The sequence below is a fragment of the Ovis aries genome, chromosome 3 (genome assembly GCF_016772045.2).
Source record: "Ovis aries strain OAR_USU_Benz2616 breed Rambouillet chromosome 3, ARS-UI_Ramb_v3.0, whole genome shotgun sequence".
NCBI lineage: Eukaryota > Metazoa > Chordata > Mammalia > Artiodactyla > Bovidae > Ovis > Ovis aries.
In genome coordinates this window covers 164,183,474-164,255,562 of record NC_056056.1, presented here as the reverse complement: position 1 = coordinate 164,255,562, position 72,089 = coordinate 164,183,474, and the positions used below count along the sequence as shown (strand labels likewise).

Genomic DNA, 72,089 nt, shown 5'->3' with positions numbered 1-72,089 from the left:
AATGCTGTTTTGGTTTGTGGAAATTGAATGCTCCCTTTGGTGGAAGCACTCTGAAGAGCTGTTTCACAGGTAACATTCCTTTCTAAACATGAACATCCTCATCACATGAGTGTACTATTAAGGGGTAAAAGATCGCAAGCATCTTGGGTCCTATTGCTGTGCTTAGTTGTTCAGTCATGTCCGACTCTTTGTGACCCCAGGACAGCAGCCCACCAGGCTCCTCTGTCCATGGGAATTCCCTAGGCAAAAATACTGGAGTGGGTCCCCATGCCCTCCTCCAGAGGATCTTCCCAACCCAGGGATCAAACCGAGGCCTCCCACACTGCAGGCGGATCCTTTTCCAGCCTGAGCCACCAGGAAAGCCTGAAGTTAATATTATAATTTTGGATTTTAGATATAGACAGAATCCTCACAATTTAGGTGTTGCTGATTAATATTAAACCATTAGTTTTAACTGTAAATGTTAACTTCAAAGGATATTTTCCATACTTATAGATAATATAAAATGGACATCACCCCCAAAAATATGGGTGAAGAAGCACAAAATTGGAGAAAAGGACATATATACCAGACAAACCATCCATGTGAGGATCTGCCCCATCATCCTGCAAGGCAGATAGAAAGTGCTCAGCAACTACTATTTGCTTTTTTAGTTTTCTTTCTTTTTTTTATATCTATTTGGTAAATTTTTAATCGTGAAATAATTCTGTACTTAACAGAAGAGTTGACAAATAGTGCAGCCAGTTCCCAGATATTCTTCACTTAACTTTTCCTAATGGTAGCAACCTGCATAATCATACAGGAATTATTAAAACTAAGGGATTAACACTGTGTGCAAATAATAGAGATTTTTTTCATGTGGGATCTTTAACTCTTTTTAAATTGGAGGATTATTGCCTTACAATAGTGTGTTGGTTTCAGTCATAAAATAGCATTAATCAGTCATAATTATGTATATATATCCACTGTTTGAGCATCCCTCCCCTCTCCCATCCCACCCATCATGGAGCACCAGGCTGGACTCCCTGTGTTCTATAGCAGCTTCCCACCAGTTATCTGAATTACACATACCTGTGGGCTTCCCTGATGGCTGAATTATACGTGACTGTGGACTTCCCTGATAGTTCAGATGGTAAAGAATCTGCCTGTAATGCAAGAGACCCAGGTTTGATCCCTGGGTTAGGAATATCCCTGGAGAAGGAAATGGCAATCCACTCCAGTGTTCTTGCCTGGAGAGTTCCAGGGATGGAGGAGCCTGGTGGGCTGCCGTCTATGGGGTCGCACAGAGTCGGACACGACTGACGCGACTTAGCAGCAGCAGCAGCAGCACATCTTTATCAGTTCATCTACTGATGAATATCTAGGTTGCTTCCATGTCTTGACTATTATAAATAGTGTTGCAGTACAGATATAAGAACAGGTCTGAGTTATAGCCAGACTAAGCAGGCAGTGAGAGTGTCTCCACCCTTGCCTTTTGGGTTCCATATGCTCTCTGGGTGCCTCCCTTCCAGCAGTCAGCAGCGGGGAAAATAGTGGCTCCTGACTCACTTTCCAGGTGCCCAGGAACTGAGCTTACACACTGCACTGGAGGACCTCTCTGTGAGTTCCCAGAAACACAAAGAGGAGAGTGCTAGCAGCTCCAGCTTGGAGGGTCTCAAAGGGCAGAAGCATTCATTGAAAAAAGAATTAAATAAGATTAAAATAAATAAATTTAAATATAGATTTTATTTGGAGCTTCACAATTTTCCACCAATGTCATTTTTCTGTTGCAGGATCCAATTCACATACTACCTGAAAAGGAATTGTCATGTGTCCTTGGTCTCCAGCCTGTGTCTCATCCTGTCTCCCCTTCTCCTTCATGACCTTGGAAGCGCAAACAACTGAGGTTAAATTCTTTCAGGATTTTCTTTTCCTTGTCATAATTTCTTTGCCCAGTATTGCATCAGGTAACTTGTTTATGTTGTATTTATCCAACGCTGTGTTCTATCAGAGTGCAAATGGAGGGAAGGTCAGATATTGATGCAGAAATTTCAAGGTAATAGCAACATTGGAAAGCTATGTTATTTAGATGACAATTCTGATACCAAAAGTAAAATACATAAAATGAAATAACTCTTTGGTTACTGCAGTAAAAGCATTCAGATGCTGCACACATGGCCTCCAGTTTGACATTTTATACAAATGTCATTAATTTGCATTTAAGGGGAACCCACACTTCAAGCAACTTGTGAGCTCATTCTAACCTGTGAGTAGTGAAGAATTACTACTCAGGAGAAAAAGAATACTATCAAATCCACAAAATTTTATGGCCCAGATGATCCTTTCTAATTCTATAGCTAAATACATTTCAGGATATAAGGGACAAAATTTAAATTAATTGAAAAAATAGAGAGATGAGAACATGCAAAGAGTATAAACAAATGGACTCTAGTACAAACTTATTTCAGAAAAACCTGAATTTGAGGATACCTATAATGAACACCAAAAGAGCTGACAATTCCAAAGTTTTGATCTGTCATTGTCGTCAAAGAAGAAAATGACTATTTGTTGCATTGATTGGATTTTTTTACCCGGTAGCCATGGCCTTATAATTTCATACAGGTTTTCTCAGTTCAGTGTCACTTGACTTTGTGAGGAGCTTGAGAAGAAGTACAAGTCAGTGATGAAAAACCATACATCATTACCTACATTCATTCTCCTGGGACTAACAGATGATCCTCCAATGCAGGTTCTGATCTTTATATTTCTATTTGCCTCCTACACATTGAGTGTCACTGGGAACCTGACCATCATTATACTCACTTTAGTAGATTCTCGCCTTAAAACTGCCATGTACTTTTTCCTCAAAAACTTCTCCTTTTTAGAAACCTTATTCACCACGGTGTGCATTCCCAGATTCTTATACAGCTTATCAACTGGGGACAAGACTATTTCTTATAATGCTTGTTTTAGTCAAATATTTTTTATCTTCGTTTTTGCAGCAACAGAATTTTTTCTCCTAGCCATCATGTCCTATGACCGCTATGTGGCCATCTGCAAACCTTTACATTATGCAACCATCATGAACACTAGAGTCTGTGGAAGGCTTGTTATTTGCTGTTGGATAGCGGGTTGTCTGGTCATATTTCCACCAGCTTCCCTGGGCTTAGAACTGGAATTCTGTGACTCTAATATCATTGATCATTTTCTCTGTGATGCTTTTCCTGTGCTAAAAATCTCTTGTTCAGACACATGGTTCCTAGAACAGATGGTTTTTACCGTTGCTGTGTTGACTGTCATTGGAACATTTCTGTGTGTGGTTCTGTCTTATACATACATCATGAAGACTATCATAAAGTTGCCTTCGGCTCAGCAAAAAATGAAGGCCTATTCTACCTGCTCTTCTCACCTGATTGTGGTTTCTATCACCTATGGAAGCTGTATTTTCATCTATGTCAAACCTTCAGCAAAGGATGAAGTGGCAATTAATAAGGGTGTGTTAGTACTTACTACTTCAGTTGCTCCCATGTTAAACCCATTTATTTATAGCCTGAGGAACAAGCAAGTAAAACAAGCTTTTACTGACTTAATCAAAAGAATTTCATTGATTTTAAGGAAGTAAAGGAATGTTGAAGCATAAAATAATAATATAAATTTTAAAAGATCATTGAGACTTTAAGTCACAGTCTTCATCTTAACTGTTGTATTCTGTTCTATTTTCTATTTGTATTAGCATGCTTATATTATTGTTATTATTAAAGCCTGGATTTTAAATCATATTTTAAATATTTGATATAAACAAGTTATGTCAACTCCTGTTGAAAATAAACTTTATCCAAGATAATATCTCAGATCAAAAGAAAGTGATGACCCAGAGGGGTGGTATGAGGAGGGAGGTGGGAGGGGGGTTCAGGATGGGGAACACGTGTACACCCGTGGTGGATTCATGTTGATGTATGGCAAAACCAATACAATATTGTAAAGTAATTACCCTCCAATTAAAATAAATAAATTTAAATTTTTTAAAAAAGAACATGATATTATATTTCCATGAGAAAGGTCTTTCCTGAATTCTAACCTGCCTCTGATCAATAAAAGAACTATTATATCTTATGTGAAAAAAAATTTAATCATTGAACTCATAGGAAAATAATGGAGTGATAGTATCAACTCTCTTCTAAGTACAAATATCCAAAAAGTGTGTGTGTATATATATACATACATATATATATATGTATATATATATTGCTCTTCTCAAGTAGGAGTTAGCTAGTCAAGAAAAATTGTGGGTTAGTTTGAGCAAAAATGAAAGGATTTTAATGTTGGAGAAGAAATATATATGTTTAGACATGTTGAGATCCACATCTACCTTGTAAAAGAAACTTCAAAGCCCAAAGTTTTAGGATTTAGAATCATTTAGAGTCCCTCTAAAGCAAAGAGAAGCCTCTACATTAATTCATCACCCAGGCGGCAGTGATCTGATAAAATCTGCTGAGGCACTAAAACCATCTTTATGATGATGAAGTAAAACTAGTGCTGAAATACATAATAAAATTCACATCCTAAAGATAGCTAAATTAAGCCAAAAGGAGCCATCGAATCTCAGCAAATTAAAGTTCTATACATCAAGAAAATTAAACCAGAAAAATACAAGGAAGTCCTGGGTTATAAACAAAGAATCCAATATGAAGACATAATTGTCTCCAGAAAGATTATCTTTACCATTAAAAAATCAGAAGGTACATCCTTCAATAATATTTCTCAAATAAAGATGTTCTACATATGGTTACTTATTCCTTTCCACGTCTCAATTTCTCACCATAAAGCTCAATGGTCCAGACTGGAATGCTTTTGACTTTCATTTCTAGGCCATGTTCAAGTCATCATCTTATCCAAAGATTTCCTTTCCTGTGTCCCTCCTTAGCCCTCTGTGTGGAGGCCCTCATATAGACATCTGTCATATCCTGCAGTTAGTTATTATGCAATGACAAATCATCCTTAAATCAGTGGTTTAAACCTTGAGTTTGTGTTTTTCTTTTTCCAGTTTACACAGACATCAGCTGATCTTAGTTGGCTAGGTTTATAGGACTGTCTCACAGATGATTGAGTCTTGCTGTCAAATAGGGCCTCATTCTCATACTTAGAAGCTGAATGACTCCTTATTAAGATAAATGAACCCTCTTTGACATGATGTTTTATCACTTAGTTAACACTGGTTCACTCTCCTCTTTCACTTTCATCAAGAGGCTTTTTAGTTCCTTTTCATTTTCTGCCATAAGGGTGGTGTCATCTGCATATCTGAGGTTATTGATATTTCTTCTGGCAATCTTGATTCCAGCTTGTGCTTCTCCCAGCCCAACGTTTCTCATGATGTACTCTACATAGATGTTAAATAAGCAGGGTGACAATATACAGCCTTGACATACTCCTTTTTCTATTTGGAACCATGGTGCTTATTTAACTTATATGCAGAGTACATCATTAGAAACGCTGAGCTGGAAGAAGCACAAGCTGGAATCAAGATTGCCAGAAGAAATATCAATGTTTAAATGGCTTAAAGCTCAACATTCAGAAAACAAAGATCACTGCATCTTCTCCCATCACTTCATGGGAGATAGATGGGGAAACAGTGGAAACAGTGTCAGACTTTTTTTGGTGCTCCAAAATCACTGCAGATGGTGACTACAGCCATGAAATTAAAAGATGCTTACTCCTTGGAAGAAAAGTTATGACCAATCTAGATAGCATATTCAAAAGCAGAGACATTACTTTGCCAACAAAAGTCCGTCTAGTCAAGGCAGTGGTTTTTCCAGTGGTCATGTATGGATGTGAGAGTTGGACTGTGAACAGAGCTGAGGGATGAAGAATTGATGCTTTTGAATGGTGGTGTTGGAGAAGACTCTTGAGAGTCCCTTGGACTGCAAGGGGATCCAACCAGTCCATTCTGAAGGAGATCTGCCCTGGGATTTCTTTGGAAGGAATGATGCTAAAGCTGAAGCTCCAGTACTTTGGCCACCTCATGTGAAGAGTTGACTCATTGGAAAAGACTCTGATGCTGTGAGGGATTGGGGGCAGGAGGTGAAGGGGACAATAGAGGATGAGATGGCTGGATGGCATCACTGACTCGATGGATATGAGTTTGAGTGAACTCCAGGAGTTGGTGATGCCAGGAAGCCCTGGCATGCTGCAATTCATGGGGCTGCAAAGAGTCGGACATGACTGAATGACTGAACTGAACTGAACACTGGTTCACATGATAAGATCACAAGGCCCTAGGGGAGAGAATGGAAACAAGCAAGGCCTCTGGATTCCTAGGCACAATATCCCTTCTACCACATTCTATTAGCCAAGGAAGTCATAGGACCAGTCAACATTCAAGGAAGAAAAACAAAATCACCTGCTCGGAAGGAACTAGGGGCACACGTGGCAGAGGGTAGGGACAGCAAGAAAAGAGGTAGCCACTTTGGGTACCTATTTTCTGCAGACACTATGCTTCCCCTAAATGTCATGAATTTCCTATTTATTTTTTCTCAAGTCTACTATTATATGTTTAGTGTGTACATGAATCTATGGAAAGCCAATGGTGATTTGTGTTGCTTTGTTTAAAAAAAGCTGAATAAATCCCTTAGAAAACACTAAAGAATAACCTTTCACAGAGGAGACATCTATAATAACTCCAGGAATTCTGTGATCTGAAAGAAATTGATCACTTTTATTGTGATGTTTATCATATCCGGAAGATCTCTTGCTCAGACATGTGGCTGATGGAACAGATGGCTATTTTGTGTGCTGTGCTGACCTTCATCATCAATTCATGTGTGTAGTTCTTTCCTATATTTATAGCATCAACACTATTCTAAGATTTCCCTCTGCCTAGCAAAGGAAGAAGACCTTCTCCATTTGTTCTTCCCACGTGATTGTTGTCTCCATCACTTATGCTAGCTGCATCTTCATTTATGTGAAATATTCATCCAAGAATGAGGTAGTTATTAATAAAGTATTTTTCTCCTTATTAGTTCTATATCACCAATGTTAAATCCCTTTATTTAACACACTGAGAAACAAGCAAGTAAGCCAAGCTTTTCTTAACTCAATTAGAAACACTCATCTCAAAGACATAAAAGAAAAAGGAGTCAATTAATCCAACCAATAGGAAGGATGAATCACAAAACCTGAATTCTGATACTATTTTTATCTACATAATTTATTCTCCAGTCGCAATGGCTTTCTCAGTTTCTCTTTAAACTTGCTTACTGTGAACCCTGACTGTTCCATCTATTGTTGTTCAATCACTTAGTCATGTCCAACTCTTTGTGAACCCAAGGACTGTACCCTGCCAGGCTCCACCATCCATGGGATTTTCCAGGCAAGGATACTGGAGTGGGTTGCCATTTTCTTCTCCAGAGGATCTTCCCAATCCAGGGATTGAACTCAGGTCCCCCATACTGCAGGCACACTCTGTACCCTCTGAGTCACCAGGGAAGTCCCAACCTATTCCATCCTCTCTTTTGAACTATCTTTTCAGCAGATTTCAGACTCCTAGAAGTCATTTAGCAAAAGGATCTGTCCAAGGTAGTGAGGTAGTTCTGGTTTTTTAGCACTGCCTACCTGGAAATGAGATTAATCAAGATTTTCTTACTGGGATATTCAAAGCCATGTTTTCAATACCTTTATAATAAAACTGGTATTTTCATATTCATTTACTTGTTAGTTGACACAGAAGTCAAGCAAAAGATAAGAAAGGAATTCCTAGAGATCCCATAATCCCAACAGTGCCAAAGAGAGACCCAGACACTTTTGTGTTATATAAGCGTCATTACACATTGGGGCAAATTTGTCAATACACTTCAAAATTCTAACATATAAGTGGAACTTGCCTCAGAAATCCCTCTTCCAATAATATAAACTAAGGAAATAAAGGAGGCTTATATAAAATATTTAACATGAAATTTTCTACTAGTTAAATACGAGAGGGCTTCCCTGATGGCTCAGACGGTAAAGAATCTGTCTGCAATGTAGAAGACCCAGGCTCTGTCCCTGAGTAGGAAAGATCTCCTGGAGACAGGAATGGCTACCCACTCCAGTATTTTTGCCTGGAGAATTCCATGGGCTGAGAAGCTTGGTAGACTACAATCCAAAGGTCACAAATCATTGGAAATGACTAACTAAAACTTTTTAAAAATAGGACAAGCTTTATTAAATAATGATTTATCCATTAAAAAGTAAATGCAGAAGTGATAATGAAAATATGTACTTTACCATATAAATATTTAATTATTGAATTAGAAAAGGGCCATATGTATACAACTTTCATTCAGTTCAGTTCAGTTACTCAGTCGTGTCTGACTCTTTGTGACCCCATGGGCTGCAGCACACCAGGCCTCCCTGTCCATCACCAACTCCTGGACTTTACTCAAGTTCATGTCCATTGAGTCAGTGATGTTATCCAACCATCTCATCCTCTGCCATCCCCTTCTCCTCCCACCTTCAATTTCTCCAGAATCAGAGTCTTTTCAAATGAGTCAGCTCTTTGCATCAGGTGGCCAAAGTATTGGAGTTTCAGCTTCAACATCAGTCTTTCCAATGGATATTCAGAACTGATTTCCTTTAGGATGGACTAGTTGAATCTCCTTGCAGTCCAAGGGACTCTCAAGAGTCTTCTCCAACACCACAGTTCAAATTCTTCAGCACTCAGATTTCTTTATAGTCCACATCTCTTGTTTATACATGACTACTGGAAAACCCATAGCATTGACTAGAAGAACCTTTGTTGGCAAAGTAAAGTGCTGTCTAGGTTGGTCATGAGTTATATTTCAAGGGGCTAAGCATCTTTTCATTTCAGGGCTGTGGTCACCATCTGCAGTAATTTTAGAGCCAAAAAAATAAATTCTGTCACTCTTTCCACTGCTTCCCCATCTATTTGCCATGAAGTGATGGAACCAAATGCCATGATCTTCGTTTTCTGAATGTTGAGCTTTAAGCCAACTTTTTCACTCTCCTCTTTCACTTTCATCAAGAGGCTCTTTAGTTCTTCTTCACTTTCTGCCATAAGGGTGGTGTCATCTGCATATCTGAGATTATTGATATTTCTCCCAGCAATCTTGATTCCAGCTTGTGTTTCTTCCAGCCCAGCGTTTCTCATGATGTACTCTGCATATAAGTTAAATAAGCAGGGTGACAATATACAGCCTTTACATACTCCTTTTCCTATTTGAAACCAGTCTGTTGTTTCATGTCCAGCTATAACTGTTGCTTCCTGACCTGCATACAGATTTCTTAAAAGGCAGGTCAGATGGTCTGGTATTCCCATCTCTTTCAGAATTTTCCACAGTTTGTTGCAATCTACACAGTCAAAGGCTTTGGTGTAGTCAATAAAGCAGAAGTAGACGTTTTTCTGGAACTCTTGCTTTTCAATGATCCAATGGATGTTGACAATTTGATCTCTAGTTTCTCTGCCTTTTTTAAAACCAGCTTGAACATCTGGAAGTTCACAGCTCACATACTGTTGAAGCCTAGCTTGGAGAATTTTGAGCATTACTTTAGTAGCGTATGAGATGAGTGCAATTGTGCAGTAGTTTGAGCATTCTTTGACATTGCCTTTCTTTGGGATTGGAATGAATCTGACCTTTTCCAGTGCTGTGACCACTGCTGAGTTTTCCAAATTTGCTGACATATTGAGTGCAGCACTTTCACAGCATTATCTTTTAGGATTTGAAATAGCTCAGCTGGAATTCCATCACTTCCACTAACTTTGTTCAAAATGATGCTTCCTAAGGCCCACTTGACTTCACATTCTAGAATGTTTGGCTCTAGGTGAGTGATCACAACATCATGGTTATCTGGGTTATGAAGATCTTTTTCATATAGTTCTGTGTATTCTTGCCACCTCTTCTTAATATCTTCTGCTTCTGTTAGGTCCATACCATTTCTGTCCTTTATTGTGCCCATCTTTGCATGAAATGTTCCCTTGGTATCTCTAATTTTCTTGAAGAGATCTCTAGTCTTTCCTATTCTAGTGTTTTCCTCTATTTATTTCTTTTTTAAAAAAAAATTATTTTTACTTTATTTTACTTTACAATACGGTATTGGTTTTGCCATACATTGACATGAATCCGCCACGGGTGTACATGAGTTCCCAAACATGAACCCCCCTCCCACCTCCCACCCCATATCATCTCTCTTTACACTGATCACTGAGGAAGGTTTCCTTATCTCTTCTTGCTATCCTTTGGAACTCTGCACTCAAATGGGTATATCTTTTCTTTTCTCCTTTGCTTTAGGCAATGGCAACCCACTATAGTACTCTTGCCTGGACAATCCCATGGACGGAGGAACCTGGTAGTCTGCAGTCCATGGAGTCGCGAAGAGTCGGACACGACTGAGCGACTTCACTTTCCCTTTTCACTTTCATGCGTTGGAAAGGAAATGGCAAACCACTCCAGTGTTCTTGCCTGGAGAATCCCAGGGATGGAGGAACCCAGTGGACTGTCGTCTATGGGGTAGCATAGAGTCGGACAGGACTGAAGGGACTTAGCCATAACAGTAGCAGTCTCTTCTTTTCACAGCTATTTGTAAGGCCTCCTCAGACAGCCATTTTGCATTTTTGCATTTCTTTCATATGCATATATAAATATACAAATGTAAACATTTTCCCATTGAAAACATAGACATAAAGTAACCTTGTTGTGTTTTCTTAACACTTTGTTATCTGTGGGTTCAAGAGTCTCTTTGAATCAGAAAATTATAGTTTTGCATTTGGAATGTGTCTAATAAAATCATTGCATTCTATAGTTTCCAAAGACCCACTTCCCATTGCTGCTTCTGTCAGATATTTTGTCAAAATTTACTGCATATTATATTCATTAGTCATGTTTGAGCTTTTGTCAGTAAGGACTCTTTATTTATCTAAACATAGGGCTCCTGTACCTCCATAAGAGTCTGAGATAATAAAGCATTTATTACATTCACTGTGTAAAAATCTGCTCTTGTTGAGAGAAATCAGAAATAATCACAATCAAATTTTCTCCAAATCACTTTATATTCTCAGACAATTAAAATAAATTATTTTTAATTTCAGCTTTAAGATATAAGACATTGTTCTCTAGGTCTAAGTGGAAAAGAATCTTAATGAGGGTCAGTTAGCAACTCAGAGAGCACTATCCACTGCAAAATACTGTCTGTGAATATGTATGTCCTCATGAAAGGGGCACTTGTGCATATATTTGAGACCATTTATACTTTTGATTTCATCTTGGGGATGATGAAAATTACACAGTCTACTGAAGCCATAATCATATTCCATTAGAATAAGTATTAATACGTTTTTCTTTGGTAACTTCAGTTTCTTTCTTCACTCACCATTCAAGTTCCTTGGTTTGTGAAAACTATCAGACATATCTACTTAAAACTCAAGGATGGCAATACATTAATTTGGAGATCCAAAAGAAGAAAAGAAGAAGAGAAGGGAATGGCTACCCACTCCAGTATTTTTGCCTGGAGAATCCGATAGACAGAGGAGCCTAGCAGGCTACAGTCCATGGGGTCATAAGAGTCAGACTCAACGTAGCTACTAAACCATAATAAAAAATAATAATTTTTTCTTGTTTTTTATTTAACTTTATTTATTTTAATTGGAGGCTAATAACTTTACAATATTGTATTGGTTTTGCCATACATCAATATGAATCTGCCACGGGTGTACACGTGTTCCCCATCCTGAACCCCCCTTCCACCTCTCTCCCCATCCCATCCCTCTGGGTCATCCCAGTGCACCAGCTCCAAGCATCCTGTATCATGCATCGAACCTGGACTGGCGATCCATTTCTTATATGATATTATACATGTTTCAATGCCATTCTCCCAAATCATCTCACCCTATCCCTCTCCCACAGAGTCCAAAAGACTGTTCTATACATCTGTGTCTCTTTTGCTGTCTTGCATACAGGGTTATCATTACCATCTTTCTAAATTCTAAATATATGCATTAGTATACTGTATTGGTGTTTTTCTTTTTGGCTTACTTCACTCTATATAATAGGCTAATGATACTTGGTCACAGAAAAATGAAATTTGAAAGGATTAGTCTCATTCAAAATATATACATCCATTAGAGATGTGTCAGATGTCTCTTCACTCTTTTTATTCTTAGTATCTACATAATAACCAGCCATATCATAGGTTCTTCAGTTCAGTTCAGTTCAGTTCCTCAGTCATGTCCAACTCTTTGTGATCCCACGAATTGCAGCACACCAGGCCTCCCTATCCATCATCAACCCCTGGAGTTTACCCAAACTCATGTCCATCGAGTCAGTGATGCCATCCAGTGATGTCATCCTCTGTCGTCCCCTTCTCCTCCTGCCCTCAATATTTCCCAGCATCAGGGTCTTTTCGAAAGAGTCATCTCTTTGCATGAGATGGCTAAAGTATTGGAGTTTCAGCTTCAGCATCGCATTGGTCCTTCCAATGAACACCCAAGACTGATCTCTTTTAGGATGGACTGGTTGGATCTCCTTGCAGTCGAAGGGACTTCCAAGAGTCTTCTCCAACACCACATTTCAAAAGCATCAATTCTTCAGTGCTCAGCTTTCTTCACAGTTGAACTCTCACATTCATATGACCACTGGAAAAACGATAGCCTTGACTAGATGGACCTTTGTTGGCAAAGTAATGTCTCTGCTTTTTAATATACTACAGTGTCAGACTTTATTTTGAGGGGCTCCAAAATCACTGCAGATGGTGATTCCAGCTATAAAATTAAAAGACGCTTACTCCTTGGCAGGAAAGTTATGACCAACCTAGATAGAATATTCAAAAGCAGAGACATTACTTTGCCAAATAAGGTCCGTCTAGTCAAGGCTATGGTTTTCCTGTGGTCATGTATGGATGTGAGAGTTGGACTGTGAAGAAGGCTGAGCACCGAAGAATTGATCCGTTTGAACTGTGGTGTTGGAGAAGACTCTTGAAAGTCCCTTGGACTGCAAGGAGATCCAACCAGTCCATTCTGAAGGAGATCAACCCTGGGATTTCTTTGGAAGGAATGATGCTAAAGCTTTGATCCAGTACTTGGCCACCTCATGCGAAGAGTTGACTCATTGCAAAAGACTCTGATGCTGGGAAGGATTGGGGGCAGGAGGAAAAGGGGATGACAGAGGATGAGATGGCTGGATGGCATCACTGACTCGATGGACGTGAGTCTGAGTGAACTCCGGGAGTTGGTGATGGACAGGGAGGCCTGGCGTGCTGCAATTCATGGGGTTGCAAAGAGTCAAACACGACTGAGTGAATGAACTGAACTGAACTGAGGTTGGTCATAACTTTCGTTCCAAGAAGTAAGCCTCTTTTAATTTCACGGCTGCAGGCACCATCTGCAGTGATTTTGGAGCCCAGAAAAATTAAGTCTGACACTGTTTCCAGTTTCCCAATCTATTTCCCATGAAGTGATGGGACCAGATGCCATGATCTTCATTTTCTGAATGTTGAGCTTTAAGCCAACTTTTTCACTCTCCTCTTTCACTTTCATCAAGAGGCTTTTTAGTTCCTCTTCACCTTCTGCCATAAGGGTGGTGTCATCTGCATATCTGAGATTATTGATATTTCTCCCAGCAATCTTGATTCCAGCTTGTGTTTCTTCCAGCCTAGCATTTCTCATGATGTATTCTGTATATAGGTTAAATAAGCAGGGTGACAATATACAGCCTTGACGTACTCCTTTTCCTATTTGGAACCAGTCTGTTGTTCCATGTCCAGTTCTAACTGTTGCTTCCTGACCTGCATATAGGTTTCTCAAGAGGCAGGTCAGGTGGTCTGTATTCCCATCTCTTTCAGAATTTTCCACAGTTGATTGTGATCCACACAGTCAAAGGCTCTGGCATAGTCAAGAAAGCAGAAATAGATATTTTTCTGGAACTCTCTTGCTTTCTTGATGATCCAGAGGATGTTGGCAATTTGATCTCTGGTTCCTCTGCCTTTTCTCAATCCAGCTTGAACATCTGGAATATCATGATTCACGTATTGCTGAACCCTGGCTTGGAGAATTTTGAGCATTGCTTTACTAGCGTGTGAGATGAGTGCAATTGTGCGATAGTTTGAGCATTCTTTGGCATTGCCTTCCTTTGCGGTTGAAATGAAAACTGACCTTTTCTAGTCCTGTGGCCACTGTTGAGTTTTCCAAATTTGCTGAGTTATTGAGTGTAGCACTTTCACAGCATCATCTTTTAGGATTTGAAATAGCTCAACTGGAATTCCATTACCTCCACTAGCTTTGTTTGTAGTGATGCTCTCTAAGGCTACTCATAAGAACAGTAGGGACAAACAGAAGAGACTTATCATACAATATCACTCTCTTATGAATCAATATGGATTTATACCAATATATAACTCTATATGCTTGGAGTGCCAAATTATTAATACCAGCAATGTTGTCATTAGTGATCAAATTATTGTGAGCTAGTGGTAAATGCAAATATTTCTTCAAGTATACTAAATAGAAAATACATCTAAATGAAAATGGTTTAGCAGAACATTCACTTAACATCCGGGATGACAGAAGACAAGAATTAATGACTAGAAAAGCAGGAACGTTTGGGGATCCCGAACTATGGTCTGAGTTAGGATGCCACAGTGAAACACTGAGAGCTTCAGAATTTTCTCAGCTTAGTACAGAGTGTCAGTTGCTTGGTTTGCTTAGTTGCTCAGTCATGTCCAACTCTTTGCAACCCCATGGATGGTAGCCTGCAAGGCTCCTTTGTCCATGGGGATTCTCCAGGCAAGAATTTTATGACATATCTAAAAGAGTACCTGATTATCAGCTAGAAATGTTTCCCTTTGATCATAGATTAGTCCCCAAGTCCTATAGAGATTCCTATTAACCACAGGTAAATTCCTATCTATCTGTTGTACTCTGATGCTGTTATTTGCTACTGTTATTGATAGAAATAACATGCTTTGATTCACCAGGCCTTAAAAGAACACACTTCTAGATTTCTTAAGGGATATGTTGCCAAAAAAATAAGTTAAATGAGTCATATAACAAACGAAGTAATTTTTCCAAGGAAAATCTTTTACTCCTGGAATAGAGGAAAAACAAATGACATAAACTCTTCATTTATAAAAGGAAACTGCTACCCAAATAATCATACAATTAAAGCTGAGAAAGAATGTGAAATACCTATTGAAATACCTATTGCTTCATGCCCAAAATTTCAGGTGTGGGCTCTGCCCTTAGTCTTTCTCCAGAGAATACTGTACAGATTGTCAGAGGCACCAAAATCCACCAGCTTTATACAGAACACAGGAAAGGAAATCAATAGCTTATGTTCAATCATACATTACTGTAGTATTGGTTAGCATAAATTATGTAGCTAAAAGAAAATGAGGAAGAGGAGAAAGAAAATGAAGGTGAGAAAGAAAACGAAGTAGAGAAAGAAGGAGGGGTAGTGGCTTTAACTCACCATCTGCTGGGCACTCTGCATGGATTATCTCAGTCAATACATACAGCAGCTCCATGAACTAGATATCACAGGGGAAACTGAGGCTAAAAAGGTAAGGGGAAATAAGAACACTGCACCTTACTCCACAGACTGTGTAAAAATGACAGGAAGTATACTTCTCACTACACATCAGTCCACAGGAAAGCAATAGAGAGTCACTCATACCTGCTTAATATTAAAGGCAGTCTCAAAAGATCAGTTTAATTTTTCCATTACGCTCATATAAAAACTTTTAAAATCTTAAAAGTCACTCTAAAGGCCTGCTAAATCATTGTTTAAAGTATTTTATATTTGATATATAAGGCAAAAATATTTATTTGTATATTCAAATATTTATTACCTGAAAAGCTTCCATAAATCTAAATGCTTTTGTATTTGAAATTCAAAATTCATGAGTATGTTCCTTACCCCTCCTCTTCACAAACCTTACTTAAAGCCTAAATGAATTCACTTCTATGCAATCGAGATTAGATGAATGTTTTAAGGAGATACCTAGTATGGGATAACTCTCAATTAATAACATTTCAAAACATTTTTTTCCAAAACATGTAGGGAAGATTAATCATAATGGGCTTTGGAAAAATGATTCTGGTTGTGTTGGTTTTAAAATATTGAATGGGAGAAGTAATCATACATGTTAAGAATATGTTAATATACTTTCAAAATATTTCAGCTATAAGATAAAGATACCCAGGGTAGAATTAGTGTGGTGAGAAAGTAAGAGGATCAAATTAAGATAACAGAAATTGCAAGACCTGGTGATAAACTAAAAATGGGAGCAAAGAAAAGGAAGAATTAAGAAAGTCCTTATGTGACTTAAGACTGACAGAGAAAGAAACACAACAATGCATGCCATGTTTAAAATCTTGAAATGGAAACACACCTAGAGGACATTCCAAAAGAAATAATACAGAAATTAAATAAGAAAGTTTAATACAGGAAATAGTAATGAGTATTCACATGTTCCACATGCTGCTGTAGATATTGTATTATTATCTACATTTATCAGTACAGCCCTAAGATATATTTTATCTTAATCACACTTGAAAAAGCACAAGATACAGAAGTTAAGGAAACTGCCAAAGAAAAAGCTAAATTCAAACACTCTAAGTCTGATCTAGATATCCAAGAAATAGTCAAAACCATTTTCCATGCTGATATAAATTTTGGAATTATCAGCCTCAATGAAGTCACCTTATTTATGAGACTCTCCAAGAAAGAAGAGTAAGTGAAAGAAAAGATTGCCCATGAAAGAAATCACAAGTCAATAAGCAGAATGTTTAGAAAAGACAGCCTAAAGGAAAACAAAAGAGAACAGACAGAGAAGTAGGAAGAAATTGAGGGAAATGTGAGACAGTGAAAATCAAACTATCATGACTTTCATAAGTTACCAATTTATTACCTCACATGTAGCAGAGCCTGAGTTAAATGAAGACTGAAGTGTGTTCAAAGAGTGAAACAAGTGACAGAGATGATCTTGTCTGGAGTAGTTTAATTGGTTTAAAAATCAGGTGAGTTGATGTATAAATTGTTAAAGTGACAAAGGAGACAACTATATGTTATAGATGAAATGTAAGTGAAAATGGAGAACTATTACCAAGAAATGACCAAGTTTGATTAAAGCTGATATTGCTAAATGTCATTTCTAAAAATGTGATTGAGTGTATTTCAAGCTGAAACAAGTTTGACCCAAAACATTTTTTTAAAAACAACAAATAAAAAAATAAAAATATGGGATATGGCTCTTCAGGTCTATAAATAAACTCCTAACATCTCCTTGTATCTATCTGTGTACTAGGTTACTTCAGTTGTGTCTGACTCTTTGCGACTCTATAACTGTAGCTTGCCAGGCTCCTCTATCCATGGGATTCTCCAGGAAAGAATACTGGAGGAGGTTGCCATGCCCTCCTCCAAGGGATCTTCCTGATCCAAGGATTGAACCTGCACCTCTTCTGCCTCCTGCATTGGCAGGCAAGTTCTTTTCTACTTGTGCCACCTGGGAAGCCCAACATTTTCTTACTTCTCTGAAAAAATTTTTGAAACAAAACAAACATATTACTACAAAATACTTACAGGGAGTGGAAATGTGTCATTGTCAAATTTGTTTAGAAAGAAATAGTATTCTGTTTAGAGTTTTAATACCAAAAAAACTGCTCTTACTGAGAACCCTTCGATGAGAAAAGAGAAAACAAGCCCTCAACACATAGAGATTATTAAACTGTAGGATCTTGTTAGAACCCATTAGGGTTTTCACTGTCTAAGGAATTGAAAACAAAGTAATCCATTCAATGACACAATTTCAAAATTTGGCTTGTAAGTTGGAGAGAAATTTTAATAGAACAAGGATAACCTAGGAAGCATAAACATATGCAATGTATTATAATAGTAGCAGGAAAATACAGAGAATGGTAAATATTACAAAGATTACATACATACATTTGAAATAAATTTCCAATGAGGCAAACCTCAAAATGTTTAGATTGTAACACATTTAAATGAATCTTTCAGAAAATATACCCATGAAAAATGCATTTTTTTAAAAAAATACAAATTTATTTATTTTAATTGGAGCTCAATTACTTTACAATATTGTATTGGTTTTACCATACATCAACATGAATCTGCCACAGGTATACATGTGTTCCCCATCCTGAAGCCCCCTCTTTCCTCCCTCCCCGTACCATCCCTCTGGGTTTTCTTTTACACACCTCCAAGAAGCTGGACTGGATAGACTATGTAATAAGAATTCATTGGCATATAATAGCTAGCACACATGTAAAATTTATGTTATTTTATTATTTTATTTATTTTTTATTATTTTTAGGGTCTGATTTATTACATGTTTTATTTGGATTATCAGTTTGAGGGGATGTTAGGAATTTCTTAAGACCATTTTAAGTGTTTGTTTGTTTGTTTGTTAGTTTGTTAGTTTTTTGGTGGGACTATCTCTCTGTTAGAAGCATGTCTAGAGACAGGAAATTGGGGAAGGCAGACTTCTTGACCCCAAAGAAACTTATTCAAAGAGAGTTGCTGTTTTTATTTTCATTATTTATAAGAAGATATGTTGAACTGACATCATTTACAGTTAAATTGTAAGTTCATTAGGAGAAGCATGAAATAACAGGATTAAAAAGTGAATAGTCAGTTTGTGAGACACAAAGAGGTGATAAAATATTGCAATGTGTTTACTTCTCCACAAAACAGTTGTATAGGCGTCACTCTCAGATTTACTTCTCATGAAGTTAAAAACCAGCCAGGACTCTGAAGCTCCTCATGCAAGGTCTTCCTTATTGTTTCAAGCAGTCTGGACAGGAGATCACAATTAAGTATCAAACACCAAACTACACTAACCACCTTCATCTTCGTGGGGTTGATAGAGGACATTAGACTGAAAATTTTGCTTTCCATTTTTCTATTTCTGTCCTACATGTTGAGCGTATTGGAAAGTACGCATCATCACCCTCACTCTGATTGATTCCCACCTTAAAACACCTGTGTATCTTCTCCTACAAAATTTCTCCTTCTTAGACATTTAATTCACAACTGCTTGTATTCCCAGATTCATGTATAGCATATCAACTGGGGACAAGTCAGACACATGGCTGATAGAACATATGGCTGCTCCGTGTGCTGTGTTGACCTTCATCATCACCCTCATGTATGTAGTTCTTTCCTGCATTTATATCATCAGGACTATTGTAATGTTTTCCCTCTGTTCAGCAAAGAAAAAGAAATGCAAAAGGGCAAAATGATTGTCTGAGGAGGCCTTACAAGTAGCTGAGAAAAAAGAGAAGCTAAAGACAAAGGAGAAAAGGAAAGCTATACCATCAGAATGCAGAGTTCCAAAGAATAGCAAGGAGAGATAAGAAAGCCCTCTTAACTTATTAATGCAAAGAAATAGAGGAAAACAATAGAATGGGAAATAGAATGGGAACTCTTCAAGAAAATTGAAGATACCAAGGGAACATTTCATGCAAAGATGGGCACAATAAAGGATAAAAAATCCAGTCTATGTCTGACGCAGGATGCAGCATGCTTGGGGCTGGTGCATGGGGATGACCCAGAAAGATGTTATGGGGAGGGAGGTGGGAGGGGGGTTCATGTTTGGGAATGCATGTAAGAATTAAAGATTTTAAAATTAAAAAAAAAAAAGAAAATTAAAAAAAAAAATAAATGCTCAGTACAGCATTGCAATGAAAACAAAGCATTGAAAATAATTTAAATATCCATCAGTACAGGAGTGGATAGATAATGGCTCATTTTTATTATGAAACAGTATAAGGCTTAAAACAAAATTGGAAATATCTGTAATATTTTTGTGTATCAAGATGGGAAAATTCCCAAGAGATAATGTTAACTAATCAAACCAGGTATAAAACAGTATGTATAATTTATGTACATAAAATAAAACTACCTATTCTATAAAAAAAAAAAATTGTATGGACTTAACAGAAGAAGAAAATATTAAAAAGAGGTATAAATACACAGAAAAACTATTTTAAAAGATCTTCATGACCCAGATAATCACGATGGTGTGGTCACTCATCTACAGCCAGACATCCTGGAGTGTGAAGTCAAGTGGGCCTTAGTAACATGACTAAGAACAAAGCTAGTGGAGATGATGGAATTCCAGTTGAGTTCTTTCAAATCCTAAAAGATGATGCTGTGAAAGTGCTGCACTCAATATGCCAGCAAATTTGGAAAACTCAGCAGTGGCCATAAAACTGGAAAGGGTCATTTTTCATTCCAATCCCAAAGAAGCGCAATACCAAAGAATGTACAAACTACTGAACAATTGTACTCATCTCACATGCTAGCAAAGTAATGTCCAAAATTCTCCAAGCTAGGCTTCAACTGTACATGATGCGAGAACTTTAGATATTCAAGCTGGATTTAGAAAAGGCAGAGGAGCAAGAGATCAAATTACCAACATCCATTGGATCATAGAAAAAGCAAGAGAATTCCAGAGAAACATCTAATTCTGCTTTATTGACTATGCCAAAGCCTTTGACGGTGTGGATCACAAAAAACCATGGAAAATTCTTAAAGAGATTGGAATACCAAACCACATTACCTGCCTCCTTCAAAACCAGTATGCAGGTCAAGAAGCAACAGTTAGAACCAAACATGGAACAGACTGGTTTCGTACTGCGAAAGGAGTATGTCAAGGCTGCATATTGTCACCCTGCTTATTTGACTTATATGAAAAGTAAGTACATCCTAGGAAATGCCTGGTTGGAGGAGGCATCAGCTGGAATCAATATTGCTGAGAGAAATATCAATGATCTCAGATATGCAGATGACACCACCCTTACGGCAGAAATCGAAGAGAAACTAAAGACCCTCTTGATGAATGTGAAAGAGGAGAGTGACATATCTGGCTTAAATTTCAACATCCAGAAAAACAAGATCATGGCACCCAGTCCAATCACCTTAGGGCAAGTAGATAGGGAAAAAATGAAAACATTGCCAGACTTTATTTTCTTGGTCTCCAAAATCATTGCAGATGATGACTGCAGCCATGAAATTAAAAGATTCTTGCTCCTTATAAGAAAGTTCAGTTCAGTTCAGTCACTCAGTCGTGTCTGACTCTTTGCCACCCCATGAATCGCAGCATGCCAGGCCTCCCTGTCCATCACCAACTGCCGGAGTTCACTCAAACTCATGTCCATTGACTCAGTGATACCATCCAGCCATCTCATCCTCTGTAGTCCCCTTCTCCTTCTGCCGCCAATCCCTTCCAGCATCAGGGTCTTTTGCAATGAGTCAACTCTTTGCATGAGGTGGCCAAAGTATCGGAGTTTCAGCTTTAGTTCCTTCCAGTGAACACCCAGGACTGATTTCCTTTAGTATGGACTGGTTAGACCTCCTTGCAGTGCAAGAGACTCTCAAGAGTCTTCTCCAACACCATGGTTCAAAAGCATCAATTCTTCGGCACTCATATTACTTCACAGTCCAATTCTCATATCCATACATGACCACAGGAAAAACCATAGCCTTGACTATATGGACCTCTGTTGGCAAAGTAATATCTCTGCTTTTCAATATGCTATCTAGGTTGGTCATAACTTTTCTTCCAAGGAGTAAGTGTCTTTTAATTTCATGGCTGCAATCATCACCTGCAGTGATTTTGGAGCCCAGAAAAATAAAGTCTGACACTGTTTCCACTGTTTCCCCATCTATTTCCCATGAAGTGATGGGACCAGATGCCATGATCTTAGTTTTCTAAATGTTGAGCTTTAAGCCAACTTTTTCACTCTCCTCTTTCACTTTCATCAAGAGGCTTTTAGTTCCTCTTCACTTTCTGCCTTAAGGGTGGTGTCATGTGCATATTTGAGGTTATTGATGTTTCTCCCGGCAATCTTCATACCAGTTTGTGCTTCTTCCAGTCCAGCGTTTCTCATGATGTACTCCACATAAGTTAAATAAGCAGAGTGACAATCTACAGCCTTGATGTACTCCTTTTCCTATTTGGAACCAGTCTGTTGTTCCATGTCCAGTTCTAATAGTTCCTTCTTGACCTGCATTTAGGTTTCTCAAGAGGCAGGTCAGGTGGTCTGGTATTCCCATCTCTCTCAGAATTTTCCACAGTTTATTGTGATCCACACAGTCAAAGGCTCTGGCATAGTCAATAAAGCAGAAATAGATGTTTTTCTGGAACTCCCTTGCTTTTTCCATGTTCCAGCAGATGCTGGCAACTTGATCTCTGGTTCCTTTGCCTTTCCTAAAACCAGCTTGAACATCTGGAAGTTCATGGTTCACGTATTGCTGAAGCCTGGCTTGGAGAATTTTGAGCATTACTTTACTAGCGTGTGAGAGGAGTGCAATTGGGCAGTAGTTTGAGCATTCTTTGGCATTGCCTTTCTTGGGGTTGGAATGAAAACTGACCTTTTCCAATCCTGTGGCCACTGCTGAATTTTCCAAATTTGCTGGCATATTGAGTGCAACACTTTAACAGCATCATCTTTTAGGATTTGAAACAGCTCAACTGGAATTCCATCACCTCCACTAGCTTTGTTTGTAGTGATGCTTTCTAAGGCCCACTTGACTTCACATTCCAGGATGTCTGGCTCTAAGTGAGTGATCACACCATCGTGATTATCTGGGTCATGAAGATCTTTTTACTACAGTTCTCCTGTGTATTCTTGCCACCTCTTCTTAATATCTTCTGCTTCTGTTAGGTCCATACCATTTCTGTTCTTTATCAAGCCTATCTTTGCATGAAATGTTCTCTTGGTATCTGTAATTTTCTTTTTTTATTTTATTTGTTTTAATTGGAGGTTAACTACTTTACAATATTGTATTGGTTTTGCCATACATCAACATGAATCTGCCTCAGGCATACTCATATTCCCCACCCAGAGCCCCCCTCCCTCCTCCCTCCCCGTACCATCCCTCTGGGTCATCTCAGTGCACCAGCCCCAAGCATCCAGTATTATGCATCAAACCTGGACTGGAGATCTCTAGTCTTCCTATTCTATTGTTTTCCTCTATTTCTTTGCATTGATCACTGAGGAAGACTTTCTTATCTCTTCTTGCTATTCTTTGGAACTCTGCATTCAGATGCTTCTATCTTTCCTTTTCTCCTTTGCTTTTCACTTCTCTTCTTTTCACAGCTATTTGTAAGGCCTCCTCAGACAGTCATTTTGCTTTTTTGCATTTCTTTTCCACGGGGATGGTCTTGATCCCTGTCTCTGGTACAATATCATGAACCTCCATCCATAGTTCATCAGGCACTCTGTCTATCAGATCTTAGTCCCTAGTCCTCACTTCCCCTGTATAATCATAAGGGATTTGATTGAGGTCATACCTGAATGGTATAGAGGTTTTCCCTCCTTTCTTCAATTTAAGTCTGAATTTTGCAATAAGGAGTTCATGATCTGAGCCACAGTCCACTCCCAGTCTTGCTTTTGCTGACTGTATAGAGCTTCTCCATCTTTGGCTGCAAAGAATATAATCAATATGATCTCAGTGTTAACCATCTGGTGATGTCCATGTGTAGAGTCTTCTCTTGTGTTGTTGGAAGAAGGTGTTTGCTATGACCAGTGCGTTCTCTTGGCAAAACTCTATTAGCCTTTTTGCCCTGTTTCATTCTACCAAACTTGCCTGTTACTCCAGGTATTTCTTGACTTTCTACTTTTACATTCCAGTCCCCTATAATGAAAAGGACATCTTCTGGTGTGTCAGTTCTAAAAGGTCTTGTAGGTCTTCATGGAACTGTTCAACTTCAGCTTCTTCAGTGTTACCGGTTGGGGCATAGACTTGGATTGCTGTAATACTGAATGGTTTGCCTTGGAAACGAACAGAGATCATTCTGTCGTTTTTGAGACTGCATTCAGGTACTGCATTTCAGACTCTTTCATTGACCATGATGGCTACTCCATTTCTTCCAAGGATTCCTACCCACAGTAGGAGATATAATGGTCATCTGAGTTAAGTTCACCCATTCCAGTCCATTTTAGTTCACTGATTCCTAGAATGTAGACATTCACTCTTGCCATCTCCTGTTTGACCACTTCCAATTTGCCTTGCTTCATGGACCTGACATTCCAGGTTCCTATGCAATATTGCTCTTTACAGCATCAGACCTTGCTTCTATCACCAGTCACATCCACCACTGGGTATTGTTTTTGCTTTGGCTTCATCCCTTCATTCTTTCTGGAGTTATTTCTCCACTGATCTCCAGTAGCACATTAGGCACCTACCGACCCGGGGAGCTCCTCTTTCAGTATCCTATCATTTTGCCTTTTCTTACTGTTCATGGGGTTCTCAAGGCAAGAATGCTGAAGTGGTTTGCCATTTCCTTCTCCAGTGGACCACATTCTTTCAGACCTCTCCACCATGACCCGCCCATCCTGGGTGACCCCGCACCGCATGGCTTAGTTTCATTGAGTTAGACAAAGCTGTGGTTTGTGTGATCAGATTGGCTAGTTTTCTATGATTATGGTTTCAGTGTGTCTGTCCTCTGATGCTCTCTCACAACACCTACCATCTTACTTGGGTTTCTCTTACCTTGGATGTGGGTATCTCTTCACAGCTGCTCCAGCAAAGCTCAGCTACTGTTCCTTACTTTGGATGAGGGGTATCTCCTCATAGCCGCCCCTTCTGACTTTGAATGTGGAGTAACTCCTCTAGGCCCCCCGCACCCATGCAGCCACTGCTCCTTGGACATGGGGTTGCTCCTCTCGGGTGCCTCCTCTGATCTCGGACATGTGATGATCAACCTAGACAGCATATTAAAAAGTGGAGACATTACTTGCCAACAAAGGTCTATACAGGTAGAGCTATTGTTTTTCCAGTAGTCATGTATAGATGTAAGAGTTGGACCATAATGAAAACTGAACACCAAAGAACTGATGCTTTCAAAGTGTGGTGCTGGAGAAGACTCTTCAGAGCCCCTTGGACAGAGAGAAGATCAAACCAATCAATCCTAAAGGAAATCAACCTTGAATACTCATTTAAAGGACTGATGCTGAAGCTGGAAACTGCAATGCTTTGGCCACCTGAAGTGAAGAGTCAACTTACTGGAAAAGACCTTGATACAGAGAAAGGTTGAGGGCCAGAAGTGAAGGAGGCAACAGAGGACAAGATGGTTGAATGGCATCATTGACTCAATGGACATGAGTTTGAGCAAACTCTGCAAGTTAGCAAAGGACATGGAAGCCTGGTGTGCTGCAGTTTATGTGGTCACAAAAAATCGGACACAAATTAGTGACAAAACAACAAAATAAAGCAAACTAAAAATTAATAAATATAATTATGAATATAAAGTATATATAAGCATAAATGCAAAAATACTTATTAATTTTAATGAAATAAAATAAGATCATAAATATAGATATAAAAAGACCCATGAGATACAACCTAAATGTCCACCAACAAATGAATGGATGAAGAAGATATGGTATATATATAGAATGGAATGTTAGCCATAAAAATGAATAATTTCATTTGCAGCAACATTGATGCAACTAGAGATTATCAGAGTAAGTAAAGCAGAAAAGGAAAGTCAATACATATGATATCACTTATATGGGGAATCTAAAATATGACACAAATATACTTATCTAAAGGATTAATGCAAGCGCGGGTGGCTGCGATGGCACACAGTGCGGCCGAGAGGAGCTACCACTCTCCCCCCCCCCCCGCCAGAGGCCAGGGGTGGCGGCCGGGAGGAGCTACCCCACGTTCAAGGAGCAGTGGCTGCGTGGGAGCAGAAGGTCCTAGAGGAGCTACTCCACGTTCAAGGTCAGGAGGGGCAGCGGTGAGGAGATACCCCTTGTCCAAGGTAAGGAGCAGTGGCTGTGCTTTGCTGGAGCAGCCGAGAAGAGATAACCCATGTCCAAGGTAAGAGAAACCCAAGTAAGACTGTAGGGGTTGCAAGAGGGCATCAGAGGGCAGACACACTGAAACCATAATCACAGAAAACTAGCCAATCTTATCACACTAGGACCACAGCCTTGTCTAACTCAGTGAAACTAAGCCATGCGCTGGGGGGCCACCCATGGAAAAGAAATGTAAAAAAGAAAAATGACTGTCTGGGGAGGACTTACAAATAGCTGTGAAAAGAAGAGAAGTGAAAAGCAAAGGAGAAAAGGAAAGATAGAAGCATCTGAATGCAGAGTTCCAAAGAATAGCAAGAAGAGATAAGAAAGTCCTCCTCAGTGATCAATGCAAAGAAATAGAGGGAAACAACAGAATGGGAAAGACTGGAGATCTCTTGAAGAAAATTAGAGATACCACGGGAACATTTCATACAAAGATAGGCTCGATAAAGGACAGAAATGGTATGGACCTAACAGAAGGAGAACACACTAAGAAGAGGTGGAGGTGGCAAGAATACACAGAAGAACTATACAAAAAAAACTTCACAACCAAGATAATCGTGATGGTATGATCACTCACCTAGAGCCAGACATCCTGGAATGTGAAGTCAAGTGGGCCTTAGAAAGCATCACGACAAACAAAGTTAGTGGAAGTGATGGAATTCCAGTGGAGCTATTTCAAATCCTGAAAGATGATTCTGTGAAAGTGCTGCACTCAATATGCCAGCAAATTTAGAAAACTAAGCAGTGGCCACAGGACTGGAAAAGGTCAGTTTTCATTCCAATCTTAAAGAAAAGAAAGGCAATACCAAAGAACGCTCAAACTACTGCAAAATTGCACTCATCTCACACGCTAGTAACTCAGTTAGTCGATTCAGTCTCTCAGTCATGTCCGACTCTTTGCGACCCCAAATATTACAGCACATCGGACCTCCCTGTCCATCACCAACTCCCGGAATTCACTCAGACTCACGTCCATTGAGTTAGTGATGCCATACAACCATCCAGCCATCTCATCCTCTGTCGTCCCCTTCTCCTCCTGCCCCCAATCCCTCCCAGCATCAGAGTCTTTTCCAATGAGTCAACTTTTCACATGAGGTGACCAAAGAACTGGAGTTTCAGCTTTGGCATCATTCCTTCCAAAGAAATCCCAGGGCTGATCTCCTTCAGAATGGACTGGTTGGATCTCCTTGCAGTCCAAGGGACTCTCAAAATTTCAAAAGCATCAATTCTTCAGCTGAAGTGATGAGATCAGATGTCGTGATCCACACAGTCAAGCCATGCTTCAGCAATATGTGAACCATGAACTTCCAGATGTTCAAGCTGGTTTTAGAAAAGGCAGAGGAACCAGAGATCAAATTGCCAACATCTGCTGGATCATGGAGAAAGCAAGAAAGTTCCAGAAAAACATCTATTTCTGCTTTACTGACTATGCCAATGCCTTTGACTGTGTGGATCACAATAAACTGTGGACAATTCTGAGAGAGATGGGAATACCAGACCACCTGACCTGCCTCTTGAGAAATCTGTATGCAGGTCAGGAAGCAACAGTTAGAACTGGACATGGAACAACAGACTGGTTCCAAATAGGAAAAGGAGTATATATTGTCCCCCTGCTTATTTAACTTATATGCAGAGTACATCATGAGAAATGCTGGGCTGGAAGAAACACAAGCTGGAATCAAGATTGCCGGGAGAAATATCAATAACCTCAGATATGCAGATGACACCACCCTTAAGGCAGAAAGTGAAGAGGAACTAAAAGCCTCTTGATGAAAGTGAAAGAGGAGAGTGAAAAAGTTGGCTTAAAGCTCAACATTCAGAAAACGAAGATCATGGCATCCGGTCCCATCACTTCATGGGAAATAGATGGGGAAACAGTGGAAACAGTGTCAGACTTTTTTTTGGCGGGGCGGGGGGGGGGGGGGGGCTCCAAAATCACTGCAGATGGTGATTGCAGCCATGAAATTAAAAGACGCTAACTCCTTGGAAAAAAAGTTATGACCAACCTAGATAGCATATTCAAAAGCAGAGACATCATTGGGAAGTGGGGGCAGGGCAGGGACGCGCGGGAGGCGTGGGCTGCAGTGCTCTGTAAGAATCGGGCAGGAATGCCCCACGCGCAACGAGAACGATCTAACTTGGGCTAGCAAACCAGACTGTGGGATAGCTACCGCATGAAAAGCTCGAACATAAGACACCGCCAGGACCAAGCACAGAACAAAGGACAGAACGGAATAAGCCGGCTGCAGACCATTCCCCGCCAGGGACAGGCAGCCAGAGCCTTAAGGACTGGAAAGGGGCAATTGCAGACCCGGAGAGACTTTACTTACCTAACTGCAAGCAGGCTCCTTTGCTAAGACTTCTGGGGGTGCTGGACAGTCACCATCTGCCTCACGGGGGGTGCCAGCGGTCCACCCAGAAAGCTGAGCAGCAGCGGCAGAAACGGTGAAAAGCCACGGCAATCGCACTCACCAAACTCCTGAGCTACTCGGACCTGGGAAGGGAACAAAGCGCAGTCCCAGCCGAATCTGTGCCTCTGAGGGCTGCCTGAGCGCCAAACCTGAGCGGCTTGGACCGGGGAAGTGCACGCAGCCTAGGGCCGGCCCCAGACGGTTCCCGGCTGGGCATCGTAGAGCCAGAGCGGTTTGTGCACAGCGAGAAGGGACAGGTCAAGCGGGACTGAGACACTGTGTGCACACGACAGTGCTATTTGTTTGCAGCATCCCCCCTCCCCACAGCGTGACTGAACTAGTGAGCCTAAAAAACCAGCAAACAGAAGAAGTTAAACAGAGGGAACCACCTTGGAAGTGATCCCACATGGCCCATAACACCAGAAAGGGCCAGATATATATTTTTACTATTTTTAAAATCATTTCTTCTTTTTTTCTTTTCTTTTTTTCTTTTTTTTCTTTTTTTTTCTAACTTTTTTTTTAATTGTTAACTCTTCTATTTCTCCTCTAATTTTTATTTCTATAACCTACTATTACTATTTTAACAAACACCATATATAGTCTTTGGATGGTTGTTGGTGGTTTTTTTTTAAATAATCTGCAAATCAATCAATGTAATTCACCACATTAACAAATTGAAAAATAAAAGCCATATGGTAATCTCAATAGATGCAGAGAAGGCCTTTGACAAAATTCAACATCCATTTATGATAAAAACTCTCCAGAAAGCAGGAATAGAAGGAACATACCTCAACATAATAAAAGCTATACATCAAAAACCCACAGCAAACATTATCCTCAATGGTGAAAAATTGAAAGCATTTCCCCTAAAGTCAGGAATAAGACAAGGGTGCCCACTTTCACCGCTACTATTCAACATAGTTCTGGAAGTTTTGGCCACAGCAATCAGAGCAGAAAAAGAAATAAAAGGAATCCACATTGGAAAAGAAGAAGTAAAACTTTCACTGTTCGCAGATAACATGATCCTCTACATGGAAAACCCTAAAGACTCCACTAGAAAATTACTAGAGCTAATCAATGAATATAGTAAAGTTGCAGGATATAAAATCAACACACAGAAATCCCTTGCATTCCTATACACGAATAATGAGAAAGTAGAAAAAGAAATTAAGGAAACAATTCCATTCACCATTGCAATGAAAAGAATAAAATACTTAGGAATATATCTACCTAAAGAAACTAAGGACCTATATATAGAAAACTATACAACACTGATGAAAGAAATCAAAGAGGACACTAATAGATGGAGAAATATACCATGTTCATGGATTGGAAGAATCAATATGGTGAAAATGAGGATACTACCCAAAGCAATTTACAAATTCAATGCAATCCCTATCAAACTACCAGCCACATTTTTCACAGAACTAGAACAAATAATTTCAAGATTTGTATGGAAATACAAAAAAACCTCGAATTGCCAAAGCAATCTTGAGAAAGAAGAATGGAACTGGAGGAATCAACTTGCCTGACTTCAGGCTCTACTACAAAGCCACAGTCATCAAGACAGTATGGTACTGGCACAAAGACAGACATATAGATCAATGGAACAAAATAGAAAGCCCAGAGATAAATCCACACACATATGGACACCTTATCTTTGACAAAGGAGGCAAGAATATACAGTGGAGTAAAGACAATCTCTTTAACAGGTGGTGCTGAGAAAACTGGTCAACCACTTGTAAAAGAATGAAACTAGATCACTTTCCAACACCACACACAAAAATAAACTCAAAATGGATTAAAGATCTAAATGTAAGACCAGAAACTATAAAACTCCTAGAGGAGAACGTAGGCAAAACACTCTCCGACATAAATCACAGCAGGATCCTCTATGATCCACCTCCCAGAATTCTGCAAATAAAAGCAAAAATAAACAAATGGGATCTAATTAAAATTAAAAGCTTCTGCACAACAAAGGAAAATATAAGCAAGGTGAAAAGACAGCCTTCTGAATGGGAGAAAATAATAGCAAATGAAACAACTGACAAACAACTAATCTCAAAAATATACAAGCAACCTATGCAGCTCAATTCCAGAAAAATAAATGACCCAATCAAAAAATGGGCCAAAGAACTAAATAGACGTTTCTCCAAAGAAGACATATGGATGGCTAACAAACACATGAAAAGATGCTCAACATCACTCATTATTAGAGAAATGCAAATCAAAACCACAATGAGGTACCACTTCACACCAGTCAGAATGGCTGCGATCCAAAAATCTGCAAGCAATAAATGCTGGAGAGGGTGTGGAGAAAAGGGAACCCTCCTACACTGTTGGTGGGAATGCAAACTAGTACAGCCGCTATGGAGAACAGTGTGGAGATTCCTTACAAAATTGCAAATAGAACTACCTTACGACCCAGCAATCCCACTGCTGGGCATACACACCGAGGAAACCAGAATTGAAAGAGACACATGTACCCCAATGTTCATCACAGCACTGTTTATAATAGCCAGGACATGGAAACAACCTAGATGTCCATCAGCAGATGAATGGATAAGAAAGCAGTGGTACATATACACAATGGAGTATTACTCAGCCATTAAAAAGAATTCATTTGAATCAGTTCTGATGAGATGGATGAAACTGGAGCCGATTATACAGAGTGAAGTAAGCCAGAAAGAAAAACACCAATACAGTATACTAACACATATATATGGAATTTAGAAAGATGGCAATGACGACCCTGTATCAAGACAGCAAAAGAGACACAGATATGTATAATGGACTTTTGGACTCAGAGGGAGAGGGAGAGGGTGGGATGATTTGGGAGAACGGCATTCTAACATGTATACTATCATGTAAGAATTGAATCACCAGTCTATGTCTGACGCAGGATACAGCATGCTTTGGGCTGGTGCATGGGGATTACCCAGAGAGATGTTATGGGGAGGGAGGTGGGAGGGGGGTTCATGTTTGGGAATGCATGTAAGAATTAAAGATTTTAAAATTAAAATAAAATAAAATAAAATAAAAAATATATCAATACATTAAAAAAAAAAAAAAGCAGACATTACTTTGCCAACAAAGGTCCATCTAGTCAAGGCTATGGTTTCTCCAGTGGTCATGTATGGATGTGAGAGTTGGACTGTGAAGAAACCTAAGCGCTGAAGAATTGATGCTTTTGAACTGTGGTGTTGAATGGCATTGAAACATGTATACTATCATGTAAGAATCGAATCACCAGTCTATGTCCGATGCAGGATACAGCATGCTTGGAGCTGGTGCACGGGGATGACCCAGAGAGATGTTCTGGGGAGGGAGGTGGGAGGGGGTTCATGTTTGGGAATGCATGTACACCCGTGGTGGATTCATGTCAATGTATGGCAAAACCAATACAGTGTTGTAAAGTAAAATAAAGTAAAAATAAAAAATTTTAAAAAAGACTCTTGAGAGTCCCTTGCACTGCAAGGAGATCCACCCAGTCCATTCTAAAGGAGATCAGTCTTCGGTGTTCTTTGGAAGGAATGATGCTAAAGCTGAAACTCCAGTACTTTGGCCACCTCATGCAAAGAGTTGACTCATTGGAAAAGACTCTGAAGCTGGGAGGGATCGAGGACAGGAGGAAAAGTGGATGACGGAGGATGAGATGGTTGGATGGCATCACCGACTAGATGGACACGAGTTTGAGTGAACTCTGGGAGATGGTGATGGACAGGGAGGCCTGGCGTGCTGCAATTCATGAGGTCGCAGACCCGACTGAGCGATTGAACTGAACAGAACCTATACATCAGAAACAGACTCACAGACATAGAGAACAGACTTGTGGTTGCTATGAAGGGCATTGAGAGGAATGGAGTGGATATTTGGGGTTAGCAGGAGCAAACAAGTATAAATAGAATGTATAAAAATACTATGCAGAAGAAACTATATTCAATCCCCTTGAAAAACCACAGTGGAAAGAATATAAAAAATAATATATGTGTGTGTATAACTGAAATACTTTGCTATAAATCAGAAATAAACACAATATTGTAAATCAACTCTACTTCAATTTTCAAAAAGCCCTATGTGATACAAAAACAAAAGAGATATAAATATCTGGGAGGTATTTCTGAAAACGATCAATGTAAGTTATCACTTTGCTTTTTCTTTTGATGAAATATTTTTCTCTATTATTATCTGAATATTTATACTGACACTAAACATTAATTACAGCTTTATAGGATTAATTGATTGGAAACATTGTCTGTATCATATTACAAATGCCTAAAATACTGTTGAAATAAAATAACAGATGGTTGCCTTTTGTCTTGTAATATGATACTTATTATTGCATACCTGCACTGCTTCTGGTGCTAATGTTACTTACACCTGCCTCTCTGAGGACATTTTCCCCAGATCTGTAATTCCCACTGTATCCCCAGAGTCTACTACACCAAAGATTCATTGATAATGATAAAATAAATCCACCAAGGACATATTTGTTTGTTTCACATAATTGAAAATTTGCTCAATATTTTTTAAGGGAAATTCTCTGTTTAGAAATATGTCCTTCTGCCAGAAACGATAGAATATCTATTTTCCCAAGAACAGAAAGATTCTTTCCTAACCATTTAAACAACTGTTAGCTCTGTAGTTCCGGGGTAAAGACTCCATGGGCTCAGGGGGAGACAGGCTCTCTCTTGAGAAAATCTTCATCATGTGTGGGTGGAGGATGACTTAGTAAAACTCTCCAACTGTGGAGCTATGGGTTTGAGTATGTGCTCCAAAGAATGGTCAGAGTTTACCTTCCTCTCTCCATTATAAGACCTTCCTGGAGGACTTTTTTCACTCTTTGCAACTTTGAGGTTCAGCAAACATCTGAGGTTACAACTATCAGAGAAGTATTTTTTTTTTCTGTCCATTTTCTGAACTCTAGAATGATGCTTTCTTCTGAGCAATGTATGTATACCAACATAACTGATATGATTTGTCACTTTAAAATTATACGAAAGGTTTCAACAACCACTTATGAAGTGTGGCTTCACAGTATGAGAGGCAAGTACAGGACAGTCATTGATTAGCTGCTTTCATGTATCAATATGATAAAGGTCATCTAAATGAATATTAAAGGGACACTCCCATGTGTTCTCTGCCATAATTTCATCCTCATTTGAAATAAAAATTGTGTATAAAATAGGTGACCTATATCTCTATTGAGTAACTTATTTGCTTATGCTTTATAACCCAATGACCCCTTCCTCTAAAAGTCTTTCACATTTTAATGAAAACTCAATTTTAACATCTTTATCTATATCATGAGTGTTGTTAATATGACATGAATGAATGACTGAAGAAAAAAGTGGCATTTTTGGACAAAAAGATTAGTCTCTTTCCTCAGGACACACAGGCTTCCTGAGGTGCTTGGGAGAGTCAGATACCTGGAGTCATTCTGACAAGACTGAGGGGAGGTACCTGGGCTACAGAGACAATTCATTCTTGTCCCACCACTGGAAACTCTGCGCTGTCCCTGTGTGATCTTTAGCCTGGTATTAAGGTGGGGAGGCTAACTTTTAGGCAAAATATTCCCTGTACTTCCCTTATTCTGGTTTTCTATATGCACTTTAGGCTAAACAGTGGGACTAGGTACCAAGTGGGAGCTGATATCTGCCTTTCATAAAGATTAGGAATGGAATATTTTAGAGTAACCAAGTGAAACTCTAAATATCCATTTAAGTGAAGCCTCTTAAGGTAAATGTCTTTTGATTCAGCAATGGAAGAAAGTGACAAAGTATCCTGACAATAACTGAAGGATAAGGAATATTTGACTTAGTTGCTATGTAAGTAATGAGAGAGAAGACCAACTATATAATACATCTGGTCAGAGCAAAAGAATTGTTATGACTTTTTTTTTTTTTTTTGGTCTAGGACTAAATATGACAGGTAGCATTTTTTTTGTATTGCCAGGAAGCAAAGAATGATTTTAATATTTAAAAGCTCTCATTTTTAAAGTGAAGGAAAATAGACAAGAGAGATTATATATGGCATGTATATTAAGAGTGGGCATTTTTATATCATTTATACCTCAAAAAGTTTTAAACACAAAGGAATCTAATTGACCTCCATGCACGATTACATACTTTCAATTAAAGAATGTAACTTAAATGGGAATGAAAATTTCACCCCATAAGAAAACTGACTTTTTCGGAGTCAGTAGAGTATATATATCGGAGAAGGCGATGGCACCCCACTCCAGTACTCTTGCCTGGAAAATCCCATGGACGGAGGAGCCTGGTGGGCTGCAGTCCATGGGGTTGCTAACAGTCGGACACAACTGAGTGACTTCACTTTCACTTTTCACTTTCATGCACTGGAGAAGGAAATGGCAACCCACTCCAGTGTTCTTGCCTGGAGAATCCCAGGGACGGGGGAGCCTGGTGGGCTGCTGTCTATGGGGGTTGCACAGAGTTGGACACAACTGAAGTGACTTAGCAGCAGCAGCAGCAGAGTACATATATAATCCATGAATTTTACAATGAACATGTTTATTGAGCTCTTGACAAACTCTGAATAGGGCTAGCTGCTGTGGTATCTCAAGCCTCAAACATTACATTCACATATTTACTGGTAAGAAAGAGATAAGCATAGTGAGCTGGAGGGACAAAAAATAGAAGCCAAGAACTTACAAGATGAAGTTTCAAGAAAGTGTTCATAGCAACTGACACTAAGCTGAAACTTGATAAACCTCCAAGTATCAGTATCAGGCTAGTGAAGGGAGAAACAGGAGTGGAAAGCTGGTAATGAACAGAGTTGTGTCAGGAAACAGACTCCTCTCAAACTGGTGGAGACATTGTTTCTGTTTGTGGAAAGTGAATGCCCCACTCTGGTGTAAGCACTCTTTAGAGCTGTTCCACAGGTAACATTCCATTCTAAATGTAGACATCTTCATCACATGAGTGTATTATCAGTGGGTCAAAAACTGCATGAACTATTAGCTGAAACTATAATTTTGGCTTTTAAGTATACACAGAATCCACACAATTGAGGTATTGCTGATTAACATTAAACCCTAAATGTAACTGCCAACTTTAATTTCAAATGATATCCTATATACTCATAGATATGATAAAATGGATATCACCACAAAAATACAGCTGAAGAAGCAGAAGGGACTGGAGGAGAAGACATGTATACCATACAAATTATTCATGTGACCATATGACCAGCATACTGCCAGACATAAAGTGCTCAGCAACTGCTGTTTACCGTTTTGGTTTTCTATCTATTTCCAAAATTTGGTAAACTTTTAATTATAATATAATTTTGTACTCATACAAGTGTAGAAAAAGTAGTGAACTGTACCCAAAGAACCTTCAACCAGCTCTCCCAAAAATGTAAATTCCTAATAATCACAATGGAATTATTAACACTAAGGAATTAACACTGTATACAAATAATAATAATAATTAAAATAGAGATTTAAGGACAGAACTGATCCAGGTCGTGGCCAGGTCAGGGGACAGGGATACACGGTGTCACCACCGCCACAGCAGGTCCCTCGCGCTCTCTTGGCTCCCCCTGCAGACGGAGTCGCACACGGGCTCCTGACTCGCTATTCTGGCACCACAGACTGAGCATGCGCGGTGCAGCCAACCTCATCGCCAATCCCCAGTGACGCTGGGAGGAGTGCACCTGTGGCTCTGGCTTGAGGGTCTGTCTCTTTCTCTCTCTTTAGTCGCTAAGTCGTGTCCGACTCTTGCAACCCCATGGACTGTAGCCTGCCAGGCTCTTCTGTCCATGCGATTCTCCAGGCAACAATACTGGAGTGGGTTACCGTTTCCTTCTCCAGGGGATCTTCCTGACCTGGAAACTAACCCGAGTTTCCTGCATTGCAGGCAGATTCTTTATCAACTGAGCTATGAGGGAAGCCCTTGGACGGTCACAGAGGAGCAAAAGAATGGCTGGAAAAGAAATAATGATAAAATAAAATAAATTAAAATTAACTACAGATTTTATTTGGATTTTCCTAGTTTTTGCACTGCCATTTTTATGTTGCAGGACGCAATTCAAGTTACTATTTGTTAAGAAATGGTCATGTGTCCTTGGTCTCCTCTAACCTGTGTCACATACTGTAACCCTTTGTCTTTTGTGACCTTGGAAGTGCAAACAATTGAGGTTAAACTCTTCAGGTCTTCTTTATTTTCTGCTTATACTAATTTCTTTGCCCAATACTGCACGTGGTTGATTTTGTAATTCTAATCCAACACTGTTTTATCACAGTGAAAATTGAAGAAAAGCTGGGTACTGATTAGAAGCTTTAAGATAAATAGAAAAACTGGTAAGTAATGATGTTATTTGGATGACGATTCTCACACCAAAACAAAATAAAATGAGATAATGTTTTAGTCATTGCAGTATCAGCAAACATTGAAATACTGCATGTGTGGCCGATATGCTCTGTATAAATGTCAAACGCAGTCATTTATTTGCATTTAACAGGAAGCGACACCTCAAACAGCTTGTGAGTTCATTCAAAGTTGGAAATAACGAAGAATTATTAGGACAAAAGAACTTATAATACTCACAAAATCATATTACGTAGACAATGCTTTCTAATTCTATAGACAAATACATTTTAGAGAATATAGGACAGAATTTAGATTAACTGAAAAATAGAGATTTGAGTGCATAAATGAAGTATAAAAGTATGGACTGTAGTAAACTTATTTCAGAAAAATATGATCTTGAGGATTTCTATATGTACATCAAAAGAGCTGAGAACACCACAGTTTTGACTGGTCAATAACAAGTTAAAGCAGAAAATGGCTATTCACTGCATTGATTGGATTTTTTTTACCCAATGGCCATAGCCTCATAATTTCATAAAAGTTTTTCAGTTCAGTGTCACTTGACTTTGTGAGGAGTTTGAGAAGCACAAGTCAATGATGAGAAACCATACATCATTATCTATATTCATACTCCTGGGGCTGACAGATGACCCTCCAATGCAGGTTCTGATTTTTACATTTCTGGTTGTCTCCTATTTACTGAGTGTCACTGGGAACCTGACCATCATTATACTCACTTTAATAGATTCTCGCCTTAAAACTGCCATGTACTTTTTCCTCAAGCACTTCTCCTTTTTAGAAACTCTATTCACCACGGTGTGCATTCCCCGATTCTTATACAGCTTATCAACTGGGGACAAGACTATTTCCTACAATGCTTGTGTTAGTCAACTATTTTTTATCTTCCTTTTTGGAGGAACAGAATTTTTTCTCCTGGCCATCATGTCTTATGACCGCTATGTGGCCATCTGCAAACCTTTACATTATGCAACCATCATGAACAGTAGAGTCTGTGTTTGGCTCATTATCTGTTGTTGGATAGCAGGTTGGCTGGTCATATTTCCACCACTCTGCCTGGGCTTAAACCTGGAATTCTGTGATTCTAATGTCATTGATCATTTTCTCTGTGATGCTTCTGCTATGCTGAAGATCTCTTGTTCAGACACATGGTTCATAGAACAGATGGTTGTTACCCTTGCTGTGTTGATTAACATTGTGACATTTCTGTGTGTTGTTATGTCCTACGTATATATCATCAATGCCATCCTAAAGTTCCCTTCCTCCCAGCAAAAATTGAAGGCCTTTTCTACCTGCTCTTCTCACTTGATTGTGGTTTCTATCACCTATGGCAGTTGTATTTTCATCTATGTCAAACCCTCAGCAAAAGATGAAATGGCAATTAATAAGTGTGTGTTAGTGCTCACGACTTCAGTTGCCCCCATGTTAAACCCATTTGTTTATAGCCTGAGGAACAAACAAGTGAAAGAAGCTTTTACAGACTTAATCAAAAGAATTTCACTGATCTCAAGAAAGTAAAGATATGTTGAAACTAAGTGTAAAATATAAATTTAAAATGAATAGTGGCCCTGAAGGCCACAATTTTCATTTGTTAACCATTGTACCCTAGTCTACTGTCCATATTAACAGGCTTATACCACTGTTATTATGGAATCTCAGCCCCCAAATCATAATTTCAGTGTTTATTAAAATAAACCAAGTAAGTCATGTCAATTATTGCTGAAAATAAATTTTCTCCTACATTATATCTCATATCAAGAGAATATGAAATTAGATTTCCATGAAAAAGTCCTTGTGTGTGTGCGAAGTCACTTCAGTCATGTCCGCTTCTTTGTGATCTATGAACTGTATTCCACCAGACTCCTTTGTCCATGGGATTCTCCAGGCAAAAATACTGGAGTGGGTTGCCATGCCAACCTCCAGGGGACCTCCTGACCCAGGAATCGAACCCATGTCTCTTTGTCTACCTGCATTAGTAGGTGGGTTATTTACCACTAGTACCACTCAGGAAACACAAAAAGGTCCTTCAGTTCAGTTCAGTTCAGTCGCTCAGTCATGTCTGACTGTTTGCAACCCCATGAATTTCAGCACGCCATGCCTCCCTGTTCATCACCAACTCCCAGAGTTCACACGGACTCACATCCATCGAGTCAGTGATACCATCCAGCCATCTCATCCTCTGTCATCCCCTTCTCCTCCTGCCACCAATCCCTCACAGCATCAGAGTCTTTTCCAATGAGTCAACTCTTCGCGTGAGGTGGCCAAAGTGCTGGAGTTTCAGCTTTAGCATCATTCCTTCCAAAGAACTCCCAAGGCTGATCTCCTTCAGAATGGACTGGTTGGATCTCCTTGCAGTCCAAGGGACTCTCAAGAGTCTTCTCCAACACCACAGTTCAAAAGCATCAATTCTTCGGCCCTCAGCTTTCTTCACAGTCCAACTCTCACATCCAGACGTGACCACTGGAAACACCATAGCCTTGACTAGACCGACCTTAGTCGGCAAAGTAATGTCTCTGCTTTTGAATATGCTATCTAGGTTGGTCATAACTTTTCTTCCAAGGAGTAAGCGTCTTTTAATTTCATGGCTGCAGTCACCATCTGCAGTGATTTTGGAGCCCAAAAATATAAAGTATGACACTGTTTCTACTGTTTCCCCATCTATTTCCCATGAAGTGATGGAACCAGATTCCATGATCTTCGTTTTCTGAATGTTGAGCTTTAAGCCAACTCTTTCACTCTCCTCTTTCACTTTCATCAAGAAGCTTTTTAGTTCCTCTTCACTTTCTTCCATAAGGGTGGTGTCATCTGCATATCTGAGGTTATTGATATTTCTCCCGGTAATCTTGATTCCAGCTTGTGTTTCTTCCAGTCCAGCATTTCTCATGATGTACTCTGCATAGACGTTATATAAGCAGGGTGACAATATACAGCCTTGACGTACTCCTTTTCCTATTTGGAACCAGTCTGTTGTTCCATGTCCAGTTCTAACTGTTGCTTCCTGACCTGCATATAGGTTTCTCAAGAGGCAGGTCAGTTGGTCTGGTATTCCCATCTCTTTCAGAATTTTCCACAGTTGATTGTGATCCACACAGTCAAAGGCATTGGCATAGTCAATAAAGCAGAAATAGATGTTTTTCTGGAATTCTCTTGCTTTTTCCATGATCTAGCAGATGTTGGCAATTTGACCTCTGGTTCCTCTGCCTTTTCTAAAACCAGCTTGAACAGCAGGAAGTTCATAGTTTACGTATTGCTGAAGCCTGGCTTGGAGAATTTTGAGCATTACTTTACTAGCATGTGAGAGGAGTGCAATTGTGTGGTAGTTTGAGCATTCTTTGGCATTGCCTTTCTTTGGGATTGGAATGAAAACCGACCTTTTCCAGTCCTGAGGCCACTGTCGAGATTTCCAAATTTGCTGGCATATTGAGTGCAGCACTTTCACAGCATCATCTTTCAGGATTTGAAATAGCTCAACTGGAATGCCATCACCTTCACCAGCTTTGTTCATAGTGATGCTTTCTAAGGCCCACTTGACTTCACATTCTAGGATGTCTGGCTCTAGAGTGATCACACCATTGTGATTATCTGGGTCATGAAGATCTTTTTTGTACAGTTCTGTGTATTCTTGCCACCTCTTCTTAATGTCTTCTCCTTCTGTTAGGTCCATACCATTTCTGTCCTTTATCGGGCCCATCTTTGCATGAAATGTTCCCTTGATATCTCTAGTTTTCTTGGAGAGATCTCTAGTCTTTCCCATTCTGTTCTTTTCCTCTATTTCTTTGCATTGATTGCTGAAGAAGACTTTTTTATCTCTTCCTGCTATTCTTTGGAACTCTGCATTCAGATGCTTATATCTTTCCTTTTCTCCTTTGCTTTTCACTTCTCTTCTTTTCACAGCTATTTGTAAGTCTTCCCCACACAGCCATTTTGCTTTTTTGCATTTCTTTTTCATGGGGATCATCTTGATCCCTGTCTGCTGTACAATGTCATGCACCTCATTACATAGTTCATCAGGCACTCTATCTATCAGATCTAGGCCCTTAAATCTATTTCTCACTTCCACTGTATAATCATAAGGTATTTGATTTGGGTCATACCTGAATGGTCTAGCAGTTTTCCCTACTTTCTTCTGAATTTGGTAATAAGGTATTCATGATCTGAGCCATAGTCAGCTCCTGGTCTTGTTTTTGTTGGCTGTATAGAGCTTCTCCATCTTTGGCTGCAAAGAATATAATCAATCTGATTTTGGTGTTGACCATCTGGTGATGTCCATGTGTAGAGTCTTCTCTTGTGTTGTTGGAAGAGGGTGTTTGCTATGACCAGTGCATTTTCTTGGCAAAACTCTATTAGTCTTTGCCCTGCTTCATCCTGCATTCCAAGGCCAAATTTACCTGTTACTCCAGGTGTTTCTTGACTTCCTACTTTTGCATTCCAGTCCCCTATAATGAAAAGGACATCTCTTTTAGGTGTTAGTTCTAAAAGGTCTTGTAAGTCTTCATAGAATCGTTCAACTTCAACTTCTTCGGCATTACTGGTTGGGGCATAGACTTGGATTACCATGATATTGAATGGTTTGCCTTGGAGATGAACAGAGATCATTCTGTCGTTTTTGAGATTGCATCCAAGTCCTGCATTTCAGACTCTTTTGTTGACCATGATGTCTACTCCATTTCTCCTGAGGGATTCCTGCCTGCAGTAGTAGATATAATGGTCATCTGAGTTAAATTCACCCATTCCAGTCCAATTTAGTTCGCTGGTTCGTAGAATGTCGACATTCACTCTTGCCTTCTCTTGTCTGACCATTTCCATGAACAGTATGAAAAGGCAAAATGACAGGAAACTAAAAGAGGAACTCCCCAGGTCAGTAGATGCCCAATATGCTACTGGGAGTCTCTTAAGATCTTTACAAACTTGAGACATTTTTTATTTTTGTAATGACCGATTGAAAAGTATATAACTCCCATGCTTAGTCTAGTGAGGGGGCATTCTCCATCCCCCTTCTGACGTCTATGTCAGAAGCTTTCTCTGTCCCTTTTATACTTTAATAAAACTCTGCTACACAAAAGCTCTTGAGTGATCAATTCTGTACCCTGGGCCTGAAGCTAAACCTTCTTTGGAGATCACTAATCCGGTAAATATCTCTTTTTTTTTTAATTTTAAAATCTTTAATTCTTACATGCGTTCCCAAACATGACCCCCCTCCCACCTCCCTCCCCACTGGAGAGGGTGTGGAGAAAAGGAACTCTCCTACACTGTTGGTGGGAATGCAAACTAGTACAGCCACTATGGAGAACAGTGTGGAGATTCCTTAAAAATTGCAAATAGAACTACCTTATGACCCAGCAATCCCACTGCTGGGCATACACACCGAGGAAACCAGAATTGAAAGAGACACATGGTAAATATCTCTTGTAGAGATTCTTTTGGATATCTGCCCAGAGTATAACTACTTGATCATTTGGTAGTCCTATTTTTTGAGAACACTTTATACTCTTTTCCCCAGAGGCTCCACCATTTTCACAATTCCACCAACAGTGCACAAATGTCACATCTCTTCACACCTTACCAACACTCATCATTTTCTTATATTTTGAAAAGTAGCCATCCTGATAAGCGTCATCTTCCAGCCTTGCCAGGGATTCTTTTCATTTTAAAGGTAAGTAATAATTTGAGAATGACTATATATATTCTATTCCATGAAGCATATAATTACTCAGATTTTCACATCTACTGAGATTTTCTAACTCCCTCATTACATTTACTCTAGTTAGTTCACAGATGACTGTAAGAAAAATTGTTTTGTCCTCCTTTATATATTTATTCATTTTACATCATATATTTTTCATCTTAGTCTATGAGTTTTAAAGCTTACCTTATGATTTCCAGTTTGTTCCAGATATGTTCAACTGAAACCCCTTTAAGCCTGCTGTCTTTTTGATGAGCTTCCATCATTTAACCCTGAAGAGGCTAGCAGGGTCTAAGTTTACTCAGGCATGTGTGAGTCCACAGACCTACACTCCTGGTGTCCTGAGGTTGCTGCTGAGTTACAATTCTTGCACCGGCACCTTCTACCTGCGGTAAGTTCCTGCATCCGGGTGAGAGTTACAGAAACTTGACCGCTTCACTTTTGGGTAGGAGTCCACGGTTCGTTTTTTATTAAAATCTTTCTGAGGTCTACCCTGCCCATGGATTTTGGGCCTTCAGGCCATTAGACCTGCCTGCTGCGTTTTCCTGTAGAATCCTTCACTGACCACCCCTCCCACCCCGCTCTGTTTAGATGGACTTTTGAGATCGATTCAAAGACTTTGCGCCTCATTGCTTTTGGCCCACAGGGTCCTGGCTTCTCTCCTGGACCCTGGGATTCTGCAGACCATGCTGTCTTCCTGAGAAACTGCCGCCCCCCTACCCCACAGCCTTGATAAAAGGCTCAATATCCCCTTGATGTTCAGTCGCTAGGTTGTGTCTGACTCCTTGCGACCCCTTGAAACTGCAGCTCACCAGACTTCCTTGTCCCCTAAGAATACACTTTTAAGAAGGATGGGATTTAGGACTGAAGAACTCCCAAGAGCAAGTCACCTCCCCCACGCAGGGATCTGGGGCTTTGCAGAAGTGAAGATTCCAAAGGGGAGGTCGGCAAAGCTACTGACAAGGAAGTGAGGAGGATGTAGAGAAAGAGAGACAGAGAAAGAATGAGGAGAAATGAAAACGTGAGGGGGAAAGATCAGTGAGGCAACCCATAAACAGAAGGCAAAATAGAGAATGTGGGAGGAATTTGCAAAGAAACACAGTGAAAGGAGGATTTCCCAGGTAGCTCAACTGGTAAAGAAACTGCCTGCAATGTGGGAGACCTGTCTCTAATCCCTGGATTGGGAAGATCCCCTGGAGGAGGGCATGGCAACCCACTGCAATATTCTTGCCTGAAAAATCCCCATGGACAGAGAAGCCTGGTGGGCTACAATCCATGGGGTCACAAAGAGTTGAATAGGAATGAGTGACTAAGCACACATATTACTTAAAATTTATTCAATATACTGAGAAGTTTAATACTGCATCCTCTGCTGAGTTCTACATATTGTTTCCACATGTAAATCAGTCCCATGTATTGATCCAGAGTTTCACTGAAAGAAGAGAAATAAATTTGGTGTGGAAGTAAAACAAACTGATGCTGCATTTATGAGAACTTTAAAGAACTCAAGTAAAAACTATGGCATTAACCCATACAACTACTGACACTAATCTATAACAAAGGAGGCAAGAATATAAAATGGAGAAACAACTGTCTCTTCAATAAGTGGTTTACTGGGACGTGTGTGTAAATGACCAGAAACTTAGAGTATGATAAAGTCCTGCTCTTGGAAACAATAAAAACAAAAACTAAAAAAAAAAAAAAAAAGTGGTGCTGGGAAAACAACTGAATGTAAAAGAATGAAATTAGAACACCACACATAAAAATAAAATCAAAATGAATTAAAGACCTACATGTAAAACTGGATACTATAAAATTCTTAGAGGAAAACATAGGCAGAACAGTCTTTACATAAATCACAGCCAGGTCTTTTTAGATTTGTTTTCTAGAGTAATGGAAATAAAAATAGAAATAAATTAATGGGACCTAATTAAACTTGCTTTTGCAGAGCAAAGGAAATCATAAGCAAAAGGAAAATCCAACTTAAGGAATAAGAGAAAATATTTGCAAATGATGTGACAATGTATGTAACCACCTCATACAGCTCAAAATCAAAAGAAAAAAAACTAGTAAAAATATAGGCAGAAGATCTAAATAAATACTTCTCTAAAAAAGACATACAGATGACCAAAACAAGTACATGAAAAGATATTCAACACCACTAACTATTAAAGAAATGCAAATCAAAACTACAATGAGATATCACATTGATCAGAATGGCCATCATCAAAAATAATACAAATAATAAATGTGGAGAGGATGTGGGGAAAAAGGGAACTCTCCTAAGCAGTTGGTGGGAATATAAATTGGTTCAGTCACTAGGGAAAATAGTATGAAGTTTCCTTAAATAGCTAAAAATAGACCTACCATATGATCCTACATTTTCATTCCTGGGCCTATATGGAAAGAAAACTGTACTTGGAAAAGATGCATACATAAACCACAATATTCATCACAACACTATTTACAGTAAGATGTGGAAGCAAGATAAATGTCTGCTGAAAGATGAATGGAAAAAGAATAAGTGGTACATATATACAGTGGACTATTACTATTATTTTCCTATAAAAAAAATGAAATAGTGTCATTTGTAGCAACATGAATGGACCTGGAAATTATCATAGTAAGTGAAGGAAGCCAGATAGATAAAGATAAATATATAATATTGCTTATACATAAAATTTTTGGGAATGCATGTAAGAATTAAAGATTTTAAAATTTAAAAAAATTAAATAAATTTTTTAAAAAAGTATACAAATAAACTTACTAACATAATAGAAATAGACACACACACATAGAAAACAAACAGTTACCAAAGAGAAAAGAGAGGAAGGGATAAATCAAGAGTTTTCATTAACATATACACACCACTACAAATAAAATAGATAATTAACAAGGACCTAACTGTATAGCATAGGGAATGAATGGTATATATTTCCTCAATATTTTGAAATAATCTGTAAGGGAAAATGTGTCTTTGCAGGTGGCGCTAGTGATATAGAACTCATCTGCCAATGTAGGAGACATTAATAGAGGTGGGTTCAATCCCTGAATCAGAAAGATCCCCTGGAGGAGGACATGGCAACCCTCTCCAGTATTCTTACCTAGAGAATCCCATGAACAGAGGAGTGTGGTGGGCTGTAGTCCATCACAAACAGTTGGACATGACTGAAGCAACTTAGCATGCATGCATAGGGAAAATAAACAGAAATAATCTATAAGGGGAAAGAAACAAAAAAGAAAAAATATATGTATAGATCACTTTGCTATATAACTGAGATTATTAATCTACAACCTTTCCATTTAAAAACTGGAAAGTATTCTTTTTTAAAATGTTTAAAATTTATTTTTCAAAGAATCACTTACAAAATAATTATGTACATTATACTTTTAAAGAATAAGGTCTCTTGGAGCATATTAAGCTTATTTAATAATGACAAAATTCAATTTAAGAATTTTTTAAAATATGGCCTTTAAATGAATCAAGGTCAGTTCATTTCAATTGCTCAGTCATGTCTGACTGTTTGCAACCCGCATGGACTGCAGTACACCAGACTTCCCTGCCCAACACCAACTCCTAGAGCTTGCGCAAACTCATGTCCATCACATTTGTGATACCATCCATTCACTTCATTCTCTGTCATCTCCTTCTCCTCCTGCCTTCAATATTTCCCAGCATCAGGGTCTTTTCCAATGAGTCAGTTCTTTGCATCAGCCAAAGTATTGCAGTTTCAGCTTGAGCATCAGTCTTTCCAATGAATATTCAGGACTGATTTCCTTTAGGATGGAATGGTTGGATCTCCTTGCAGTCCAAGGGACTCTCAATAGTCTTCTCCAACACCACAGTTCAAAAGCATCAATTCTTTGGTGCTCAGCTTTCTTATAGTCCAACTCTCACATCCATAGATGACTACTGGAGAAAAACATAGCTTTGACTAGATGGACACTTGTTGGCAAACTAATGTCTCTCCTTTTAATGTGCTGTCTAGGTTGGTCATAGCTTTTCTTCCAAGGAGCAAGCATCTTTTAATTTCATGGCTGCAGTCACCATCTGCAGTGATTTTGGGACCCCAAAAATAAACTCTCACTGTTTCTATTGTTTCCCATCTTGCCATGAAGTGATGGGACCAGATGCCATGATCTTAGTTTTCTAAAGGTTGAGTTTTAAGCCAACTTTTCACTCTCCTCTTTCACTTTCAAGAGGCTCTTTAGTTCTTCACTTTCTGCCATAAGTGTGGTGTCATCTGCATATCTGAGGTTTCTCCCAGCAATCTTGATTCCAACTTGTGTTTCATCCAGCCTGGCATTTCGCATGATTTACTCTGCATATAAGTTAAATAAGCAGGGTGACAATACACAATCTTGACGTACTCCTCTCCTGATTTGGAACCAGTCTGTTGTTCTATCCAGTTCTAACTGTTGCTTCTTGACCTGCTTACAGATTTCTCAGGAGGCAAGTCAGGTGGTCTGGTATTCCCATCTCTTTCAGAATTTTCCACAGTTTGTTGTGATCCACACAGTCAAAGGCTTTGGCACAGTCAATAAAACAAAAGTAGATATTTTTCTGGAACTCTTTTGCTTTCTCCATGATCCAGCGGATGTTGGCAATTTGATCTCTGGTTCCTCTGGCTTTTCTAAATCCAGCTTTAACATCTGGAAGTTCACAGTTCAAATACTGTTGAAGCCTGGCTTGGAGAATTTTGAACATTACTTTGCTAGTGTGTGAGATGAATGCAATTGTGCGGTAGTTTTAGCATTCTTTGGCATTGCATTTCTTTGGAAGTGGAATGAAAACTGACCTTTTCCAGTCTGTGGCCACTGCAGAGTTTTCCAAATTTGCTGGCATACTGAATGCAGCACTTTCACAGCATCACCCTTCAGGATTTGAAATAGCTCAACTGGAATTCCTACACCTCCACTATCTTTGTTCATATGTGTTTAACAAACATAGTATTCTAAAAATTTATGTTCTATAATACAACCAAATCTCTTCATTCATTCTCTTCTAACACACTATTAGAGGAATTAAATTCTGCAATTTTATGTTTCTAACACAAAAATGTTTCATATTGAATAACAGAAAGGTAAATTTAGACATATAATAATATGCAAAGCATTTATAAGCTCAGGTTTACTAAAGTGATCTAGAAAATTGAATATTAGAGATCAGTTCTTAAACTAGAAGAATCAAAATAGCTTTTGTTAAATGTTCATTTTATGCTTTCAGTTTATTATTTCAATAAATAGTATTACTTCTCTGAAGCAGAAAATATCTTTCTAGATACATCTCTGAAGGTTTATTTAACTTACTGGTTCCTCAGATTATTTAAAAAAAAAAAAGATAGGTTCAACAAGGGGCAATTGAAATATTGAGCACAGCTGCTCCCTTGCTTAAATTGATCCTTCCATTTTCTGAGGGCTTCACATATTAGGTTGGTAAAACAAAGTAATTGCAGTTTCAGGCCGTGAATTTTAAATCTTTATAATGAGGCTCAAACACATCTTTATTAATCAAAATAGGAACCATTATAATCAACACATCTTTAGCAATGAGAAACAAGTTTGTTTATTCCTGTAGCGTAAAAATTCACCCTTTGGAATTTGACAAACTCTTGGAAAGCATTTTCTGCCTCCCACTGGTTGTGGAAACATTTTCCCTACAAAAAGTTACCTAGATGCTTGAAGAAGTGGTAGTCGGTTGGTGAGCAGTCAGGTGAATATGGCGGATGAAGCAAAACTTCATAGCCCAATTCATTCATTTTTTTTATTAATTTTTATTGGCATACAATTGCTTTACAATTTTGTATTAGTTTCTGACATGCAGCAAACTGAATCAGCTATATATATATATATGTGTGTATATATATGTGTGCATATACATATATATATATATATATATACACTCTCTTTTTTTGGATTTCCTTCCCATTTAGGTCACCACAGAGCACTCAATAGAGTTCTCTGTGCTATACAGTAGGTTCTCATTAGGTATCTAGTTTATACATAGTAGTGTGCACATGTCAATCCCGTTTTCCCAATTCATCCCACCTCTCTTCCTCCCCTGCTATCTATACATCTGTTCTCTATGTCTGTGTCTCTATTTCTGCTTTGCAAATGAGTTCATCAGCATCATTTTTCTAGATTTCACATATAAGTGATTTTATACATTTGTTTTTCTCTTTCTGACTCATTTCACTCTGTATTGCCGTCTCTGGGTCTATCCACATCTCTGCAAACTGCAGTTGCATTCCTTTTTATGGCTGAGTGATATCCCATTGTACATATGTACCACACCTTTATCCATTCTTCTGTTGCTGGACATTTAGGTTTCTGCCGTGTTCTGGCTATTGTAAATAAAACTTCAGGGAACTTTGGGGTGCATCATTCATTTTTAAAAATGGTTGTGTGACCTGCAGTCCGGCGTTGTTGTGGAGAATTGGGCCTATTCTGTTGAAAAACTGTGGTTTTCATCTGCATCTCATCAATTTGCTGAGCATACTTCTCAGATGCAACAATTTCACCAGGATTCAGAAAGCTGTAGTGGATCTGATAGGCAGCAGACCACCAAACAGTGACCATGACCTTTTTTGGTGCAAGTTTGAGTTTGGCTTTGGGAAGTACTTTGGAGTTTCTTCTCAGTCCAGTCACGGAATTGGTCATTGCTGGTGGCCATATATAATCCACTTTTTGTCCCATGTTACAATCTGATCAAGAAATCATTCATTGTTGTTTGTTGCATAGAGTAAGAGAAGACGACACTTCAAAACAACAATATTTTGAATTTTGGTCAGCTCATGAGGAACCCATTTACCAAGCTTTTTCACCTTTCCAATTTGCTTCAAATGCCAAATGATCACAGAATGTGTGACATTGAGTTCTTCAATAACTTCTCGGGTAGTTGTTAGAGGATCAGCTTTGATGATTCGTTGGTCGTTGTCAATTTCCAGTGGCTGGCCACGATGTTCTCCTTCTTCAAGACTCTTGTCTCCTTTGCAGAATATCTTGAACTACCACTTCATTGTATGTTCATTAGCAGTTCCTGGGCCAAATGCGTTGTTGATGTTGCAAGTTGTGTCCCTGCTTTATGACTCATTTTGAACTCGAATAAAAATGTTTTCAAATGTGCTTTTTGTCTAAAATCATTTTCTTAGTCTAAAATAAATATAAAATACACAACAAGGAATGTCATTAGCAAAAAGACATGAAGTGAGAAATGTGCATTAAAATATTGTATAACATAACCACATTTATTTAAGAGTATATTCCAATATCAAACAGCAATGTTCATCAATACAAAACCACAAATACTTTTGCAACAACCTAATAGATGAATATACAACTACAATAACTGATGCATACAACAATCTTATGCAAAGAGCAAGTAAAAATGAATTTTTTGTTGTTAAGCTAAAAGGGAAATTTATAATTGTCTTGATGATGTAAGAGTAAGAAAGAATTACCAATAGCAATGTGATCCTGAGGGTCACCACATCTAATAAACATACCACCGTTTCTAGTAAATGTGTGTCTGAGAAAGAAAGTTGTAGGGTAGGAGAAATATCACAAATGAAATGGTCAATGACATTTGAATCACAGAAATCCAGGTGAAGAACCAAAATCACTGGAGGGAAAATGACCAGGATGCCAGTTACCCAAGAACTGAGTACCAGCTGATGACAGATTGTGCTGCTCATGATGGATGTATAATGCAAAGACTTGCAAATGGCAACAGGTCATAGAACTAGCCCCCAGCAGGAAAAATTCTGTAACTTCCAAGAATACGTAGAAAAACAACTGAGACATACAACCAATATAAGAAATCATATTTTCTCTGTTTACAGTGGTGATTAGGAATCTGGGGGTGCAAGCACTTGTGAATGAAATTTCCAGGAAAGAGAAATTATGGAGGAAGATATACATTGGGGTCTTGAGACGGGAATCCAACAGAGTGAGGGCAATGATGGTTAAGTCTCCAGTCACATTCAACATCTAATTTAGAAGCAGAAACAAAAAAATTACTATCCGTAATGGAGAATTATCTGTCAGTCCCAGAAGAATAAACTCTATGTGTCTTGTTGTATGGTTCATCATTTACCTTTTGTGATTTCAAACAACTTCTAGTAATAAAAAGGTATAAAAATAAGAAACTACATGAGTAGTTTTATATCGAATATATGACATATTAAAATATCAATGTGCACAAATATACCAATTTGCATGAGGTTGAAGATATGTTCTAAAACTGTGCTGCAAAAATTATTATTATAAAGTCAACTCAGTTTTTGAAATTGACCCATAACAGTTTTTTTTTCACCCTCATCTACAAACTTCCAGTCATGTGTAAAAATTTGCCCATTGTTAAATAAATTAGATAAACCCTTGGTTCAGGCTTCAAAAATAATTCATTAATCTTTAATTATACACTTCATCAAAATAAAATTATGCCAGATCATGAAATAAGACCTAATAGTTCAGTTCTGAAATTTTAAATTTCATATTAAAGTGACATTTGATTCCAGCCCCATTATAGCCTCTAATACAAACTATTGATGAAGACATAGCAAATGACAATAACAGAAAAAGAGAGTGTAAGTGTGTAATAGCACAACAAAATAAATAGTAATTGAATATAGGAAAAACTCTAACAGAATATAAAGCAGATATGACCACATTTCAGAGAAAACAATGGCACCCCACTCCAGTACTCTTGCCTGGAAAATCCCATGGATGGAGGAGTCTGGTAGGCTGCAGTCCATGAGGTCTCTAAGAGTCGGACACGACTGAGTGACTTCACTTTCACTTTTCACTTTCATGCATTGGAGAAGGAAATGGCAACCCACTCCGGTGTTCTTGCCTGGAGAATCCCAGGGATGGGGAGCCTGGTGAGCTGCTCTCTATGGGGTTGCACAGAGTCGGACACGACTGAAGCAACTTAGCAGCAGCAGCAGCAGCATGACCACATTTACAAAAAATATAATAATATATTGAGGACTTCAGCATTTTGCCACATGTAATTGGCACCGTGAGAATAAAAAACACAGAAAAGGCCATCACAATCTCCACCCAGTTACAGACAGCCAGAGTCTAACACCACTTGCCAAATGCAGCTCCATGACGGTGAAAAATTACTATTTTCTTGTCACATTGCTTATAGCCTCATGTCCCCAGTAAGCACTCATACACCTAATTGTGTGTGTGTTTGTATATGTGCTCACGTCTGACTCTTTGTGATCCCATGGACTGTAGCCCACCATGCTTCTCTGTCCATGAGACTTTTCAAGCAAAAATACTGGAGTGGGTTGTCATTTCCTCCAGAAAATCTTCCTAACCCCGCCTCCTATGTCTCTTACACTGGCAGGCAGATTCTGTACCACTGGTAAGCCCATATCTAATCAGTAACTATTAATCTAAGTAAATACTAGTATACTACTATATCAAATACTAGTATTGACGTGTGTGATGATTTGGATGGGACAAATGTGTTTGTAATTGTAGGTTTTCAGAATCTCCAGTGGCCCAGGATGAAAAGAGTGTGACTAATGTAGCAGAAGCATAGCAATGGGGTAGTTTCCAACTCAGTGAAACCCCATGGACTGTAGCCCACCAGACTCCTCTGTCCATGCAATTCTCTGGGGAAGACTACTGGTAACCATTCCTTTCTCCAGGGAATCTTCCCAACCCAGGGATCAAACTCTGGTATCTTGCATTACAAGCAGATTCTTTACCATCTAAGCCACCAGGGAAGTCCAGAGCCTGTTAACAGTTAGAATTTGGACTTGAGAACTTCCCTGGTTGTACCATGATTAGGAATTCACCTGCCAGTGTAAGGGACACTGGTTTGATCCCTCGCCAGGAAGATTCCACATGCCACAGAGCAATGAAGCCTGGGTGCCACAACCACTGAACCGGTACTCTAGAGCCTGTGAGCCATAAATGCTGAGCCTGCGCACCGCAACTACAGAAGCCTGCATGCCTAGAGCCTGTATGCATCAACTACTGAGCCCGTGTGCTGCAACTGTTGAAGCCCATGTGCCTACAGCCTATGCTCTGCAACAAGCAAAGCCACCACAATGAGAAGCCTGTGAACGGCAAGGAACAGTATCCCCCACTTGCCACAACTAGAGAAAGCCCACACACAGCAATGAAGATCCAACACAACCAAGCTGTTGCACGTACAACCCAACTATGGATCTGAAGAAGAACTCATTAATGGCTACTGAGATGAAGAATAATCCATTTTTAAGATTAGAATTGTAACAGGTTTTTATTTTTTCAAATGAATTTTTAATATGAATTTATTTATTTTAATTGGAGGTTAATTGCTTTACAATATTGTATTGGTTTTGCCATACATCAACATGAATTTTTAAAGACTATTCAAGATAATAAATTGAAGCTATTGCATCACTAAGATAGTTCAAAAATGTGAGCAGACCAAAATATTTCTACAAAGCAAAATTTATGTAAACATTGCAAATTAGCAGATTATTTTGTATCATATAAAACACATATATGCCAACATACCAAGATAAATTTTTATTTTTTCCAATATGTGAATTGTCACTAGGAGAAGAGCATATGGGCACCTACCACAAACTACTCCTACTTATTTTTCTAAAACAACTCTATTCAATATTAAGTAAAAAATTAGGATTTCTGCATAATATTATGATTTAGAAATAAATATTTTCTTCAGCAGATTTGAGGATGTACATGCCTGCATGCTAAGTCACTTCAGTAGTGTCTGACTCCTTGCGACCCTATGGACCATAGCCCAAAAGGGAACTCTGTCTGTGGGATTCTCCAGACAATCTTGTCTGTGGGATTCTCCAGACAAGAATACTGGAGTGGGTTGTCATGACTCCCTCCAGGGGATCTTCCTGACCTAGGGATCCAACCCACTTCTCTTATGTCTCCTGCATTGGCAGGTGGGTTCTTACCACTAGCGCCATCTGGGATGTGCACCTACTTTTTTTTTTTTAAGAATCTCATTGTTTTTATTTTTTTTTATTTATTTATTTTTTTACTTTATTTTACTTTACAGTACTGTATTGGTTTTGCCATATCAATATGAATCCGCCACGGGTGTACATGAGTTCCCACTCCTGAAACCTATATTTAAACATTTTGAAGTATTACTAATTATTATAATGTCCATTGTGTGTTGAACGTGTGTTGAACATTTACTGTGCATGAATTACTGTGTTAATTGTGTTTACATTATTTAATCACCGTATAAAGCATGGTTGTGAGAGTTGGACTGTGAAGAAGGCTGAGCGCCGAAGCATTGATGCTTTTGAACTGTGGTGTTGGAGAAGACTCTTGAGAGTCCCTTGGACTGCAGGGAGATCCAACAAATCCATTCTGAAGGAGATCAACCCTGGGATTTCTTTGGAGGGAATGATGCTAAAGCTGAAACTCCAGTTCTCTGGCCACCTCATGCGAAGAGTTGACTCATTGGAAAAGATTCTAATGCTGGGAGGGATTGGGGGCAGGAAGAGAAGGGGACGACAGAGTATGAGATGGCTGGATGGCATCACTGACTCAATGGATGTGAGTCTGAGTGAACTCCGGGAGTTGGTGATGGACAGGGAGTGCTGGCGTGCTGTGATTCATGGGGTCGCAAAGAGTCTGACACGACTGAGCGACTGAACTGAACTGAACTGAACTGATAAAGCAAGGTACACATAATTATGAACTTTTCCTTTTTACTTTTGAAAAAATTGAAACTTAGAGACATTATTTTTGTTGCTCACACTATAACAAAGTTCAGAGTTTATGGAACAGGGCTGTAATAAGATCTTAGATTCTAAACTGTAGTTTGTTAACTGTTATGCAGTACTTCCAACTAAGTAAATAAATCATTGATGATATGTAGATGAGAGCTGCCTAGCTAGCCAGATATCGAATGCCTCAAACTATACCTAGGATCCAAATGCTCAACATGTTTTTGAGTAAATAAATATGTGATTGAAAAATTGATATTTTTATACCATATATGCAAAAAAATTTTGTCAAGAAATGATCTCATGAAGCTTTTTTTTCCTCTTTCCTTCTTTTTTATTTTTTTATTTTTTTATTTTTTATTTTTTGTTTTTTTGTTTTTATTTTTTATTTTTTAAATTTTAAAATCTTTAATTCTTACATGCATTCCCAAACATGAACCCCCTCCCACCTCCCTCCCAAAACATCTCTCTGGGTCATCCCCATGCACCAGCCCCAAGCATGCTGCATCCTGCGTCAGACATAGACTGGCGATTCAATTCACATGATAGTATACATGTTAGAATGTCATTCTCCCAAATCATCCCACCCTCTCCCTCATGAAGCTTTTTAAGAATACCTTTTAAATAAAGTTTTATTTTTCAACTATACCATTGTTTTATATACATTAAAGTTTAAAGTAACATATAAACAATAAAATTGAATATAAATAAAATCAAAAGAAATGACAGTATTTCAGAGTGAATAAAAAATTACAAAGGTAAAAAGCAAAAAAAAAAAAACAAAAATAATTTAGTGTGTAACTTAAAAGCATCACATTCTTATCATTGACTCTCTGTAAAAGGGTTACAAATACATTCGTAACTGCATTTAGTTTGGATGTTATCATTGGTGGTATTGACTGAGTAATTCTAATTTCTTTTTGTGTGGATTTTAGCATTGGACAAACATATTGATGTTGAGAATACCACTATAGGGAAAACAGAAAGTAAGGGAGAATTAAATATGATAGGAAAATAATTCAGTAGAAAAATTAGAAGCAACAGTGTAAAATAATAGTTTCTTAATGTGTTATATTCCAGCTTTGTCTTTTGAAAGATCCAAACATTTTGACAGCATTGCTATGCTCTAAAATTAAGGAGGAAATTCATAGAAGCCTTCTTAAAGGCCAAATTTGTACAAGAGTACTGAAAATAAAAATTACCATAGAAACAAAGAATCAGAGCGTTTTGAGAAAGGATACATAGTGGCACCATTTTAAATATAGATAATGCTATGGATAGTGATGTGAATATGAATGCATCATGAAAAATGGAAGCTCTATAAAAGAAGTGCAATGCCAAATCAGTCACACATAAAGAAGGAAAAAAAAACTAATAGTCACTGTATTAAAACCTCATGACACAGGAAACACTTTACACTTGACTTCCATGATACCATGCTCACCGGCTGTTTGTTCCTCCTACTTCACTGTATGTTCTTTCTACATATTTTTCAATACCTCCTTGTTATTACTTTCTGAATGTTGGATGCAGATACTAAAGTAAATAAAATAATTGGAAGAAAATATAAGTAAGTATATGACATGATTAGGATTATTAAAGCCTTTCACATAATAATAAATTCAGAAACAAACCAAAAAAAGTAAATAGATTTTACTGCAATTTAACCAAATTTTCTGTATTCCATCACCACAAATTGCATTAAATGTTAAATAACAAACTGTGAAATAAGATTTATTACATGATACTTGCACAGACTTAATATCCTTAATATATGGGAATATCTCAAGAAAGCATAAGGAATTACTTCAAGAACAGTGAAAGGGTAGTAATATTATGTTCAAACATTACCGATAAATATTTGCAAATTATGACACATTACAAAATGTTACTTGGTTCATCATTTTGGCAAAAATTTAGTATCTTCATGATACATTCTGACCTTGCTGTTATTAATGCATCTTCCAGTCTCCAAGGACACTATCCCAATTCCTAGGTGCATTAGTTAGCTTTTGTTTTGCTTTTTTTTTCTATATGAATATTTTACATTCATTAGTGACTTTGGAGCATGGTCACCAAGGACACTTTTTTTTTAGCATAGTTAATCTTACCTGTTACACATTGACCATATACAAAAAACATCTTCAATCATTCTGTGGTGAAACTTCAGGGAACCACTCTGTGTTAAATTGTTGGGTCAGGCCATCAACTTTGCAAGAATGAAAGAGAATTTTGTTTTCCTTGGCCTGTTTACTAGTCTTTCCTTCTATCTATATTTTGTGGAAATAGGTCATTTTTGAATCTTGACTGATTTTTATCAGTCACGGTAAATGTTAGGCACAGGGATATAAAAATGGATATAACTTGTTCATGCATTTCCATTGCTATCTTTGAGTGAGTGTTAAGTGGAAAAGAATCACTAGACTACATTCATGTCACTACTAATAACTGGTTTAATTGTGAGACTATGTGGGGAGAAAAAAATCTGAAGCCTGAATGACAGACTAAAGTGTAAGTACTTGCATATTTTTCAAATCAGTATTTTTTTCTATTCAAAATTTGGGGAAAAATTAAAACAGTTCCTTTTCTAGAGAAGGGAATGCTATTTCTGCGATGGAAAAGGTCTGGTTATTTGGCCTGAGGGCATCGAATGTCCTTGGTTTTAGGAGAGAATATATTTTCCTCTATTTCATAGAAAGATGTCCACTAATCATTTGTATGACCTTGAAGAATTCACTCTCCCTCTCTGAACTTTGTTTTCTTTCTTCATAAAACTCACCATGCTTTAGAAATCAGTGACATGAGTCTGAAAATTCTCCTGTCCAAAGTAGGTTAAAGCATCTCTGTTTGGAGCAGAATGTGGCTCTGGAGGGAAAAAAATGCTGGTCAGGGGCCTGAGCCCAAGAGATGACAAATTCTGTAGATCTAAGGAAGGGTCTAGGCTTCCCTGGTGGCTGAGAGGTAAAGAATCTGCCTGCCAATGCAGGAGATATTGGTTTGATTTCTGGTTTGGGAAAATCCCCTGGAGAAGGGAATGGCAACCCATTCCAGTATGCTTGCCTGGAGAATCCCATGGACAGAGAAGCCTGGTAGGCTATAGTTCACAGGGTCACAAAGAGTTGAACACAACTGAGCAACTAACACTCTCAACACTTTCAGTGTTTTATATATATACATATACATATACACACACACACACACACACACACACATATATATATATATATATATATAAAATACACACACATATATGCTGACCAGGAGAATTTATTATTCTAAAGCTTCATTTAAATCGTGTGTGTGTTCACTCAGTCCTGTCTGACTCTTTGTGATCCCATGGACTGTAGCCCACCAGGCTTCTCTGTCCAAGGGATTTCCCAAGCAAACATACTGGAGTGGGAAGCCATTCCCTTTAGCTTCATTTGAATGGTATGATCTTTGACATTCAGTTACTGAGTGGATGTTAACCCCATCTATGTGAATATAACCTGTGCCAAATCATAGTACAATAGTCCAGATGTATTTTTTAAAAGGTTTTCTGAATTAGACCTTGGGGAAAAGTGTAGAAATAAAGCAGTGTTATAGAATACTACAGTGTCAGGTAATATGGCCAAATATCAGAGTTCACCTTAATTTTCTAAAAATTATAAACGTTTACCATAGTTTAACATTTAGAGAAAAGTTAACAAATGGCATGGGCTCACTGCTGTGGATAGAAATAGCTCTATTTCATTAAGAGTACCTTATAAGCTGTAGATATACCTAGACCTTTATGCTGCTACCTGAATAGAGTTACTGTCCTGAGTTCTTCTTTTTTAATGTAACTTTTTTATATTTCCCAAAATGAAAAAGGTGAGGAGTGGCATTGTTTTCCACTTTTGCAAACCACAATGTTTACCTTAACACAGGAGTTCTCATATCTGCTTCTAACAACGTGTGCTCAGGCCCTCGGTTGTGTCCTACTCTTTGCAACCCCATAGCCCGCCAGGGTCCCCTGTCCATGGAATTTCCCAGCCAAGAATACTGGAGCGGGTTGCCATTTCCTTCTCCATAATGTCCTGGTTTCTAACTCCATAGATTTGCTGTGCTTATCTTTGAAATTTCTGTGAATGGAATTCTTTTAGGTCTTGCTTCTTCACTCAAAATTTTGTTAGAACTCTCCATGCTATTGCATGTAAGAGTATTATTAACTGTCATTGTTTTACTCTTCCATTTTGTGAATATAATTTCAATTTACAAATTGATTCTGTCATTGGAAGTCATTTTAGTGTTTTGAGTTTTGGGATTATTAAAATAATGCCACTTTGAATTTTGTTAAACATTCATTCATTTGGAGTACATATGTATGCATTTCTATTGGGCAAATACCTATAATAATAATATCCTGTTTCATATTCAACTTAATAATCATATTCAAAAAGTCTTAATAGTGCCTTTAAAAATGTACACACCAACTAAGATTACAATACATTCTTTTTTTTAAAGCATGATTTTAATTTTATTAAAATTAAATGCATACAGATATGCTAAGTAATTTTAACAGTGGAAACACAGTGTAAGATTGACTATTTTAAAATGTAGATGTATGGGTAATTTTATCTGATTAAATTTTATTTTATTACACTGGATTTTTTTTCTACCATGAAAGTTTTTATTTTTTTATTTTTTAATATAAATTTATTTATTTTAATTGGAGGTTAATTACTTTACAATATTGTATTGGTTTTGCCATACATCAACATGAATGGATACTTGGTATGGTCCATCCATTTAATGTTAGTTATCCTCATGGTTGTACACTAGTTGTGAATTTAATTTCCTTTTCCCTAAACCCTAACAAGATTACATTTCATATGTTCACTTGTATTTAGATGTCCTCTTTTGTGAAGAAATTTGTCTAATTTTTATTAGGCTTGGTTTTGTCTTATTGATTTGTAGTAGAGTTTTATAAATGCTGGGTTCTGTCTTTGAGAGTTTTTGCAAATATCTTCTCTTAGTCTTCTTTAATCAGTTGTATGTATTGTATATAAAACTTACATATATAACATTCTAGTGAATTATGAAAAATATATACATACTTCTTCATAACCACTACTAAAATCAAGATATATAATGCTATGCAGCATTCCATGTTTATAAATATCATAATTTATTTATAATCTCTTGATGCTTCCTTATATTGGATTCCACTTTTAGTTACTTTGAATAAAGATCCAATTGTAAAGTTTTTCTATGAAATACATATATCTTTCTCCTCATAGTAAATTCTTAGGGACAGAGTTGATATGTCATATTTGAATTGTGGTGCTGGAAAACACTCTTCAGAATCCCTTGGCCTGCAAGGAGATCAAACCAGTCAATGCTAAAGGAAATAAACCCTGAATATTTCTTGGAAGGACTGATGCTGAAGTTGAAGCTCCAATACTTTGGCCTCCTTGTGCAAAGAGATGACTCATTGGAAAAGATCCTGATGATGAGAAAGACTGAAGGCAAAAGGAGAAGGGGGTGGCACAGGATGAGATGGTTAAATAGCATCACCATCTCAATGGACATTAAGCAAACTCCAGCAGATGATGGAGGACAAAGGAGCCTGGTGTGCTACAGTCCATGGGGTCACAGAGAGTAAGACATGTCTCAGTGATAAAATGATGTCTTTTCTAGGCAATCCTTTCTTTCATTTCACCCTCTCTCTAAGAGGTTCTCAAAAATAAGGTAATTCACTTAGGCTGATAATCCCCAAATTTATATCTGCACGAAGAGTGCATCCTATAGTATTGTGAATTCAATATTCAATTTTTTGGACATCTAGATCAGACTTAGAGGGTTTAAAGTTAGACTTTTCCTTGGACAAGTCTACGTGGCTTTCATTTTCACTTTTTAAAAACTGTCTTTCTAAAGGCAGAGAATTTTTTCTTAGGTCTATTATCTATTTCAAGTTCATTTTTTGTTGTGTTCATTTTTATGTCAGTTATATGGAATTGACTGAAGATGCTGTTTACTTCTTGTATATGTCTGTGGGTTTTCAGTCAATTCTATCAATTAATTAGTAGGAGAATCTCCAACTATAATTGCTAATTTATCTGTTTCATCTTTTATTTATGGCAGTTTGTGCTCTTCTGTCGCTTCAGTAGTGTCTGACTCTTTGCGACCCTATGGACTATAGACCACCAGGCTCCTCATCCATGGGGATTCTCCAGGTGAGAATACAGGAGTGGGTTACTATGCGCTCCTCCAGGGGATCCTCCTGACCCAGGGATCAAACCTGTATCTCTAAAATCTCCTGCATTGTCAGGCAGGCTCTTTACCACTGGTGCCACTTTAGAAGCCCTTATGCCAGTTTATCCTTCATATATTTTTATGCATTATTAGATACATAAATAATTAGAATCTATGTTCTTGGTTATTTGACTCAGTTCTCAGTATGTAATTTTCTTTTGTATGCTTGTTAATTTTCTTTGGTGGCAATATGCACTCCAGCGTTCTCTTGATTATCCTTTGTATGATATACTTTTTCTATTCTTTTATTTTTAATCTATCTATGTTATTATATTTAAAGTGGAGTGCTTGTATATAGCATCCAGAAAAATAACTTTTTAATTGTTCTTATAATCTCTTTTGATTACCATGATATGTTTTGATCACTTATAGGCAGTGTATCATCATTTATGTTTGGACTTCTATCATTTTGTTAGTTGATTGTTCTTTGTTCCCATTGCTATTCATTCTTTTGTTTCTACTACACTAGTTTAGTGTTCCATTTTAATTTATAGAATGTTTTTTACCATATCATTTCTTAAAAGTTTGTGTGTGATCTGTAAATTATAATCTACACATTGAACATTTCACAAACCATTTTGATATAATATTTTGCCACTGAGGTAGAATGTAACAGAAGAAAATTGTTACCCTTTACTCTTCTCCTTTTCATTATGGTTATCATATTTTGTCTCTATACAGTGTCAATTCCATCAGTATATGTTATGGATTTTGCTTTCAACAGATGTTTCAAAGGATTTGTATAGTATGGTATTTTCCTGTTTGTTTTTAAATGTTTGGTAGGAATCTACAAGTAAGCCATCTGAGGCTGCAGTTCTCTTTGTAGAATAATTTAAATATGTATTTCGTTACTTTGGGCTTCTCTAGTGACTCAGATGTTAAAGAATCTGCCTGCAAAGCAGGAGATCTGGGTTCTATCCCTGGGTTGGGAATATCCCCTGGAGAAGAGAATGGCTACTCACTCCAGTATTCTTACCTGGAGACTTTCATGAACAGAGAAGGCTGGTGGGTTACAGTCCATGGGATTGCAAAGAGTTGACACGATTGTGTGACTAACACTTTTACTTTTCACTTGTTTACTTTAATGTTAAAAATAGAACTATATAGGTTAGGTATTTAATCTTGCATTAACTTTAGTAGATTGTATTTTTCATAGAATTCATTCATTCATTCAAGTTGCTGAATCCATTTAGCAGATTTTTTCAAAACATGACATTTTTATCTTTTCAATAGCTGAATAATTTATAATGATGCTATACCTCACATTTCTGATAAATTCCGCCTTTTTTCTTTCAAGATCAGTCTCAATGACAATTTTATCAATGTTATTACCTCTCCAAGAATCAGCTTTTGATTATATTCATTTGTCTCTTGTTTCTGTTTTCCATTCCATTGATTTTTTTTAATTATTTTTTTAATCTATTTGGATACCTTCTCTTTGACTTTTTACATGTAGATTACCTAAAACATCAAAAGTGATAATGAGAAATCGCACAGTCATAACAACATTCATCTTGTTGGGATTTACAGAGGACCCACAGCTGCAAGTTCTGATTTTTGTCTTCTTGTTTCTTACTTACGTGCTGAGCATTACTGGAAACCTGACTATTATCATTCTAACATTCCTAGATTCTCATCTTAAAACACCTATGTATTTTTTTCTCAGAAACTTCTCCTTCTTAGAAATCTCATTCACAACGGTCTGTATTCCCAGATTCCTGTATAGCATATCAAGTGGGGACAATACCATTACTTACAACGCCTGTGCTAGTCAAATATTTTTCATTGGACTTTTTGGGGCCACAGAGTTTTTTCTCCTGGCAGCCATGTCCTATGACCGATACGTGGCCATCTGTAAACCCCTTCATTACATGACCATCATGAATGGCAGAGTCTGCACCATCCTTGTGTTCTGCTGCTGGATCTCTGGGCTGATGATCATCATCACACCACTCAGTATGGGCCTCCAGCTAGAATTCTGTAACTCCAATGCCATTGATCATTTTGGCTGTGATGCAGCTCCTCTTTTAAGATCTCATGCTCAGATACATGGTTCATTGAACAGATGGTTATAATTTGTGCAGTGGTGACATTCATCATTACATTGATAGGGGTTGTTCTTTCTTACGTGTATATCATCAGGACTATTCTAAGATTTCCCTCTGCATCACAGAGAAGAAAAGCTTTTTCCACTTGTTCTTCTCACATGATTGTTGTTTCCATTACCTATGGCAGCTGTATTTTTATCTACATCAAGCCTTCAGCCAAAGAAGAGGTGGACATTAACAAAGGGGTGTCTGTGCTCACTACATCTGTTGCCCCGCTGTTGAACCCTTTTATTTATACTTTGAGGAACAAGCAGGTGAAACAAGCTGTCAGTGACATAATCAAAAAAACTGCACTTTTCTTACACAATTAAGAGGATACTGGATTTAAACCATCAGATAAAAATAATGTATTGCTTGCTTAAACATTTTTCTCTGGAAATCCTAATTGTGAAACTACTTAGAATAAATCATTTATCCCTCTCTTTAATCTCAATCAAAATGATTTGTCCTCAAAAGAACATGAGAATTTATTTCTCAGAAGCAAAATCTTCCTTCATTTCTCACTGTTTTTCTAACATTATTCAAAAAAAATTGCATGCCATGTTAAATATAGTATCTATGATTCCTGGGAAAACTTCAGAACAATAGTTTTGCTGGACTTCTTTAATTTGCATATGTATCATTAATATACTCTGGAGAAGGAAATGGCAACCCACTCCAATATTCTTGCCAGAAACATTCCATGAACAGAGGAGCCTGCTGGGCTCTGCAGTCCATAAGATCAGAAAGAGGCAGACACAACTGAGGAATTTTCACAATCACACTCAATAAATATACTGAAAGAAACATGTGACATATAGGAAGAAATATCTCATCTTTGTTTAAAGTACTAACAAGACAAACATTAAAATAAAAGAACTCAAAATAGGCTTGTCAACTAAATCATATTGTAAAGCAAACATGAAAATAAATATCAAGCATCTGAAAACAAAAATGATCCAAAAAAGATACAAGGGAGTTTACTTCAAGAAACAGGTGAAAATTTTAGACCACACCTGTATAACGATAGCATGTTAGCACTCATACACACATGCACACATACAAACAAAAAGAATAAAACAAAAATTAGTACTTTTGCTTCCATCTCTGTCAGAAAAGGAGTTTGAAATCATATTTTCTTTCTTAAATAATCATGAAACTGAATCGAGTATATGAGAAAATTTTTGGCAAGCAGCTCAAATTTCCCTCTAGAAAAGGGAAATTATGTAAATGGAGTCCACAATTAGCACTAGTTCAGTCCACACTATGAGACAGAGACTAAGCTCAACATGACTGTCTCTCTGAGTTTAGTTGGCAAAGATCGGGTCAGTTGAAATGGTTAAAAAAATATATCAATATTACACACACACAAAAAGAAACGGTCAGTATCCTCCAGTCAGGGCTGCATTGAACTGGAATCTGGACACGAGTTCCCTTTGTGTCCTTGGCTGAGAAACTGACTAAATACATGTAGGGAAAGTGTAATCCATGTTCACCAGTGATAATGCTGAGCGTTCGACAGAGATAGTAGAGGCCAAGCAGTCATTGGGCTTGGAGTTCTGGCCCAGCCAAAGTAAACAGCCCTTGTAAATAAATATCTCCTCAATGATAGGATTCCAGTTGAACACTGGGAAAGCTGCTTAGGAGTAAGGTCCACATTCTGGAGCAAGAGACAGAAACTTAAGTCCTGAGAGTAGAATCTATCCACACTGGTTCTTATAAAAAAAGATCGTATATTCTCACTATTTGCATAATATCTATGGCTATTTTTAATGGCAGAGTTGAGTATTTAACAGACTCCTTCAGGGCCCAAAAAGGTGCAAATGTTTACTATCTGACCTTTTGCAGAAAATGTTTGTCCACTTATGGTGTAGAATTCACTTTGCCATTTTTGTACTATTTGGGAAGAAATAATGAGAGGCAGTTTTCTCAGCAGCTGTTTTTCTCTTCATCTTCCCAGATGGCTTCCAGGAGTAACTCTTAAACTTGACCAGCTAAAAGAATCCAACTAGTCCATCCCCCTATATCTTCCATTTTGCCAGTGAATTCACTTCAAAATAGACTTTGAAAAGACGAGAATTTGGGAAAGTCTGTCTGTTTTGTTTACCTGGAGCTCCTATGTGTGCGTGCTTAGTTGCTCAGTCACGTCTGCCTTTCATGTGACCCTGCCAGGCTCCTCTGTCCGTGGGATTCACCAGGCAAGAATCCTGGAATGGGCAGCCATTCCCTTCTTCACAGGATCTTGAGACTGAACTCAGATCTCCTGCATTGCAAGTGGATTCTTTACTGTCTTAGCTACCAGGGAAGCCCAGAGCTCACACTAACTAAAGTTAGAACCACTTCAGTGTTTTATAACAAATGGGAAACTCAATTGCTTTGCCACTTAATAGAAAATTTTTTTCAGCACAAAAATTCCTATAAATCTTGAATTTCATCCCAATCTTCCCTGGAAAAAAAAATAGACTTATTTGCAACTCCCAAATGTGTATATGTGTAATTCATACTCAAGCCACAGGAGTGTTCGCCCTATGGCTACTGAATTCTAGGTAAGGCCACCTGTGTGAAATGCCCATCATTTGGCTAAATTCTTTCATGTGCCATAAATATAAGACATTGTCCCTGAAGTTGGACAGTGTCTCTCAAGGGCTATTTGGCTGAGTCATCACAAGTTGCGGTCTGCCCTGCATTCACATAAAAGTAGCCTTTCATTTTTGGACAAAGCCACCATTACCTGAAGAGACATAGGGTACAGAATATAGAATAAGTTCTCAATAAGTGTTGACAGAATAAATTAACAAGTGTATTTTAGAAATTGTAAAAAAAAAAAATGATAGTGTTGTAGTGTACAAAAGAAGAAAGAGAATTCAGTGAGGTTTGGGCCAGTTTATTTGGAATTGTGTCTACGTACACACCCCTAGTTTCTTTTTCTTAAGGTCTCTCTCACCCTCTCAGTGGTGGAGAGGGTTGTCGTTGCTGCAGTGGAGTTGGTTTTTCATTTGTTATTTTCTGATTCCTATAATTGTTATTGGAGGAAATTCTTCCCAGGACCCTCTACAGATGTCCCCTTAGACTAAGGCAAACAAAATTGTGAACTGAACTGTCTACTGATCATCTATTTTTCTGTAGTTGAAAGAACTCTTTCTGGTACAAAGAAAAATGCTGAGATTTTTTTCTAAAACAATCTATCAAGGTTATCCACCAAATCACATTCATTTTAATAATTTATTTTCCCACATTGAGACTACAAATATTTTTAACACATCTGGTAAAAACTATATATCAAAGTCATACAAGTGTAAAATTGTTTCTACCTAAAACTAAGAATGTCATGTATATAAGTGGTTATATGCAAAAATATTTATATAGAAACTTTAGAGCAATATTTTTTATCATAAATAGAAGAAATATAAATAAGTTTCTAAACTTACTAATTATTAAGTGGTACTAATTATTAAAGAAAGATTAAAGTTATATAAATTTAGTCATTAAAAATATTAGAAATCTCTATATGTTGATAATTAAAGATGGACCCATGGAATTATCTAGGCCAGAATACTGGAGTGGGTAGTTCCAAATATTGAGAACAAAGTAAATTTGTATATTAAGAAGTTCAATGAACTCAAAAAAGTGATATTTGAAGAAAATGACACATAGATATATTAGAATCAAATCATAGAGAAAGCATTATTAAATGTGCTTATAAAGCAAACTAAATATAAGTTATATGAATATGAATAAATATAAAATATATGTAACCATATTCAAAAATATGTATTGAAAATGGTAATGAAATAAAATACCATAAATAAGTAAAGAAATACAATGGGCCATGATAAACAACCTAAATGTCCATCAAAAATGAGTGGATAAAGAAGATGTGGTACATATATACAATGAAATATTACTCAGCCATAAAAAGAATTAAATAATGCCATTTTCAGCAACAGGGATGCAACTAGAAATTAATATACCAAGTGAAGTAACTCAGAAAAAGACAAACACCATTTGATATCACTTATATGTGGAACCTAAACTATGTCACAAATGAACTTATCTACAAAACAGAAACAGATTCACAGGCATGGAGAACAGACCAGTAGCTGCCAAAAGGCGATACAGTGGAGGACACATGGAGTGGTAATTTGAGGTTTGCAGGTGGAAACTAGTATATGTAGAATGGACAAACAACAAGGTCCTACAGTATATTGCAGGAAATATACTCAGTTTCCTGTGATAAACTGTAATAGACAGTCTTTGGACTCTGTGGGAGAGGGAGAGGGTGGGATGATTTGGGAGAATGGCGTTGAAACATGTATAATATCATATAAGAAACGAATCGCCAGTCTAGGTTCAATGCAGGATACAGGATGCTTGGGACTGGTGCATTGGGATGACCCATAGAGATGGTATGGGGAGGGAGGTGGGAGGGGGTTCAGGATTAGGAACACGTGTACACCTGTGGCAGATTCACGTTGATGTATGGCAAAACCAATACAGCATTGTAAGTAAAATAAAGTAAAGTTTAAAAAAATTTTTAAAGAATGTAAAAGAATGTATGTTCATGTAAAACTGAATTTCTGTAAGGCAGAAATTAACACAATATTATAAACCAACTCTACTTCAATTTAAAACAAAAAGTCCCATGAAATGTAAAAACAAAAGAATTATAAAGATCTGGGAAGTAATTTTAAAACTATCAACAATAAGTTATCACATTTCCTTTTCTTTTGATAACAGATTTTTTCTCTATTATTACCAGAATACTTGAAAGTGAAAGTGTTAGTCACTCAGTCATGTCTGACTCTTAGTGACCCCATGGACTGTAGCCCGCCAGGCTCCTCTGTCCATCGAATTTTCCAAGAAAGAGGGATGCTACTGGGAGGGAGGAGGGAAGGGGGTTCAGTATGGGGAACCCGTGTATACCTGTGGTGGATTCATGTTGATGTATGACAAAACCAATCCAATATTGTAAAGTAATTAACCTCCAATTAAAATAAATAAATTTATATTTTAAAAAAAAGATAGTGGAGTGTGTTGCCATTCTCTACTTATACTGATGCTATCCACCAATCACATTTTTACAGGATTAACAAATTGAAAAACTTGTCTTTATCATCTTATAAATTCCTGGCATAATATTGAAATCAAATAACAGAAGGCTGCCTTTTGTCTTGTAATCTGATACTAATCATGGCATGAACCTGGACTCTTCCAATGTTAATGTGATTTACAGGTACCTCTCTGAGGACATTTTCCCCAGGTCTGTGTTTCCTGCTCAGTCCCCAGAATCTATTACACAAGAGATTCATTAGTAATGTTTAAGACAGGACCACCAAGAATATGTTTCTTTGTTTCACTTAATTAAAGATTAGGTCAATTTTTTTAAAGGAGAAATTCTGCCAGTTTAGAAATATGTCCTCTGCCAGAAATAACAGAATATCAACTTTCCCAACAACAGAAGGAGATCCCTACTTAGCCATTTAAACAATTGTTAGTTTTGCAGTTCCAGAGTAGACTTCCAGGGCTCATTGGGAGGTAGGTTTTCTATTGAGAAAATAATTTTGTGTGGATGGAGGATGACTTAGTGAAAACTCTCCAACTTCAGAGCCCTCTGTGAGTAGGAGTCTGTGCTCCTAAGAATGGTCAGAGACCACCTACATCTCTCCCCACCTCTCTCCCCACCATAAGATCTTCCTGGATAACTTTTTCCACCCTTTGCAACTTTCAGATTCAGTGGACATCTGAAGTCATGACTAATCAGAGAACTATTTTTTTAATCATTTTCTTTCCCTTTTCTGAACACTAGAATAACAGTTTCCTCTGAGGAAAGTATTTCTACAAAAATAACTGATATGATTTGTCATTTTAATATTTTATGAAAGGTTTCAACCACCCTTATGAAGTGTGGCTTCTCAATATGAGTAGCAATTATAGGAGAGTCATTGATTAGCAGTTTTTATGTATCAATACGATGAATTTCATCTAAATGAAGGGGAATTTTAGAAGGACACTCACTCTCATTTTAAACAAAAACTGTGTATAAATTATGTGAACTGTATCCCCACTGAGTGATTTATATGCTTATGTTTCATCAGTTGGTGACCAAATTCTCTAATAGTCTTAGACATATTAATGGGAACCCAGTTTTTAATATCTGTATCAATATCAGTGTCAATTAATTTCATGAGAGTATTGTTAAAAAGGCTGACTATGAGTAGCAGAAGAAAATAGTGGTATTTTGGAAGAAAAATTTAGTCTCTGTCCTCGGTACACACGGGCTGACTGTGGTGGTTGGTAGGGAGTCAGATAACCTGGAGTTGTGCTGACAGGACTGATGGGAGGTACCTGGGCTGCAGAGACAGTTCATTCCTGTCCCACCACCAGAAATGCTCTGGTGGCCCCTTTATGACCTTTAACCTGGTGTTGAGGCAAGGAGGTTCACTTTTAGGCAAAACGTGCCCAGTACTTCCTTGTAATGGAAGCCTAGTTTAGGCTGAACTGCGGGACTAGGCATCAAGTGGGAGCTTATATCCAACTTTTTTAGTGATTAGGAAAGAACTTTTTAAAACAACTAGGTGAAGCTCCAAGTTACCATTTAATTGAAGCTTCTAAGACAAATGTTATCTTTTGATTTAGCAACATAGGAAGGTGACAAGGTATCCTGACAATGACTGAAGGATAGGAAATATTTGACTTAGCTGCTATGTAAGTTATCAGAGAGAAGGCCAAATATATAGTACTTTCTGGTCAAAGCAAACTTTTCTACATAACTTTTTCATTTAGTCCAGGACTAAATATGACAGAAGTCTTTTATTATGCTGCCAAGTAGCAAAGAATGATTTTTATATTTAACAACATCATTTTTAAAATGAAAGAGAATGGACAACTGTGATTATATATGGTGTGTATTAAATATGTGCATTTTTAGATCATTTATAACTCAAGCTAAAATACAAAAGAATCTAATCAACTCTTTGATAGAAAAACCTTGGGGAACCTCAAGTGGAATTACATACTTAAAGAATGTATCATAAAAGAGAATGGAAATTTCACTATATGAAAAAACAGGCTTCTTGGTCTGAGTCAGAAGAGTACATAAAAATTTATGAATTTTACAATAACGTATTTATTGAGCTTTCAATAAATGTTGAATGGGGTTAACTGCTGTGAAATCTCGACGAACAAGACAGAGCCTAGTCTCAATAAAATTACATTCACATGTTTAATTATAATAGAGAAGTATAGTGGGCTAGAGGGGAAAAAGAGAAGCAGAGAATTTACACAACGAAGTTTCAAGAAATGTTTTTGTAGGAAGTACACTAGCTAAAACTTGCTAAACTTGCAGGTATCAGTATCAGTTTAGTGAAGGGAAAAGCAGGGTTGGAAAGCTGGTAATGAACAGAGCTGTATCAGGAAACAGACTTCACTTAAACTTGTAGAGAGATGTCATTTTGGTTTGTGGAAAACAAAGGTCATTCTTTGGTGGAAGCACTCTGAAGAGTTGCTTCCTAGGTAACATTCCTTTCTAAACACGAACATCCTCATCACAGGAGTGTGTTATCAATGGGTCAAAAACTGCAAGCACTTCAAGTCCTATTAGTCAATATTATAATTTTGCCTTATAACGTATAGACAAAATCCATGCAATTCACACATTTATGATTAACATTAAGCCATAATTTAACTATAAAATTAATTTCAATGAATATCCTATATATTCATAGATGGCATAAAATGAACATCACCACAAAAATATTGCTGAAGAAGCACAAAGGATTGGTAGCTATTGTACCAGGCAAATGATGCATGTGAAGAACTGCCCCCAACATACTGCCAGAATGATAAAAAGTGCTCTGCAACTGCTGTTTGCTTTTCAGTTTTCTTTTTTATTTCTATTTGGTAAATTTTTAATTATGAAAACTTTTGTACTTAGAGAAGTGTTGACAAAATAGTGGAGCCAGTTCCCAGATATCCTTCACCCAGCTCTCCCTATTGGAAGCATCCTGCATAATCACAGTATAATTATTATCACTAAAGAATTTATACTGTATGCAAATACTAAGAACTAAAATACAGATTTAACGATGGGTCTCGGTCATGGCAAGGCCAGGCAGGCAGTGAGGGTGCCTCCTCCATTGCTGTCTTCAGTCTGCATGCACGCTCTGCGTCCCACTGTCTGCTCCCAAGAGTTCCCAGTGCCCATGGACTCAGCCTGAATGGAGCACCAGATGACCCAGCTTTGGCAGGCAAGTCCACAGAAGCACAGAGATGAGACAGTCTCAGAAGAGACAAAGATTCTCGAAAAAGACAATTAAGTAAAATTAAAATAAATTAATTAGATTAAATACAGATTCTACTCGGATTTTCCTAGTTTTTCCTCTAATGTCATTTCTCTGTTGCAGGATCCAATTCAGGGTAAATAATTGAAAAGGAATTGTCATTTATCCTTGGTCTCCAACTCGTGTCTCATCCTGTATCCCCTTGTCCTTCGTGACCATGAAAATACAAACAAATGAGGTTAAATTACTCAGGATGGGTTTGTTCAGTTGCTTATAATAATTTCTTAACCTCATACAGCAGCAGGTAACTTCTTTATGTTCAGTTCAGTCACTCAGTCATGTCCAACTCTTTGCGACCCCAGCTCGCCAGGCCTCCCTGTGCATCATAAACACCCAGAATTCACCCCAATCCATGTCCATTGAGTCAGTGATGCCATCCAACCATCTTATCCTCTGTCGTCCCCTTCTCCTCCTGCTGTCAATCTTTCCCAGCGTCAGGGTCTTTTCAAATGAGTCAGCTCTTCGCATCAGGTGGCCAAAGTATTGGAGTTTCAGCTTCAACATCAGTTCTTCCAATGAACACCCAGACTTGATCTCCTTTAGGATGGACTGGTTGGACCTCCTTGCAGTCCAAGGGACTTCTCCAACACCACAGATCAAAAGCATCAATTCTTCAGCGTCCAGCTTTCTTTATAGCCCAACTCTCACATCCATAAATGACTACTGGAAAAGCCATAGCCTTAACCAGATGACCTTTGTTGGCAGAGTAATGTCTCTGCTTTTTAATATGCTGTCTAGGTTAGTCATAACTTTCCTTCCAAGGAGTAAGCATCTTGTAATTTCATGGCTGCATTCATCATCTGCAGTGATTTTGGAGCCCCAACAAATAAAGTCAGCCACTGTTTCCCCATCTATTTCCCATGAAGTGATGGGACCAGATGCCATGATCTTCATTTTCTGAATGTTGAGCTTTAAGCCAACTTTTTCACTCTCCTCTTTCACTCTTATCAAGAGGCTGTTTAGTTCTTCTTCACTTTCTGGCATAATGGTGGTGTCATCTTCATAACTGAGGTTTTCGACACTTCTCCTGGCAATCTTGATTCCAGCATGTGCTTCACCCAGTCCAGTGTTTCTCGTGATGTACTCTGCATAGAAGTTAAATAAGCAGGGTGACAATATACAGCCTTGACGTACTCCTTTTCTTATTTGGAACCAGTCTGTTGTTCCATGTCCAGTTCTAACTGGTGCTTCCTGACCTGCATATAGGTTTCTCAAGAGGCAGGTCAGGTGGTCTGTATTCCCATCTCTTTCAGAATTTTCCTCAGTTTATTGTGATCCGCACAGTCAAAGGCTTTGACATAGTCAAGAAAGCAGAAATAGATGTTTTTTTCTGGAATTCTTTTGCTTTTTCCATGATCCAGCAGATGTTGGCAATTTGATCTCTGATTCCTCTACCTTTTCTAAAACCAGCTTGAACA

At 38.0% G+C, this 72,089-nt stretch overlaps 3 protein-coding genes across 3 annotated transcripts; all 3 read left to right on the top strand.

Moving 5' to 3' along the window:
• The first annotated feature begins 2,662 nt into the window (after positions 1–2,662).
• LOC101110319 (olfactory receptor 6C2-like) lies at positions 2,663–3,601 on the top strand. The gene has a single exon (XM_012174811.4). It carries the CDS (start codon positions 2,663–2,665, stop codon positions 3,599–3,601), a length of 939 nt encoding a protein of 312 aa, XP_012030201.3.
• A 33,535-nt stretch (positions 3,602–37,136) lies between these two features.
• LOC101116977 (olfactory receptor 6C2-like) lies at positions 37,137–38,078 on the top strand. The gene has a single exon (XM_004006614.4). The coding sequence runs from the start codon at positions 37,137–37,139 to the stop codon at positions 38,076–38,078; it is 942 nt and encodes a 313-aa protein (XP_004006663.4).
• A 23,645-nt stretch (positions 38,079–61,723) lies between these two features.
• On the top strand, positions 61,724–62,664 carry LOC101109790 (olfactory receptor 6C2-like). The gene is given in 2 exon segments (XM_004007487.4): positions 61,724–62,270; positions 62,273–62,664. Coding segments are annotated over 2 exon segments (936 nt in total). The 5' UTR covers positions 61,724–61,726.
• The last annotated feature ends 9,425 nt before the right edge of the window (positions 62,665–72,089 follow it).

Coding starts and splice junctions, on each gene's coding strand:
- LOC101116977 (XM_004006614.4), top strand. CDS start 37,137: ATGATGAGAAACCATACATCATTATCTATATTCATACTCCTGGGGCTG.
- LOC101110319 (XM_012174811.4), top strand. CDS start 2,663: ATGAAAAACCATACATCATTACCTACATTCATTCTCCTGGGACTAACA.